Consider the following 68,480-nt stretch of genomic DNA (forward strand, 5'->3'; position numbering starts at 1 on the left):
TCCAGTTTTTACAAAAATATTATTTTAGAAAATATTTTTCAGCTTTTTTTAATGCATTTTTTTTGTAAAAACTGAAAAAAAAAATATTTTTTCGTTTTTTTCAGTTTTTAGTAAAAAAAATTCCGTTTTTTCCAGTTTTTACAAAAAAAATTACTTTAGAAAATTAATTTTCTGCTTCTTTTTTCTCAGTTTTTACAAAAATATTATTTTATAAAATATTTTTCAGTGTTTTTATAAAAACTGGAAAAAAAATATTTTTGTTTTTTTTCAGTTTTTAGTAAAAATAATTTTAGTTTTTACAAATAAAAATAATTAATTTTTGGGTATGGGTAATGTGTCTTTTTAATTAATTAGGAGATATTTAGAATTGACTAACAGGACGATGACACGTGCCTCCGTTTAAATGAAGGATATATTTGAACCCAAAGTATGACTAAAGGGGTATAAATAACCCAATAGTATAACGAGGGGTATTGTTAGACCATTTTCGGAAGTAGAGGAATATATTTGGTCCTTGCGGAAGAATGATAGTCTTGAAATTGCTAGTAACACACCACAAAAAGAAAAATCACAACACAAGAATAAGATTGGAAAAACTGGAGAAAGGAAAAAAGAAGAATACTCCATACGACAAGAATCAAATAAATAAAATAATTTTGTAAACATGGGGGAAAAGGGACAAAAAGAGATTCAGAATATGGGGAAAAAAAGGAAAAACTAGAATATTTGTGTCAAAAAATTAAAATGCTGATCTGTCTCGGAGTAGAAATATAATACAGCCTCGCACAAAGGTGACGCTTCGTTTGATTTCCAAGAAACAGAGGGGACCCAATCCCCATCTCCCACAATCTGTCAGTCTTCTCCAGTAGTGGTAAAGTACCATTTCAAAATCCCCCCATTTGCCCAAATACAACCACAAGACAAAAAGAGAAAGAGAGCTCTTAAAAAAGATTCCTCAATTTTGAGATTTTGAGAGAGAAACAGAGATCCCATATTTCTTTTGCAACTCTACTACTACAACAATCCTAGCCTTAGCCTTATACCAACAACATGCCATCAGGTGCTAAGAAGCGAAAAGCTGCCAAGAAAAAGAAGGAATTGCAAGCTAAAGAGCCCCCTAATCACTCTGTTCTTGCTAATTCTCATGGTACTTCCACACTCTGTAATGAGTACTAGGCTTTCTGCTATGTTTTGGTTTTTCTTGTTTGTTTGATTTTCTAAAAAGAAATAATTTTTATGCTTTGTTAATTTATCTTGGACATACCCATGTGGGTTCCCCCCCCCCCCTATCTTCAACAACTTTACAGCTTGTGATCTGTCTCTCAATTTGGCTTTCTGGTTCTGCTTTATTTTATCCATATCCATATATTTCTTGGTGGAATTCTAGTTGGTTATTGGTGTTTTCTTGTTGTGTGTATATAGATGATGATTGTATATTATGTTTGTTTGCTTCATAAAGTGTATTGGTGGGAGCATTCATGACCCACCAACCCATGTTACTTTCATTATTGCTTACTTTTTAGTTGTTAATTTTGATTTGTGGATTATAAAAGCTGATGGGGGAATTGCTAACTTGTGACATTTTTCTTCATTTGGTATTGAATATCTATGGATGGATCTATGACAGGAGAGGAGGATTTGAAATATGAGGATAAAGAGAGTGATAGTGAGGGTGGTTCCCCTGCTTCACAAGATCACAAGAATCACCAAAACCAGTTCACTGAAATGGAGGTAGAAAATGGGGAGAAGCAATTGGATGTTTCACATGATCGTTCAATTGACGAGAACAAATCCAATGGAGTGAAAGATGAAGGCAAGGAAGTGGAGATAGTTGGAAAAGAGGATGGAGATGTTGTGCAGGTTGAAAGGGAATTGAAGATTGAGGGCGAATCTGACAGCCAGAAGATAAATGTTGAGTATGTTGAACCCATGATTGAGTCCAACAGAGAAGGGTTGCGAAGGAGTTCTAGTAGCAGCAGCAGTAGTAGTAGCAGCTCAGTTGAAAAATATGCTGTTGCTGATAAGAATAACATTGTTGTTGATAATGCTTCAGTTGTTGAATTGGTGAAAGAAAGTGATTCTTTGCATGATACACAAGTTACTGCTAGTATTGAGGGAACGACTTCTGCTTCTAACTTGGATAAGGCTGCAATATCAGAAGACGTAGTTCAAGTGACAACAAGTGCGTCAGATGCTGATAATGTGACCGGATCAACTGTTGAACCGGTGGTGAAGGAAAAAGGGGAAGAGAATCTGTATGTTGTGGATGAGAAAGATACAGCTTTAGATACTGTTATGGAAAATTGGGAAGAAAATTTGGATGTTGTAGTTGACAAAACTATTGTTTCAGAAGTGCTGGTGGAGACGAGTTTAGAGAAAAGAGATGAAGCAGCTAGTGCAGTATCAAATGGTAATGCTGTAGAAAATACAGATACAAAGGCTTCTGCAACCGTAGAAAATGAAGACAAAGTAGAGCCGCCCCATAATGCTCCTAGAATTGATGTTGGTGTTTGTGCAGATAATGTGAAAGAATCTTCAGCTAATGAATCCCATGACCATCAGGTTAGCTATCTTTCTCTTAGTTGTGCGAATCATTTAGTGTAGAGTGCTCTTAACCTTTTTGTATTTCTGTTTACAGTTAAAGGTGGCGCTGCCTTCACGACCAGTGCAAACAACTTGCTGGAAGGGTTGCTGTGGCTTGTTTGAGTTGTTTGCAGGATCAAATAGATAAAGCAATGTGAGATACCAGACTTTGTTTATATTATTTTTTGCAACCAATAATTATTTACCCGTCATACATTTGCATTAAGAACAAAATGTTTTAACTTTTATTAGTTGGGTGTATCTTTTGGTCCTTTTTGGTTTACTTGATGTCCTTTATGCTTGACTTTAATTCTGTTGATACAGTTTTTAAGTGCTTATTGGTCTGAAAATTGGTTCTTTTCTTTGTCGGTTTGATTGACTGCTCTGAGGTTAACTACAAGAAGAAAATATTATTAAAAAGGAAGAGATTGTGCAGATTAGCGACAGCTCCTGAAATGTTAATCCACAGCTGTTATGCAATCACTTTCTCTTAAAAATTAAGTGCAACCCTTTGTACTTCCTAAACTCAATGATTTAACTGTTCTGCAACTGCTCCAAACACATTATGTCAACTTGAATTCCACCTCATTGATGGTGTCCTATTATGCAATCTTGTCTTTTAAGTGATCATCAAATGAAGCTATTTTCTATTAGTATTTGCGTCCAAATTATATCATGCTAAACAGAAAGTCAAGGTTGATCTACTGTGTTTTCATTTTGGATTGTTTTCTTCAAGCTTTGGTGCAGCAGACACATCTCTTTCAGTCTTTCTTCAAAAGTGTTGGTGGTTGTCCTTTCTCCTGTCACCTATACCATCTATAGGACTCAAAGTAAATGTTGAACTCATGGGTTTGATTTGTTTTATCATAGGATATGTATTAGATTGCAAATGGTTTGACTTCTATATTCACACTGAATCTGGTTACTAGTTTAAATAAACTAATAACGTATTTTTTGTCATGTATCCTTTTAAAATGTGTCAGTTTTAGAATAGGCCATGTTGTGGGAGATTGTCATGTTCTCTTCATGGGTTGATCAACCAGACATACACGACTTGCTATAAATTGTAGAGAATAGCTAGTGTTAAAGAACCCAAGTTATTATATATTGGAATGAAATGGTTCGACACGGAGGAAAATGGATAGTGGGAATTCATATAGCTGATTCCAGCTAGTTTGGCATTGAGAAGGTGTTGTCGTTGTGTATCTTAGTAGGGTTTGATTTGTTATGGGCTTCGCTGAATAGGTTAGTAGGTTAAGATACCCTGTCATTCATTAGAACAATTGACTAATGTCTCTCTCAATGAAATCTTAGACGTTCCACATCTTGCTAAGTTCAAATGTTTGAATTTTGGGCACAAATGGGGTGAAATTCATGGTTGACATGAAATGTTGTCAAAGAGATTGCTTGAAGGAGTACTATGGTGAATTATGAAGTCATAAAGTTTGTGAAATGGAATACCTAAGTTGGTTTAGAAAATAGTGATAGTTATAAAGCTCACGAGCAAGGGTAGTCAATGTGGGGAAAAGCTTAATGTAATTAATTAACTTAATGAAATTCAGCACCCAAGGGTGTGGCCTAGTGGTCAATTAAGTAAGAGAAAAATCATGAGGTCCCAAGTTCAAATCTCAGCGAGGCAAAAAACAAAAAAAATACTATGTGATTTCTTCCCATCTACCTAAGCTTTGATGGGCAGTGTAATATGGTTATTTTGCTTGTGGGAAAATAGCAGGTACCCGGTGGAGAGTTGAGATGTGTGCAAGCTTGCATGGACACAACCGTCCTACAAATAACTTAATGTAATTCATTAACAAGCTATTAAGATTATAGACTCAAGTTATTTAAGATATTAGGCAGAATGCATCAAGAACTTCGAACTTTTCACATATCATGCCATTAGCTCTTCAGATTTTGGGCCATTAAATATTCTGGTAATGGTGCAAAAGATCAAGCATGTACTCCTGATGAAATTCAATAGGGATTTAGTAGCTTGTTTGGCCAAGCTGCAAAAATCATCTTATTTTGAGAAGTGTTTTTTCAAAAGTGCTTTTCTCAAAAGTACTTTTGGTGAGAAGCAGTTTGTGTTTGGCTAATTAATTTGAAAAGTACTTAAGAGCAGCAATTAGTGTTTGGCCAAGCTTTTAAAAACTGCTTCTAAGTGTATTTTTCTCAAAAGTGCTTTTGGAGAGAAGCTACTTTTTTCTGATTCTCCAAAACTGCTTTTGCTTCTCCTCAAAAGCACTTTTGTTTTTCTTCCAAAAGCTTGGCCAAACACATCAACTTTGAAAAAAAAAAAAAGCAAACTGGAGAAGCTTGGCCAAAAAGGCTATAGATGTCATGGGGAAGCTAGAGATGTATGAGTGGAAAGAGCAGCATATATTGAGGCCTTTATGCAGCAACCACCTTCTCCATCGCAGAAGGTTATGAACTGCTATTATTAGCTGAGACAAGGAAGTAATGTGAAGTAGTAGGATATCCAGCTTCTCTTTTGCATGGGGAGACAAAAAGCTATTAATCTGCAGAGTTGTATGTAAAATAAATTTGAGGATCATGAGAATTGGACTCAGAAATACACATGTGCTAATGACATCCTTTGTGAAAGTCTTTTTTTGTTTGAGCAAGATGTGATGAATTTGATTTAGATACAAGAAGAGATTTTATCTCCACATGTCTTGTTGAAATAATTTGCGCATGTGTGGCTGTTGTCAATGATTTGGCAGTTAAGTGGAGTACCGGAGTTTGGATTTTCTGGGAAGCTTCCTGGACATTCAAAGTTCTGTAACAAACTAAACTCCTTTCATAAGTTTGATTTTTATTTTATGTTTCTATTTGTGTGCATGTCTTTTTCCACTCATATTATAAGACCTGTTAGATGTACGTATCATTGAGTTTACACCCTTTACTGTATCTGGCAATTGAGATCTAGATCTCTTAGTTTAGCATTGTTATTCGTGATCCTCTTGTTTTGATTAAATGCCTTTTTTTTTTACAATGCAGAAGCATGAAGCTGATTGAATGGAATGGAGTAGCAGCATTTGGAATTCTAGAAGTTAAATGATCTCCTTCATGTTCTTGAACAGTGTTATGCTAGGGTCTTTATAGAAACTTATATGTTCAGTAGTCCTAGTTTAGTTTGAAAGCAGCTTAGAACTCCTCGTCTCTTAGCTACTGTCCTGTTATTTTGCAATGGTAGCTTATTTTCTTGTATGGTCTATTGGTTTGATGTATCTGCTCCTCGGCAGTTGGAAGACCCGTTTTATGTTTTTCTGTTGCATAGGAAACTTGGAATTGTTGTTCATCAAATTTTCACCACCATATACTATAATACCTTGGGGCTTGGACATAGGCTTCGAAATTTGTTATTAGTAGTCGCTCCTTTTACTTTTCTTCACTAAGCTTGACATCAATGATGGTTATTTTTCTGTTTACTAATCTAGTGGTCCTAACCTTACTTTCTCCTTGCTGCCAAAGAATATATTTTAGTCTGGTTCTACGGATTGTGAATATCTATGTTAGTTGTTTGCAGTCCAGAATACTTATGCAGACAGTCCTTACATGCTACACAATCTTTTGATTAGATTTGAGTTATACTATGGAGTTTAGGTGCCACAATAACTATGCTTTGAATGGTATCTGCTAGTTCAGATTTAAGGTTCGGTTTGGACTTCTGTTTTGAAGTTTATAATACCTTCGCGTATGAGCAAGTTCTAGCTGATTTGTTTTCCTTTCTAATGTTACTTTGATAGCAGTAGGTAATCCTTGTCGAGCCTTCACAATTGGGGAGAAATTCAAAAATAGCCAGATTTATAAGTGGTAATTGAAAAATAGCTATAATTTCAAAAGTAATCGAAATTTAGTCACTTTTCATGTAAAGATAAATCTGAACGAAAACACTATTCAAAATCCGGAAAATATTCCAGCATAATATACTGGAGTTCGAATTTCTTACATGTGAACTTCAACTCTAGTATATTATGCTGGAACTCCAGTATATTATGATGGAGTTCCAGTATATGTTCAAGCATAATATGCTGGAAGTTCATACACAGGTGCTCCAATCTCCAGTATATTATGCTAGAATTTTCCGTGTGCTGGAGTTCCAGCATAATATGCTAGAAGTTCATTCACAGTTGCACCAATCTCCAGTATATTATACTGAAACTTTCTGTGTTGCAGCAAAATAGTGGCTATTTTTCAATGATTTTGCAAACGCTGGCTATTTTTCAATTACCAGTCCGAAAACTGATTAGCCCGTGCTATTTTCAGGAGATATGTAAATATATGTTGCTTTTTTTGCTAATGTCAAATTTTGAAAAAACCAACGTAGAGTAGTATTTGTGCATCACTTATTTGCTTCTTACAATTCCAATAAACAGCCATGCTCTGGCCAACTTTGTACACAAGAATAAAATGAAACAAAGAAATTGGCAAATCAAACAAAGAACCCTTACAAAAACAGGAAAAAAAAAAAGAAAAGAAGCAGCAGCAATCTCAATCAACAGTTCAACACATTCCACACGATATGACTCCTTCTCTACAAGTTCATTTATCTACTTGTTGAAGCACCATGAATGACAGTGATGTATACCAATTGAGTAAACGATAGAATTATTAAGAATGCTTCCATTGTTCTCTGCAAATTGATATAAAGAAAACATGAAAGAGGTTAATGACACTATTTTTCTTAGTTTGCAAAGATTAACTTTGTATACAGTTTATAGGTTCTGTTAGGAAATTAATTGAGTTCCTCACCAATTTGGCATTCCTGTCGTTGAGTTGAACTTCTTTCCATGCAAAGCTGCATGGGTGACAGTTTCATTAGTGATACATATTTAGAACAGTAAATACAAAGAACTCAAACATTGAGAAGAAAACTATGCTAGTGAGCAAGAATGTGAAAGACTATACACTTACCCCATGGCAAGGAGTGTAAGACTCCAGGCAATGGCTGCAGCAGAAGTAGCAGCTGGTAAGCTGTCGATGTTCCACTGGCGAATATGGTTGAGCCCAGAGAGAAGAGATGCAACTCCAACCACACCTGCAATCAAAGCAAATACAACAAAGAATCCAGTGGCAGAATTCCCCATTGGGAAGTAAATTGGAGAGAAATGTGCTGGAAGATCAAAATCTGCACCTGTAATAAGTCACACACACCATGATCAGTCTTAATCCAGAGACTTAGTAAAAAGATGATGCACAATCAGTGTGGCCTAACGGTCAATGAAATGAGTGAAACTTATGGAGGCCTAACGGTCATGCCTAACTCCTCCATCAATATGATGGAACGTTATAAATAAATAAAAATGGAGGATCAGGTCAGAATCCCAACATAGACCCAAAAAAAAAAAGAAACACGTTAAATGATTTCTTTTCATCTGTCTATGTCTTGGTGGATAAAGTTACTCGAAATCTATGCTGGTGGGAGGTATGTAATAGGTGTCCTGTGAATAGTCGATGTTCGAGCAAGCTAACCCGAACAACATTATTAAAAAGAAACACAAACCAAGTGAAACTACGAGTATTAACAAGGTTCTTACCAATGATGAAACCATGATCAATGGCAAAGTTCATGGCCCAACCAGCAATCCCTAAAACAACAGCATACATGCAGAAATTAAGGACCAAAAGCAAAGATGCAACAGGTTTCAATTGCCCACCAGCCATTCTTGGTTCTTGAAAATGGTATGATAAAGAGCTGACACCTTTTTTTAATGATATGGGAAATAAAGTCTTGGTAAGATTTTAGGCTAAGAAGATTATTTTGTACAAATGCATGTGATTTCTGTAAGTTCTTGGGGCTCTTATAAATGCTTTAATCTAAGAAGGTTTTGGTTCTTTTCTTGTAAGGCTGTTTGTTCTAAAGGGCTTTGTGGGGTTGTAAAGGCAATGCTTCATAATCAAGGCAAGGAAGCAAAAACCAAGATTCTTTCTTAGCTAAATTTTTTCAAGTATTCCTTTTGAGGTGGTACATTCTTTGATTTCAAAAGGAACATTCTTTGATTTAGGATTTCATATTTGGGTATCTAGTTCTTTCAAAGAGGAAGTTAAAGTCATATTCCTTGCCAATAGAACTTATTTCAGAAGTATAGATTGGATGTACCATTTTAGCATGAGTAGTTCTTGTTTTTGTGTAGACAATTGGTTTATACATTTTCAACAGAAAGAACATAAAAATTTTATATAACTATGTTTGAACCACAAAATGAGCTATGTTAAATTTCTAAAACCTTAATATATTTCTTTAAACAGGGTATGAAATTTGTAATCACAAAATTTTTTTAGAGATGGTTTTTAGCTAGCAAGGAAAAAGTGGAAGTGCGTGTAACATGGCAAACTAGAGGAAAACTACTGATGCCATTGAAATGGACTAGTGGGAAATAATTTGTACCATTTGTTTTGTCAATTTAACTTTAGATGTTCATATTTGGGGAGAAAATGACACAAATAGTCCCTTATATTTGGGAATGAGTCTAAAATAGTCCATTAAATATACTTCTAAACAATTTTGGTCCTTTAAGTTTATCAAAAATTAGCACTTGTTCTGCATCAAATATTTAACAAACTCTTACCGTTAGATTTAAATTTTGAACTCCTTTACTGCTACATCAAAATTTTTCCTTATATTAGAGGATTCAATAATTTATATATAACTAAAATAATTTATTTTTGGGCCAAATACATAGACAACCCATTGAACTTGGCTCCATTTTTAATTTTGGCACTCTATCTCAACCTTGTCCCATTTTGGCCATCCACCTCTATTTCTTATGTTTCATTTTAACACAAAAACTTTTATCCGACATAAAAATGCAGTGTGTATACATACTTGCTTATAATGTGTAACAACCATCCAATTAGATTTGGACACCTGTTTTTTTATCCTTGTCAGTTGGGATTAATCCACCCCTCCCCCCCTAAAAAAAATATTTTTTTAGTTTTTTTTTTTGTTATTTCAAATTTTTGTTTTTTTTTTCATTTTTCTGCACCCTCTCCCCGGGGAAAAAAATATTTTTTTATATATTTTCAGTTTTAGTTTTTTCATTTTCGATTTAGAGGTTCGAAATTTTACAAGTTCCAAAATTATGAGTCCGGAGCTTTATGTGTTTGGAAGTTTACGGGTTTAGAAATTATAAAGTTTACGGGTTCGAAAGTTCGCGGTTTCGAAAGTTTATGAGGTATTTCAGGATATTCATACACACACGTTTCACAAAATATAAAATTTATTTCAAAATATTTTATTTTTTAATTTTTTTTACGAGGTCGTTTTGTTTTGCGCAAAAATGCAGGAAACTCTTTTAGTGTCCCGCAAAATTTATTTTTTAAGAAACCGACTTAAATCGGTCGGTTTTTATATAAATAGTAAATGAGGAAGGAAATAATGAAGATGAAATATGGGGAAGGAAGTTGGGGATTAAAAATGGGGCCAATAATTATTTTATTACTGTTGGAGAAGGAATTTTGCCATAAACAATCTGCCTCACGCGCTTACCATGTGAGCCAATTCACACTATGTGACTAGTAGCTTTCGTGTTAAAATAAAACATAAGAAATAGAGTTGGAGAGCCAAAATGAAACAAGTTTGAGATAGAGTGTAAAAATGAAAAAAATGGAGTGAAGTTATATTTGGCCTTATTTTTTCCATATTTGTACGGTATAATTTTTCGAAGAACAAGATTGAACTGAAACGCCTCATTCTTACCTCCCGTCTCTACTTAAAGATCAAAACTGCTTAATAATTTAGGGGCTATTTTAGTATAGAAGTGTTTAGTGTAATTTAGCCCAAGTTTTTTTCTTATCTTCCCTTAGGCGACCGTTGAAGTCGTTAAAATACCGTTGAATCCCCATGTGGTGAACTTTTCCCGCTGCAGGCTTCTTCTCATGCCTAACCATGTCCTTCTTCATATTGCTATTATCTCAAGCACCCAAATCATACACCATCTCAGTTCCATCAAGATCTCTAATTGGTTTAGCAAGATTCTTCAGAGTAGCTAGCCCCACTTGCTATTCTATTCTATCTGAGCACTTAAAGAGCCGACGAATTGATGAAGCTAAAGAGCTTTTCGAAAGAATCCCATCTCCAAATATCTATTTATGCACCAAAATGATAGCTGGGTATGCCGAGAATCTAAGGTTGAGTGAGGCACTGAAGCTGTTTGATAAAATGCCTGTAAAAGATACGGTTATGTGGAACTTGATGATTAAAGGGTGTGTAGATTGTGGGGATATGGAGATGGGTTTGAAATTTTTTGAGGAAATGACACAAAGAAATGTCATTTCTTACACGACGATGATAAACGGGTTTTTGAAGTTTGGAAAGGTTGAAGAGGCTGAGAGCTTGTTTAGAGAGATGCCAAAAAGGGATATGGCTGCATGGAATGCTATGATTTATGGGTATTTTGAGAATGGAAGAGTGGAGGACGCTGTCAAATTGTTTGAGCTGATGACCTATAAGAATGTGATTTCTTGGACGTCAGTTATTAGTGGGCTCGATCAGCATGGGAGGAGTGATGAGGCTCTATTGATTTTTAAGAAGATGCTAGATTTTGGTGTTGAGCCCACTTCTAGTACCTTTGCTTCTGTTGTCACAGCTTGTGCTAGTGCAAGGGATTTAGGTCTAGGTAGTGAAATTCATGCCTGTGTTGTAAAGGTTGGTTATCTGTATGATACTTATGTCACTGCTTCACTGATAACATTATATGCTAATTGCATGCACGTGGATGATTCTTCTAAGGTATTCAGTGAGAGATTGCACATTAACGTTGTTGTATGGACATCTCTTTTGACAGGGTATGGCTTGAATTGTAAGCACAAAGAAGCATTGAAAGTGTTCGGGGATATGATTAGAATTGGTCTACTTCCCAATCAGTCTTCCTTCACTAGTGCCCTAAATTCCTCCTGTGAAATGGAGTCTATTGATCTTGGCAGAGAGATTCATGGTGTAGCAGTCAAACTCGGATTGAACACTGATGCCTTTGTTGGTAATTCGTTAGTTGTATTGTATTCAAAATGTGGAAATGTAAACGATGGACTCATTGTATTCAAGGAGATTCCTAAAAAGAACATTGTTTCATGGAACTCGATCATTGTTGGATGTGCACAACATGGATGTGGAAATTGGGCACTCACATTGTTTGCCCAGATGATACGTTCAAAGGTTGATATGGATGATATAACATTTACTGGGTTACTTGCTGCTTGTAGCCATTCTGGCATGCTAGAGAAAGGAAGACGCTTATTTCAGTATATCTCCCAAATTTCACCTGTCGAGGTGACACTTGAGCATTATAGTTGTATGGTAGATATCCTTTGCAGAAGTGGGAAGTTAAAAGAGGCAGAGAATTTGGTGAAAAGTATGCCCATGGGACCAAATTTATCAATATGGCTAGCTTTGCTTAGTGGTTGCAAGAAGCATTCAAACTTAGAACTAGCCGAAAGAGCTGCAGATAATATTTTTCACCTTGACCCAAATTGTAGCGCTGCTTATGTTTTATTATCTAACATTTATGCTTTTTCTGGTAGATGGAGTGATGTTGCCAGAATTAGAGGAAACATGAAAAGAGGAGGAAATATAAAACAACCAGGATGCAGTTGGGTTAATCAAAAGGGAATGAGGCATACATTTCTTTCTGGTGATACTTCACATCCTTTAAGTAATAAGATATATGAAAAGCTGGAATGGTTGACGGAAAAGTTGAAAGAATATGGTTATATCCCTGATCAAAGATGTGCACTGCATGACGTAGAGGATGAACAGAAGGAAGTTCTACTCTCGTATCATAGTGAGAGACTTGCTATTTGCTTTGCATTAATTACGACTGTACATGGTAGTACTATAACAGTAATGAAGAACCTGCGTGTCTGTGGGGACTGCCATTCTGCCATCAAGCTCATAGCAAAAATTGTTGAACGTGAAATCATTGTAAGAGATTCTAGCCGCTTTCATCACTTCAGGGACGGTTTCTGTTCTTGTTCAGATTACTGGTAGCATTATCCTTTTGATTATCATTGTGGGAAGGTTAGTGGAGCCTTGTAATCTGTTCACCAGAAGCAGCAATACATTTAGATTTAAGGGAACTGCAAGAGTTTTGATGGCCCTCACCAAAGTAAAGATCAAAATTAGCATGCACGATAGGTAACATTCTTTCGGGTAACGTTACCAATATAGAGATCAGACATTAGCATGCACTGCTTCAAATGTCTAGATGCTGAATTGGGAGCCATGTCTTAAAACTGTCCTATGATTGACCGGTTGTACCTAAAGTCAAGCCAGCTGCTGCACACAATTAAAGCGTGAGGTACCTGGTGCCCTATCATGCCAAGCTTGAGGTACCTGGTGCCCTATTTGCCTAGTAGGATGTCATCGACAAATTTTCCAACAGCGATCAGGTAGAGAGATACATCTTGTCATTGGAGCTTTAGTCATAAAAATCTTGTTTCTTTTTTTGGGAGATAACTCGTTAGTTAAATATAGAACATGCTAATAATGTCCCTGCTTTGCGAACAGGAAATACTTTATGTACGCTCGTGAGAGGTTTAATTTCAAGTTTTGGAGAAGATAGCTGTTCGTTTCCTGCCTCAGCAGGAAACAAGGGCCTTGGAACTGTTATTTGCTTAGGATTGAAACAAGGGCCTTGAGCCATCAGCATTGCATAGCTGATGTTGTCTTCGTGATCTTTCATGTTGCTACTGCTGAAGCTTGAAACGCTCCTGGTTTCCCATCAATCTCAGGTATTTATTTATCCATGAGCGCATTCCATATTGAATGTCCAGTGAACAATGAATCCCTTTCATCCGGCGACCCAAGAAAAGGGCAATAAGAGCCCGAACAACAACACAATAAGGTTATATGTTTGACCAAGTGTAATTGTGTAAATAATTCTTAAAAATATTTCACAATCAGCTTCAAAAGAGGTCGATTTCAGTACCTCTAGAGCATTGGTTAAGTGGTCAAGGTGGAGATGTTGAAATGTCTCAAATTATGATCCTATCCAAATTGATTATAGAGGAAACCAAGAGATGTTGAAATGTCTCAAATTATGATCCTATCCAAATTGATTATAGAGGAAACCAAGAACAATTTTTAGGGGTATCCGAATAATAGCTACAACACGATAAGGTTCTTACTAGTCAAAGCACTTGTTAAACTAGTGTTTTTAGTTAATAGTGTTTAATTACAAAAAGTAAGATAAATCTGTCGGAAATTTGGGGAGCAGCATCTCATTCAAATTCTCTTGAAAAACAAGTGGATAAAGTATAATTCTTTTGCTTGTCTCAATTTGAATAGATTGACTATGCAGAGGTACTTACATTGTTTGTCCAAGTTTCCATGGTCGCAGTTTACATCCTTACAAAACCTTTTCTTAAATATATAGTTTAAATTCTTTCGCAATTCTCAATTTGAATAGATTGACTATGCAGAGGGTTCGTATTGTTTATCCAAATTGCTTGTCTCAATTTGAATAGATTGACTATGCAGAGGTACTTAATATTGTTTATCCAAGTTCCCATGGTCGCAATTTACATCCATACTAAACCTTTTCTTAAATATATAATTTAGTCCATGTACCTTAGTCTAATACATTCATCACCATTTCACAATTCTAAGTATCCAATTTAAACACACACAGCTCAAAATATAAACCCTGATACTTGAAAGCCGAAGATTTGGACCAAAAAGGCATTAGTTTGGAGAGAAAGGTGAAGGAGAATGAATATAACTTTAACTATGAAGCTGAACATGATTCATGCGCTGCAAATGACAGAAACTACTTCAAGTGAACATGAATTCAGCACCAAGTAGGGACATCGAAATTGCTTCTCTGTAAGCTTGTTAGATACTACAGCATCAACATTTCCCCGAGGAGTATGTACGTATCAACAAACCTGCCACTACTCATAACCATCGAGTAACTTTATCATTTTGAAAAAGAATATGGAAACACATAATTCCCTGTATATTATCTCAAGGTATGACAAACGCCAAACAAAATTACATGGTCCATCAAAACTTAGCAACATTTCCAAAATCATCTGATTGCACAACAAACATCTGTTGACAATACTAACTAAAACCAGGAACTCATTCATCTTCCTGACTGCGCAACCTAGCAAGCTTGTTAGTTAATACAACATCTAGTTGGGCTGCTCGCTCGACAATCTCCTTCCTCTTCCTGGTGGATACATTATGTGCAATCTCTGCACAGTAAGTCCTGTGAAGAAAGAGCAATCAGTTGAGATTGAGACCACCATGTAAACTAAGTGCAAGGGAAAAAAATTGCCTACCTATTGTGCATCAACAAAATATCAAGTTCACTTGCATTGTGCACAACAAACTTCTTAAAGCCATTAGGAAGATAATGACGAGTCTTCTTATCTGACCCATAGCCAATGTTGGGCATCAAGACACATCCCTTGAACTTTCTCCTGACTCTGGAGTCAATACCCTTTGGTCTGCGCCAATTTGTCTGTTAAAATTACAATGAAGAATCATTTTCAATTAGTAACCCTTGCACAAGTAACTTGAGCTAAAGCAAGTGAAACAAAGTGCATACTTCAAGTGTCTAACAAAGTGCAAAATTAGTACTAATTTGTTGAGTCAAGCAAAGTGTTGAATACAACTAACTTTGCAGGGTCAACTTTAATTCAAGATGAAAAGGGTTCATAAAATAGAGCACTAAATGAGTACGCATGCCTTTTTAATGAAAGAGATGTAAGCAGGGTTAAAGTAACAGGAAGCTTATTGATAAAGAAGCCAACTGTGTCGCAAGACCTGTTCTATAGTTTAGTTTCTGCCCGTAAAACGAAACATCCATCAACAGAATAAAGTCTGGACATTAGATACCATAGGCAGGAAATTATTTAAAAGAAAACTTGTAAAACGAAACAAAAAAAACTGCAAGAAATTGTTCTAGATGCAATCTCAGCCGAAAGATGGTGATATTTTTATACTAATCACTGTTCAATCAGGAATTTTGGAAATAAATCATCATTGACTGCATCAGCATCTAGGAAACACTTTAAGAACTTAAACCAAACCACAAAACACTATAAAGAGGAAAAAGGAACAACTGCAAACCTTAGAGGAGAGATATGATTATAAGATCAGATGGTAGTGCATGATTTAGAATTCATCATTGAACTCTACAGATAAGGTGGATAAGCATCATCACACCTTAATATGCATATCTTCCACAAACAAGCTTAGAATGAAATAAAAAAAGCTAAAACCAAAAAAATGCAAGACCTTTAACACTATTGTTTAGGAAGAATCAGATATGATGTGTCAATCACCATCTTGCAAATCCAATATTTTGGATGCAAATTAAGACTGGGGCGACAATAACAATCATCATTTTCCCTTTCCAACACAAGGTAAACAAGCTTTATACTAATGTCAACACATAAGAAAATTAGTCTTTTTCACTATTACTGAATAATAAGAGTCGGATCAAGCTAAAACTAAAAAGGTTTGTTCACAATACAGTAAAACAAATAGATTTACAGTAACAAAATAATAAATACAGAGATTTTATTACACCTCAAAATAATACTTATAGAGATGTAAGCAGGCTTAAAGTAACAGAAAGCTTATTGATAAGGAAGCCAACTGTGTCGCAAGACCTGTCCTATTGTTTAGTTTCTGCCCGTAAAACGAAACATCCAGCAACAGAGCAAAGTCTGGACATTAGATACCATAGGCTAGAAATCATTCAAAGGAAAATTGAAGGAAAACTTGAAAAAGGAATGAAAAAATACTGTAAGAATTGTTCTAGATGCAATCTCAGCCGAAAGATGGTGATTCTTTTATACTAATCACTGGTGAATTAGCAATTTTGGAATAATTCATCCTTGACTGCATCAGCATCTAAGGAACACTTTAAGAACTTAAAGCAAACCACAAAACAATACAGAGATGAAAAAGGAAAAACTGCAAACCTTAAAGGAGAAATATGATTATAAGATCAGATGGTAGTGCATGTTTTAGAATTCATCATTGAACTCTACAGATTAGGTGGATAAGCATCATCACACCTTAATATGCATATCTTCTACAAACAAGCTTAGAATCAAATGAAAAAAGCTAAAACCAAACAAATTCATCATTGAACTCTACAGATTAGGTGGATAAGCATCATCACACCTTAATATGCATATCTTCTACAAACAAGCTTAGAATCAAATGAAAAAAGCTAAAACCAAACAAATATAAGATACTAACATTATTGTTTAGGAAGAATCAGATATGATGTGTCAATCACCACCTTGCAAATCCAATATTTTGGATGCAACTTAAGACTGGGGCGACAATAACAATCATCATTTTCCCTTTCCAACACAAAAAAAAAGATACCAACAAAAATAACCCTAACGAACAAGGTCATACTAATGACCACATAAAAGATGAGTTTTTTCATTATTACTGAATAAGAGTCAGATCAAGCTAAAACTAAAAAGAGTTATTTACAATACAGAAAAATAATACATATATGAGATTTTCTTACGCCTCAAAATAATACATATAGAGATGTAAGCAGGGTTAAAGTAACAGGAAGCTTATTGATAAAGAAGCCAACTGTGTCGCAAGACCTGTTCTATAGTTTAGTTTCTGCCCGTAAAACGAAACATCCAGCAACAGAATAAAGTATGGACATTAGATAACATAGGCAATAAAATATTTAAAGTAAAATTGAAGGAAAACGTAGGGAAAACATACTGCAAGAATTGTTCTAGATGCAATCTCAGCCGAAAGATGGTGATATTTTTACATTAATCACTAGTCAATCAGCAATTTTGGAAATAATTCATCATTGATTGCATCAGAATCTAAAATCAAACCACAAAACAATACAAAAATGAAAAAGGAAAAACTGCAAATATTAAAGGAGAGACATGATTATAAGATCAGATGGTAGTGCATGTTTTAGAATTCATCATTGAAATCTACAGATTAGGTGGATAAGCATCATCACACCTTAATATGCATATCTTCCACAAACAAGCTTAGAATCAAATGAAAAAGGCCAAAACAAAACAAATGTAAGACACGAACATTATTGTTTAGGATGAATCAGACAGGATGTGACAATCACCACCTTGCAAATCCAATATTTTGGATGCAACTTCAGACTGGGGCGACAATAACAATCATCATTTTCCCTTTCCGACTCAAAAAAAAAAGATACCAACAAAATAACCATGATAAACAAGGTATCAAGCTTTATCCTAATGTCAACACATACGAAAATGAGTCGTTTTTGCTACTACTGAACAATAAGAGACAGATCAAGCTAAAACTAAAAAAGGGTTGCTTACAATATAGCAAAATAAATAGCTTTACAGTAACAAAATAATACCTACAGAGAGATTTTATTACGCCTCAAAAAACCAATCTTCTATAATTGAGATTTCAAGATTAGTTTAAAATTTTAAATACTTGAACCAAATCATAAAACACCACAGAGAGGAAACAGAAACCCAAAACCTTAAAAGGGGGTTGAGATATGCTATAAGATCAGATGGTAGTGCATGTTTTTGAATTCATCATTGAACTCTACAGTTCGGTGGATAAGCATCATCACACCTTAATACGCATATCTTCCACAAACAAGCTAAGCATCAAACTCAAAAAAAAAGGCTAAAACCAAACAATAGCAAAAATTTAACCTTATTCGTCAGGAAGAATCAGATATAATAAGTCAATCACCACCTTGCAAGTCCAATATTTTGGATGCACCTTAAGACTGGGGCGACAATAAACTATCATCATTTTCTCTTTCCAACACAAATTAACACAGATAAACAAATTTATGATTAACACATAAAAATGAGTCTTTTTCCCTATCACTAAACAATAAGATTCAGATCGAGCTAAAAAGGGATTATTTAATTGTAGAGATTTCATTAAGACTTTAAAATACAATCTTTTGTCATCAGATTTCAGTATTCGTGAACAAATAATACACACATAGAGCTTAATAAAAAAAGGGGGTTATAGAAAATGAAAAAATAATACCTTGACAGTGATTCTCCTATCACTCTGGTGTCTCTTAAATTGCTTCACCCTTTTCTTGATTATCGTCTTATTCAGTAGAGGAACCGCCATTGTTATTCTGCTATATACACAGTTAAAGAACAAGCATTAGATTCAAAAACCACATAAAAAATGCATTGAAATGGACATACTGTGAAAAAGGTAGCTCACTGCGAATTAGGGTTTCTTCAGAACCGCTGGGTATTTTGGATGAGAGGAGTATGTAAGGTTTATATAGGAAGCAGTCGGGCATTAGCTAGGGTTTACAGGAGTGAAGTTCAAAAAATCAATCTACGGTTCTAAAGTTCATTTATGAAATTTACGGACCTGATTGATCAAGGATAATATGGTCTTTCTATCTTAAGAAATCAAGGATTTCATGGTCTAGTGTCTGATTATAAAACTACACTTAAGTCCAATGATTATTTAATCTTCAGAAATCAAGGATTATATAATTTATAGAGTAAAAAATTAGTTGCATCGAATGTTTATACGAAACCATACTAATTTACTATTGTTAGGTAATAAATTAAGGTAAAAGGATGTATTAAGTAACTATTGTTTAGTGATAATTATATTTGTGAAAACATGTCTTGAATTAGTATGGTTTGGTGTAAACACCATGTGTGGTCTAACAACTACAATAAACTCCATTATTCAATTCTTTGTCAATTAATATTTAAGTTGCACGTAACTTTAATACTTTTGCTTATCCTAAAAAATGGATAACAATTATATTTGTAAGTGGTTTTTTTAAGGATACGTGAATTTATTCAATACAAATGGTAAAGATTGCTAGAATAAACACATAAGAAATGTTATAGATTATCAAACCGCTTGAAAATAAGGGGGGTGATTCTGAACTCGAGGGCAGCCTCAATGAGGTATCCGTCTTCGATCCTGGGCTTATAATAACGAAACATTGATCAACAAACGTAAGAGCTTTGAATAACAGAAAAAATAAGAGTATATTGTCTTGGTATGCGTGTTACAATGTTCTCAATGAATAATCAGACTTCCCTTTATATAGTAGGGGAGTCCTACTCTAGGTACAATTCCATAAAAGGTAAAGAATCTTCTGTTTTAACTAATTACCGGATTTCTGTCGGTACGTGCCGAGATCCACGCCACAATACCTAACTGGTCACGGATATCACGGCCTCCTGTTAATCATGTTCGGTTGCTCGATAATGTTCCCTGAAGTCTTTTAAGATTTGGACTGATACCGGGGTCACGGCCCCGATATTCTCGAGGGAGGGCATCGTGCCCCGGAACCTGTCTCGATGAGTCCCTTACCTCGATTCTGGCTCATTGCCATCACGTCCTTCACTCGATTTATTTTATCGGAAATCGGGTCGTCTCATGGGTCCGGTTTTACCCGTATACAGATAGTCCCCTCGTTTCTCGAAGAGAGTTTTACGGAAATGACGAGGAACGACATGAGTTCTTCGATCTCTTCTCCAACACGTTGTGACACAAAACACCAAAGAAACTGAAACATCCCGTCAGTCACGTCATAATGACCCCCAACGTGTGTCAGTCGTCGGCAGCCCGCTCCTAGATGCGAAACTACGCGAAGCCCCTATAAATACCCCTTCTTTCGTCCATTTTTTACTTTTGACCAAGCTTCTACCTTCTATCTTTCAAGATATCACTGCCTTCCTTCATTCTTCAATATTCTTACTTTCGTTGTTCAAATTGCAACCTTTCTTTTACCCCTCACTTAAGCCTTTGTACTTGATTTTCTTAGCAAGTTCTCACCCTCCATCTCCTCATTCTCCTTTATACCTCCAAACCTTTTTATCCAAATAAAAATGGCAAACACTTCCATGACCGTTCCCCAGAAAGATGCTCATTCTTCTACGCAGCCGACCACTGAGGTCGAGGAGACCGCCCCTGATGTGGTCGTCCTCGAGAGGTCTGCTCCGGGCGCTACCACTGAGGAATCGGCAGCCGAGCCCTCTTTGAAAATGTTCGTCCCTAGGGGGTGTTTGGTTAATGATGACTTCAAGGTCTAAAAGCCCTCTTCGGTTCAAGGCCTATGTGAGGCGGTGTCACGGTACATCTGCTCCATTACTGAGGACATTCTTCCCGCAGTTCAAAAGGACTGCGGCTGGGCGGATAAGGATGTAGTGATTCACGGGCCCGATGACGACATCACTACCCATGTTGAGGGATATCCTAGTGTTTACACTTATCCCTTCACATTAGGCCCGGTAGATCCGGTCATCTTGGACTTTTGCATGAGGTACGACGTATGCCTCGGCCAAATCCACCCATCGTTGTGGAGGATCGTGATCCTCCTCCGATTATTTGTGAACAAAATCGACTCATATACGTTTACCATCGATCATCTACTCCGCTTGTACAGCCCCCGAATCTTCCAGAGGGACTGATAAAGCTTGTACGTCGGGCCAGCAAAGCCCTATTTTCAAGTATCGACGAGGACCGGGATCGGGGTTGGCAAGGACACTTTGTCCGGGTGAGCACCGCCGACCTCATTCCTGACGAGTGGAGGCCGTTCCCCGAGAAGTGAAATTTATCATGTAAGTATAACTCCTTTAAAACGTTGATTTTATGGTTTATCTTCCCTTTTCTCATTGGTGTTTGCTGTGGTGCAGCCCTCGCTCGAGTCCCAAACGCCATCCCTCGGCTCACGGAGTGGATTAGAGGCATTTGTTCGCAGATGCCTTATGTCAAACGCTCGTGGCGCGAGCTATCGAAAGGCCGCTGGGAGGCCCGTTCTCACGGTAAGATTCCTCTCTCCGAGTAAGTAACACTAGATTTTCTTTTTCAACATTATGCCCTATTTGCTTCTCTTCTTTTTTGTAGGCTTGCCTAAGACTATTGAGCTTAGGCCCTTGGCAGGGGGCGAGGACCTGCCCGTTGATCCTTTTGCTTCGGGGCAACCCGGAACCACAACAGGAGAGAAGAAAATGAGGAGGGCCCCGAGTTCCCCAAGCTCGAAGAAGAAGAAACCAAGGAGAATGTTGGCTCGTAAGCCAATGGAAAGCTCCATATCCCGAGTGCCTGACTCGGATTCACTCTTTCGGATCAAGGACGAGCCCGAGGAGGACGATCTTTTTGTGGCATGCGAGCCGTCTATTCTTAAGGAACAGGTGGTAGCCGAGGGGGAAACGACGCGGGCTAATCCCCCTCAAATTCACGAGGCTGGTACAGAGGTGAGAGTCGAAACCTCTCGAGCCGCTGGCTCCGCCTCGCCCAGTGTTATAGAAATTTCGGGATCGCACTCGTTTACCGAGCACATGTTCTATGAAGCCCGAGCGACGAAGGAGCAATCCAATGAAGGGGCTCATGGAGCGGACGATCCCCTCTGATGCTTCTTTGATGATGTAGACTTAACCGTCCTGGAATACTTCTTCGAGTTGGGTGACTTAGAGGTGCCGAGGAAAATTCCATCCTCAGAGGTTGGTGGGCTGAACTCGAGCCCAAGGTTGATCAACCGGTTCCCCGTTCCGAGCACGGATCCTGGCCAGAAGCGATCAGTTGTTATCACCGCCCTGGAGGATACTTGGGTTCTTTCTGCCCCTTTCGGGGGTAGCTACTACCTCCGGTGCCTGATAACCGAAGAAGATCAGGCAAAAATGAACGAGTTGGATGCGCCATGCTTGTTCAATGAAGCACAACATGCGTTGAACCGGGTAAGGTGTTATCACACTCTTTTATCTTCGAATTTAATTTTTGATGACTCTAATGCCTTTTTTCACATTTTGCAGGCCTCGGTGCTCCACCATGAAACCTTTCTCCAGTACCGGGATGAGCTTAGCCAGCTCGAGGCCGAGGTCAAAGAGATTGATGAGAAGAGGGACATGTATAAGCTTCTCAGCGAGCAACGTGAAGGAGAAATCAGGAATCTCCGAGCTGAGCTGGACGCGGCTCAGAAAGAACATGTCGCCGTGGTGGAACAGGTAAAGATCTTTGAAGTTAGTGACGACGAGTTATGCATTGCGACTAACGGTCAAACCCCCCAGGTCCAGCAGAAGCTTGATCGGATCGACCAGCTTCGAGCCAAGATGGACGAGGTTAAGGTCATGGCCGAAGAGTGGAAGGGCAAAATGGACCTATTGGCTTCAAAAAAGGAGACTGCCCGGGAGCAGCTGACCTCGGCTGAGGTCCAACTTCGAGCATCGAGGGAGAAAGCTGACGCCCGGTCCCAAAAAATCAAAGACCTCCAGTCTTAACTGGGCTCGACCGTGGTTGAACGGGATACCCTTCGCAAGGAGCTTAAAATGGCCAAGTCACCGGAGGAAATAACCAGGGTTGATGTTGAAGAGACGGTGGCCCAGTGCAGAGTTGACGTTGAGGCAGCCCAGGACCGCCTGAAAGTCACTGTAGAATACTTGAAGTGGCAGTCCCGAAGAGAGGCTCTCGAGGAAGTTCATGCATGGGGTTTCGACCTTTCGATCGAGATCGAAAATGCTAAGAGGCTCGAGGCCGAGGCCAAGAAGTTGGCAGATCCCGAGGACGAGGAAGGCTCCGAGGGTTCCGGCGAATCCGAGGGTGGAGAAGACTCCGATGGTCCCGGTGACGAGGCGGGCTCCGGTGAAGATCAGGCTTAAGTGCCTTGTAGATTTTCTTTGTTTTTGTATTTTTGTATATTTTTTTGAGGCCGTTTGGCCTTTGTAAATATCTCTCTCTCTCTCTCTCTCTCTCTCTCTATATATATATATATATATATATATATATATATATATATATATATATATATATATATATATATATATATTTTTTCCCTTTAGCAATTTTCGAGTTTGTTTCTTTTGGCTTTTTCTTTATGATTGCAAAGATTTCAAATGCCTTAGCACGGAGTAATAAGGTCTTATTCGGAGTATCGAATAAGGCTTGTTCTCGATGTAATTTTGCTTAAAACTCGCGGGGGCTTGGTATGACCGGAAGTTTTCCCCAAAGTGCTTACTTAGAAGTTCTTATATTATAATTTTGCCGAGGGTAGCCTTTAAACTGGTTTGGAATTTTTGAAGGCCTTATATTTTGGTTACGGGTTTCGGACGTCTCCGAGCCGTTTCTAGGATGTCCGTAGCCTTTTAAGTTTGGGTATTGCCCAATAGGCTTATTACCCCAGGCTTCGATACCCGAACCATCCGAGTTTGCCCAGGACGACAGTCCCAGAGTGGGGGTGGTCGTAGCCTTTAAAGTTCTGGCACTGCCTAATAGGTTTTTGTGCCCCCGGACTTCGACAGCCCGAGCCATCTGAGTTTGCCTTGGACGACAGTCCTCGAGTGGGGGTAATCTCTTAGATCCGAATAGAGGTGGCCCTTGGGCTCGATGTCCTTAAGGAACAAAATGTAGTAGTTTTAGGAGACAAAATATGTATCTGCAAGATAGAAACTTTCTTTCATTTCTGTGCGTAACATACAAGATTGCAAATGTGTACAAACTTCGTTTTATGGCTTAAGTGGTCTATGTGGACACGGTTCATTTGACTGTTTGGCCATTGCAATAAATTCTATCCACCAAGCCCAGACTGTTTGAGCACAAAGTTTCCTTCCTTGCTAAAATCACTAACCGATAGTGATTACCCCCAGTATTCGAGGCCGATCGTAAAGAGGGCTCAGATACTGTTGATGTGACCCTCAATTCCGGTTCATATCCAGTCTTCAATTCTAAGTTAGCACGGTCTATTGTTGCCTTATTAAAAACCTTGCCGGAAAATTCATTTGGGACAAAACCGGTTCAAGGGGAAAAGAGTGCAACGCGTGCTTTCAGGCCTAATAACCGCATCATTCTTTGGCTGTTGCCTGCAAGTGTTAGTTCAATTCGTAATATATGTAAAGAAAATAATGAATGTGGTCGTACCTTAGCAGTAGTACCGTTTTAAATGGGTCATGTTCCAGTTGTTCGGTAGTCGCTCACCGTTTCTTGATTTGAGCTTGTATGATTCTTTATCGTTGATACCGATAATTCGATACGGACCTTCCCAATTCGGTCCCATCTTACCTTCGTTTGGGTTCCAGATGTTTAGCGTCACTTTTCTTAACACTAAGTCCTCGATATTGAAGTGTCGGAGGTTGGCTCTCCGGTTGTAATACCTTTCGATCTGTTGTTTATGGGCAGCCAACTGGACGAGGGCGACCTCGCGCCTCTCGTCCAACAGTTCCAGGATCGGTTTTTCTCCTTCGACCGGTATTATCGCTTCGGCACCATAGACCAACTAGAACGAGGTGGCCCCGATACTAGATTTTGAGGTCGTATGATACGCCCACAGGACTTCAGGCAAAAATTCTTTCCATTTTCTTTTGGCGTCGGTCAACCTCTTCTTAAGATTTTGGAGTATGGTTTTGTTCGTAGATTCCGCCTGCCCGTTCGCACTAGGGTGATAGGGTGTCGATAAGATCCTTTTGATCTTATGGTCCTCGAAAAATTTACTCACTTTACTGCCGATGAACTACTTCCCATTGTCGCACATGATCTCGGCAGGCATTCCGAACCGGCATATTATCTGGTCCCAAATGAAGTCAATAACTTCTTTCTCCCTGACTTTCTCAAATGCTTGGGTTTCTACCCATTTTAAAAAATAGTCAGTCATAAAGAATATAAATTGAACCTTACCGGGTGCCCATGGCAGGGGACCAATGATGTCCATTCCCCGTTTCATGAATGGCCAGGGTGACAGGACCGAATGTAATACCTCTCAGGCTAATGAATCATCGATGCATGCCTCTGACATGTGTCGCATTTTCGCATGAACTCCTTTGCGCCTTTTTCCATGTCGATCTAGTAGTAGTCGGCTCTGATTATCTCACGAACCAACGATTCGGCACCCGAATGGTTCCCGCAGGTGCCTTCGTGAACTTCCCTCAAAACATATTCGGTATCTCCCGGTCCCAAATATATGGCGAGCGGGCCATCGAACGTTCTCCTGAATAAGGTATTCTCTTTAGACAAGATGAACCTAGCCGCCTTTGTGCGCAAAGCGGATCCGAGGATAGTTTTCCGGTCTTCAAGTAATTTATATACTTGTTTCTCTAGTCCTAGGTTAAGCTTGTCGAGTTTATCTCGGCGTTGCCTTCTTCCACTATTGATTTCATGAGATGTACGCCCGTTCTCAAGTTTAATTCGTCGTCATCAACCGACGATCCTAAGTTAGCAAGAGCCCCGACTTCGTTGTTTTGATCCCGAGGTACATGTTGCAAAGTCCATTCGTTGAACCGATGTAACATCACCTGTAGTTTCGTCCAGGTACCTTCGCATTCGTTCTTCTTTGACTTCGAACGTTCCATTGACTTGGTTCACCACAAGGAGGGAATCACACTTAGCTTCAATCACCTCGGCCCCCAGGCTTTTAGCCAGTTCGAGACCTGCAATCATGGGCTCATACTCGGCCTCGTTGTTAGTCAATTTTACAGTTCTAATAGATTACCTAACTACATTACCAGTTGGTGGCTTCAACACGATGCAAAGTTCGGAACCTTCCGCGTTCGAGGCACTATCTGTAAAGAGAGTCCAGATTTCGGAGGAGGTCCACGAGTTCAACAACAATTCCTTCTCGACCTCGGGTATTAGGGCCGGCGTGAAGTCGGCCACTAAGTCTGCCAATATTTGAGATTTGATGGCGGTTCGGGGCTGATATTCGATATTATACCCACTTATTTCCACGGCCCATTTGGCCAATCGTCCCCAGAGCTTGGGTTTATGCATTATGTTGCTCAACGGGTAAGTAGTCGTGACACATATGGGATGACATTGAAAATACGTTTTTAACTTCCTAGAGGCGTTTAGTTAAGCGATCGCCAATTTTTCCAGGTAAAGATACCTAGTCTGGGCCTCGCCTAAAGTCCTGCTAACATAGTAGATAGGAAATTGCGTACCTTCCTCTTCCCGGACTAGGACTCCACTTACCGCTATCTCGGATACCGTTAAGTACATGTACAACCGTTCATCTGCATTTGGAGTATGAAGTAAAAGCGGGCTCGAAAGTTACCGCTTGAGTTATTCCAAGGTTTGTTGACACTCCGGGTTCCATGAGAAATTCTTCTTCTTCTTCAATAACGAGAAGAACAGATGGCTCTTGTCGGAGGACCTTGAAATGAATCGGCCCAAAGCGGCTATGCGCCCGGTTAACCTTTGAACGACCTTGACATTGTCCACCACGGTAATGCCCTCTATGGACTTGATTTTATCGGAATTGATCTCGATTCCCCAATTAGAGACCATAAATTCGAGAAATTTCCCGGACCCGACTCCGAATGCGCATTTCTCCGGATTCAGCTTCATATTGTATTTCTTTAATATGTTGAAGGTTTCTTGCAAATGTTTCAAATAGTCCTCTGCTCGTAGGGACTTAACTAATATATCATCAATGTAAACCTCCATTGATTTTCCTATTTGCTCTTCGAACATCCGATTTACTATGCGTTGGTAAGTGGCACCGGCGTTTTTTTAGTCCGAATGGCATTACGTTATAACAGCAGGTGTCGTACTTAGTAATGAAGGACGTTTTTTCATGGTCGCTCGGGTCCATCCGAATTTGGTTGTACCCAAAATAGGCATCGAGAAAATTGAGGAACTCGTGGTCGGTCGTGGCATCGATCATGCGATCGATGTTGGGCAAAGATAAAGAGTCATTGGGGCATGCCTTATTCAAGTCTTTGTAGTCTACACACATTCTTCATTTATTCCCCATTTTAGGGACTACCACTACACTTTCTAACCAATCCGGGTACTTAACCTCCCGAATAGATCTTATTTTAAGGAGTTTCGATACCCCGTCTTTGATGAATGCATGCTTGACTTGGTGTTCGAAATGAGGCCTCCTTTTCTGTTTGACCGGGTGGAACTTCGGATCCAAGCTCAGCTTGTGAGTAGTTATTTTCGGCGGGATCCCTGTCATGTCAAGGTGGGGCCAAGCGAAACAATCTATGTTAGCTATAAGAAACTTAATGAGTTTTTTCCTAAGCTCGGGACTTAACCCTGTGCCTTGCGATCGAGGAGGTGCTTGATCAGTCTGACTTGATCCAATTCCTCGACCGTTGATTTGGTGGCGTCGAAATCGTCGGGGGCTATGAAAAACCTGGGAACTCCGCAGGCGTCATCCTCACCCTTCCCCTGTCTTTCTGGTTCTGTCGAGGCAGGCATCAGTGATTGCTTTTTGTCCTCTTCTTTGGTGACCGATATCGGACCCTTTGGTGTCAAAAGTGCGGATATCGAGACCACCTCGTCAACCGTAAACATCTCATTTGCGACCGGTTTGTTCTCCGTAAATTGTTTTAATCCCTCTTGGCATTGGGAATTTCAACACCTGGTGCAGTGTCGAGGGCACTGCCCTCATGTTGTGAATCCACGACCTCCCGAACAGAGCATTATATCTCATATCTCCTTCGATCACGTAGAACTTTGCTTCCTGGATGGTTACGGCGGTGTTCACTGGTAATGTTATCTCTCATTTGGTGGTCTCACATGCCATGTTGAATCCGTTTAGAACTCGGACTGGAGGCACAATTTGGTCTTGTAGACCCATCTGCTCTACGACTCTCGATCTGATGATATTGGCCGAGCTACCTGGATCAATTAACACACGCTTAACTCAAGATTTATTTATGAGTACAAATACTACCAGTGCATCGTTGTGTGACTGCACGATGCCTTCAGCGTCCTCGTCGTTGAAAGATAAGGTTCCTTCTGGCACGTAAGCTCGAGTCCGTTTTTCCCTTGTGATAGATACTTTGGTGCGCTTTAACATTGGCCCCTGGGGATGTCGACCCCACCGATGATCATGTTAATGACGTACTAAGGTTTCTCCTGCTCTATCTGCTTATTAGAGTCCCTATTCCTGAAATGGTTTTTGGCTCGATCGCTCAGGAACTCTCGGAGATGTCTGTTGTTGAATAATCGGGCTACTTCCTCTCTCAATTGTCGGCAATCTTCAGTTCTGTGATTGTGAGTGCCATGGTATTTACACATTAGGTTGGGGTCCATTTGGGTTGGATTAGATTGTAAAGGTCGAGGCCACTTGGTGTCATTGATGCGTCCGATGACAGATACGATGGCAGCAACATCGCCGTTGAAGTTGTACTCTGATAACTTCGACGCTTCCTTAGGCCCGATGGGCTTGTCGAAACCGCCTCTGCTCATGAATCCCCAGTTATTTTGACCTTGATTGCTTCTCTTTTCACTTCTCATAGGGTTTTGCCTACACCTATTACCTATTCGGTCTCCATTGTATGGTTGATACCGGTCCCTATTTGATCGTGGTTCACGATCAATGTCTCTTTTGGATCTGTCAATAGCTTTGACGGGATAAACGGATCTGGAAGGGGCCCCAAGCTGATCATCTTCGACCCTAAGTTTTGATTGATACCGGCTATGTACGTCGGCCCAAGTTATAGCCGGATATTCTATTAGATTTTGCTTCAACTGCTGTGAAGCCAATGCGCTTTGAGTATTGAGTCCCTGGGTGAAGGCCTGAACGGCCCAATCGTCTGCGACCGGAGGCAGGTCCATTCATTCCATTTGAAACCGGGACACGAATTCCCTAAGCATCTCATTATCTCTCTGTTTCGCTTTGAAAAGGTCTGACTTCCTGGTCTCGACCTTGATGCCCCCGGCGTGTGCTTTCACGAAGAAGTCTGCAAGCATAGCAAACGAGTCAATAGAATTAGGGGGTAAGTTGTGATACCATATCATAACTCCCTTTGACAAAGTTTCCCCGAACTTTTTTTGCAGGACAAACTCGATCTCATCATCCTCCAAGTTGTTCCCTTTGATGGCGCACGTGTAGGAGGTCACATGCTCATTTGGGTTAGTTGTTCTGATGTACTTAGGAATATCAGGCATGCAGAACTTCTCGGAGGAAAAGGTTTTTGAACAAACTTCTTGGAATCCAGGCCCTTCAATATCGGTGGTGCTCTTGGGATTTGGTCGACTCTGGAATTGTGGGTTTCCACCTTTTTGTCATTGGCTTCAATTTTCTTTTCTCCCGATTCTACCCATTTTTTCAGTTCCTCGAGCATTTTTATGATCTCGGGGTTAGTCCCGGGTTCAGCTTCACTCGGCCTCTCCGTGACTGGTTCGTTTCTGCGAGTGATTTCCCGGGACGACTCGGGCTTAACTCTACAGGGGGTGCGGCTTTGGTTCTGCAGCTAGGCTATCGCTACTTGTTGAGCCTGTAACATTTCGAAGATCACTTACAAATTGATCCCATCTCCTTCACCGTTGTGTGTATTTTGGGCTACCAATCGGAATCCCCTGCAGACGTTGTTCTCAGGATCGGTAGGCAAATTCGCATTGATGGCCACATGTGAGTTGGCATTGATTGGGTCCGCGGCCGAAACTCCATTGGGATCAACATGGGGCACCTCGTTACTGGGTACCATATTGTTGTTCTCGCCATGGTGAACGGACTCAGGATCCACGTTTAGAGGGGCAGATTGGGAGTTCGACATTTTAAACTTTGACCTGAAATTAAAGACACTTCAAAGAACAATTATAAAATAGGGTGTGTTATGGAAATTTGTATCAAATTACCATTATTATCCTTAGCCCCACTGTGGGTGCCATATTGTTTACCCTAAAAAATGGATACAATTAAATTTGTAAGTAGTTTTAAGGATACGTGGATTTATTCAATACAAACGGTAAAGATTGCTAGAATAAACAGATAAGAGATATTATAGATTATCAAACCGCTTGAAAATAAGGGGGAGGGGTGATTCTGGACTCGAGACAGCCTCAATGAGGTATCCGTCTTCAATCCCGGGCTTATAATAATGAAACACTGGTCAGCAAGAAAAAATAATAGTATATTGACTTGGTATGCGTGTTACAATGTACTCAATGAATAATGAAACCCTATTTATATAGTAGGGGAGTCCTACTCTAGGTTAAATTCTATAAAAGGTAAAAAATCTTTCGTTTAACTAATCACCGGATTTTCGCCGGTACGTGCCGAGATCCACACCGCGATACCCGGCTGGTCACGGATATCACGACCTCATGTTAATCATGTTCGAGTGCTCGATAATGTTCCCTGAAGTCTTTTAAGATTTGGACCGATACCGGGGTCACGACCCCGATAGTCTCGAAGGCGGGCATCGTGCCCCAAGAACTTGTCTCGATGAGTCCCTTACCTTGATTCCGACTCCTTGCCATCACGTCCCTCACTCGATTTATTTTATCAGAAACCGGACCGTCTCATGGGTCCGGTTTCACTCGTATACAACTTTAATAAGGTATAAACCTTCAAATGATTAGTGATTAATGATCTTAAAGTTCAACGAAATTTAACGCATGTAAGAGTAAGTTTTTGCTAGATGCACTTTTTATTTTCTTTCTGTATTATTTTTTTTTCTTTGAGATTATTTTGGTCTTAAAAGGCAGATGTGTCAATCACCCGGTTATTTGCACTACCAATTCGACAAGTTAATAATACCTCACGCTCAATGTTATTTAATATTATATTGTATTTTTAGTCCACTTTACAAGGGTTCAAACTTCAAACGATGAAATTTTCCATTATGTTTTTTTTGGGGGTAAATGAAGGATTTTATTAACCAACTGAAAGAATTACATCAGAAAAGAATTTCCATTTTGTTAAATGAAGCTCAAGTACAATATTCAAGGAAATTAGTAATTTAAAACTTTATTATTGGACTTCTAAATGATTGATGCTGCAAGTGTTCCCTCTCATCGTAGCAGACTTATTAGTTCTGATAACAGTCTTCCATCAAAACGTTCACTAGTTTGATTTCACCAATTTGAAGTACTAGTATGATATAATAGTAATGTTAAAATTAGTAATGCTTGGATTAATTATGTTAAGATTATTAGTGTATAAAAATAACATGCATAGCATAATTTTTTTTAAAAAATATTTATTTACAAAAATACCCTCCAAAAAATATTGGAAAAGGTATTGAAAGGATAGTTCAGTCTTTATACATGCTTATCCATGTATTAATAACCATGGTATTGCTAATGTCATGGTTTGCTATGTATAAGAATAATATTGAAAATGGTATATATTAGTTATACATAGGTTTGAAAAACACTTCCAAACAAGGGATTAATAATATCAAAGCTAATATATCCTAACAAACGACCCCTTACTATAATCTTGCTTTTTCTTCTGCTAACATTTGTAAAACCAGTTCTTCCCCACTCCCAAAAGTGCTTTAACTCCAACCAGCAAAATTAATGCCGTCACAAAGAATCGATGAACAGCAAATGAGAAATATTAGCCATCATCACCATTGATGATAGCCCACTGAATGTTTGTTGATAGGAAATCGGGTCAAATTTGATGCTCAATACCAACTGATTGATGGGTGCGAAGATACTCGTCTCGTGCTACTAAAAGATTTTCTATGCTTTTGCAGGTAAGTTGGGAGTCATATACATGTATACAAATATCGATATCATGCAGTAATGTCTATAAAACAAATTTTACTAGGAGGACAAGCGTTCAAGCAGCTATAAATTGAAGAATGAAACTCATATGAGTTGGGTGAGGAGGGGATAACATCAACCCAGTCTTTATCTACCATCTCCACATACTGATTTGGCTTTAAAATGGCTTCAAATTGAAGTTTGTCGATCTTCTTAGTCAACTTCTTTGCAAAATCAATGGAAAATACCATGTTGAAGCGTTCTTCCGAGTAGCCAGCATCCCTGAAGACTTGGATCCCCGCATTGGCTTCACGAGACTTAGTAAAACCAAGTAGCATCTCGCCATTTATGCAATCTTGATTGCCAGAACAGACCTGTATTGAGCACCAATTAGTTACACAGATTCACAGCCCATACGATTCCTCTGATAATACCAATTAAAACAAGGGGACAAGAAAGAGTTGACATACTATTTAAGACAGATCTAGAAGTACAAGAAAGAGGCGCTAATACATGATATTTAAGACGCCAATTGCACTTAGCCAGAAGTAAAATGCACAAGTCTACAACTAGCCAATATCTGAACTCTGACCTGAATATACTCCACGCCCATCACATGTAAATGCTCTAGTAGGTTATGTGCTGAGAGCAAAGTAACAATTCCTCCTGATCCAGCTGGTTGTTGGAGTATCTCCCAAGGTGATTTCATCAAAATTTTATGTTTGCTTTCTTCTTCCTGTGACGCAGTGACGACGGGGAGTTTCTCTTCTTCCAAGAACCAAACCTGTGAATGACACAACAGGAGTAGAAACTAAGAAATTGCATGCTGGTAGACCTGTTATCAGGTCAATAATGATGATAAAATTTTCTTCCCGCAAAAGAGAAAATGAATGTAGTTTACATCAAACAATTCAAAAATAAAGCGAAGAAAACTGTAGCTACACAGCTGTTAAATACTCTTATCTCAGAAATTGTTCCGACCTACCAAAATTAACCATTTCCAGAATTAGCTCCAATACCCAATAAAATGGAGAAACTCGTCCACTTTTTCATAGAGATAATAGTTTAAAGTCTAAAACACTGGCTATAATCATGCCGTAGAACTTCCCTCGGAAGTAAATGAGAATGATTTGGTCTTTGCTTTATTTGGCCCAGTGTACGGGATTATCTAGAATCAGGAGATGCAACATGATTAGGCCATAACATGACACTCTTTTCACAACTGCAGGTCATACATACGACTTAGAAGAAGTATAGCTGCACCGATATTGTTTAGAGTTGCTATACCTGTTTTGAAGCATGACTGAATGAGTGAAACTTTCACAAAAAAGATATGATGGATGTATGTGATTTAAGCTCCTTATAAGATAATTCTGTACAAGCTTTCTATCTGGCATGTAACTAATTACGTAGCAAAGATATGCATCTACCTTCTCGGAGTTGAAAGAGAAGTAGTCATGATCCATGAACAATTGTTTGAGATATTCAATAGATTCAGCGGGACACACCAATATAAGAGGTACAGACAGCAGGTCCTCCGTCTGCAATTGACAAAGAAATCAATCAAATCATGTGTTCAAAATAACTATCTCCAACAAGACAAGTAATCTCCCTGCATCATGAGAATATCCAAAACTAAACAAAAGGGACATGCAACTAACGTGTGAATTACACCTGCATGTATACAAAGTAAACATAGCAGAAAAGGCATAATATTACTTGCCCCAAATGGGCTGCAGGGAATGAAGTGAGTCACTGGCAACTACTTCAATCCTGAATGGCCATATGGGAGAGAGCATTCTGGTGAATTAAATTTACAAAACAATATGCCGACTCTAGTCTACTACTGAAGGAAGGACCACCTTGAGCAGTCTGAGGCTGTCATCTACCAATGCCTGACCACCTTTAGCAGTCTGAGGCTGTCATCTACCAATGCCTTGATATGCAGATAGGCAATGTCATTATTATGAGAGCCAACAGGCTCAGGAATAGAAGACCTTCCAAGCATTTCTCCCAAAGCTAAAACAATGGCAACCTTGCCGCAAGATATGAGGCCGCGACCCTGCTCTTGCACTTTAGAACCAATGTTGGAATGTTCCACATTTTCTTTAGAAAGGAATTCTTTTGATATTTTAAATGTATTTGAAACTTCTAAAGCATTAACAAAGTCTGGAAAGCTCCATCTGCAGCAAGAACAAAATTGTCGAATTTGTCAAGGCAAATTATAGTAACCCCCCCCCCCCAAAAAAAAAAAAAAAAAGAAAAGGAATAAGAATGAGTATGATCATGAGATGAGACCATGCATTATGTATGAAAATCAATATCAGGTAAATGAACCTAGCCAACTTTCTTCAATGCATTTGTACTTAACATTTAGGATATGAGATGTCGGGGTAAAAGATCAGTTAGCCTACTTAAAGCTTGCATGACGCACACTTTAGCAGGTCAACAAGTATCTAATTCCAAATTATAGGAAATAAACTAAAAGCTGCACCTCTTATATGGCATCTTAATATTCTGCAACGCATGCTGAAGCAACATTGAATTTACATCAACTATCTGGTCTGCAAGGAAGCTCCTTTGGCTTTTCTCGCCGTATCTAAAACCATGAAAAATATGATCTTGTTCCATTTCATGTAATTTCTTCTTGGCTGCTATAAGGCGTTTCTGAAACTTTTTTCTCTCTTTCCATTCCTGAATAATGCAGAATATGAACAGTGTCAAAAATGCTAGATCAATGCTATAGAAGTACCTGCGACAATCAAAGATGACCACCGAGAGAAAAGCAACTTTAGAGGCACTTTTCAAATGAGCAGCACTAATCTGGAGCAGTTAAGTGTGAACTCTCATCAAGAATTGCCGTGTCATTGAGCTCAGATAACAGATTTAAGAATTTTATTAACGGAAAAGGGTTAAAAATGCTCCTACACTATTGGAAAAGGTTTAAAAATACCCTTCATTCACCTATTGGGCTAAAAATACCCCTCCATCCACCTTTTTGGTTCACTTGTGCCCTTTGACCGTTAGGTCAATGCTGAATTAAAAATAATAATTATTTAAATTCCACGTGGCAACTTCTTATTGGCCAAAATTAAAACATCTAACCCATTAGAAAGACCAACCCATATCTACCAGTTTTTCATACTAACCCGCTTCAAACAATAACCCGACCCGAACAAAAAGTTCAACTAAAAAAAAGAGGCCCCACTTCTATCAAAACTCCATGGAACAAAAGCTCCATGGAAGTTGCAGCGAACACATGTAAATCTATGGGTTAGATGGAAGTGGGGCGTCTTTTTTTTATTTGAACTTTTTATTAGGGTCAGGTTAGTGTTTGGGGTGGGTTAGTCCGAAAAACGGATAGATATGGGTGGGTTTTTTCTAATAGGTTAGATGTTTTAATTTCGACCAATAAGAAGTTGCCACGTGGAATTTAATTAATTATTTTTCAAATTCAGCATTGACCTAATGGTCAAAGGGCATAAGTGAACAAAAAAGGTAGATGGAGGGGTATTTTTAGTCCAATAGGTGGATGTAGTATATGTTTAGACCTTTTTCAATAGTTCAGGGCATTGTTGACCCTTCTCCGTTCTATTCATGATAGTAAATGCACAATCTACGAGAAAAGTGGGTAATCAATTACTTTAGGGATCGTTTGGTACGCGGACTAAATTATCCCGGGATTAGAATCCCGGGACTAATTTATACCACATGAGAGATGGGATAAAATAATCCCACATTTGATAGGATAAGGTGGGATAAGATGGGATACCCTGGATTAAGTCTGGGATTAAATTTATACCTTGTTTGATTGGCGGTATATACCTTCAACCTACATCTTATCCCACCTTATACCTCATACCAAACGACCCTTAGATGTTAGAGAACCTATCATGGTGCATGTTATTTTTTGATAATCAAATTCCTTATTGATTCACACCAATGAGGCATCAAAAACTATTCACGATGTGAATAGATGGTGCAAGTACTATCTTCTAACAAGTGAACCAATCATCTGTACTTCTCTTTGTACAAAAAGTGTTATTTATAGATGTGTTCATATATCAAACTAGCGAATGAGTCAACCGAAAGCCGAAGGTGTGGAGGAGCACTCCATTGAGTAAGGTTTTTAGGATAAGAAGAGATAAAGACCGGAAATATGCACTGCAAGTTTAGCTACATAAGAAGAAAAAAGGTGAAGTGAGATTGGTGCCTAACAAGATGGCCGAAAACGTAATACAGAATTGAAATAGGATGACTGAAATGGATGAGAGATATGGGATGTGTGATTACAAGATAACTAAAATGAAACACAAAGTTCTATATGCTGTTAGGCCAGCAATTGAGTAAATGGTACGCCTCAGATGTCCAATATACTTATAGGAAGAGTGTCATAGAAATGCAGATGCTAAGATGAATCGGCTAAACAGTGCTGGACAAGATTAGATATAATTGCATATGATGCAAGTAAATAGAGAACCCTGTAACAGCATGTGTCGATATAATAAATTCTGGCAAAATAGTGAAAAAGAAGCAACTCACAAGCTGTCGCCTCTCTTTCTTGGACCTCTCATCAGTACGGATATTTAGCTCTAGAAGACCTTTAGGAGGTGTAATCAACATTTCCCTTTTACTCAAATCAACAGTTGGAACAATTGCTTCAACAAAAGGAACCCATACAAGCGGACCAGATGCCCCTCCTTCCAGCCTTGGCTTTCCATTTCGATCTGATAGACTAATATTCGAGTCAAGCTCAACATGTAGGAGATCACTAGCTCCACTGTTGAAAACATTAATAACAGTTCCCACTGGTTCTCTAGTTTCCTGGAGCACATATTAGAAAATTCCTTCTAAGTACGACTCACCTCCAATAGAAATTAAACTAAAGAAACATCTACTTTTGGCGAAACTCAGATTGATGCCTTGGAACACAAACCTTTAGAAAAACTCTCATCCCAACAAGGTCACGGGTGTAATATTCACCTTCTTCCAAGACTGGTCTATCTTCGTCCTTCACTAGTACAGTCGACCCAACAAGTTTTTGAGCCTGAGGAAAATTGGAAAAACAAGATATATCAAACTTTTATGCCCAAGGGTTAAAAGTAAGTCCATTTCCAAAATATGCCTCAGAAAATACACAAGACTGGCATGAGATTGTAGTAAGCTGCCATTTACTAGGCTAGCAACAATTGTCATTGGTTGACAAAAGATGAGCCAAACATCGTCCATTTTATAATAGTGCCATATAAAGTTCTTCACCTTTAGTATACATGACATTGCCACTTGTTTTAAATGACATAGTGTGATTTGAACATGCATGATTCAGAATTGGTTCATCATAAACGAAAAGATAAGGCACATGGTGCATGAGGTAAAACAAAATAGTGGGGGTCATGAAAACGCAATGTTATTACATCGTTACACTGACATCACCTGCTCTACTGTGTTGATTTCATGGAATCTAAGTATCCAACTCTTCTGTCCTGGATGACCTCTTCCCTCCACTAGTTCGATTTCTTGAACCATCTCTCTCCCTGAAACTTGCTGCCTCAACCATCGCCTTCCTGGCTGAATTAATAGTGATTTCATACAAAGGATATAACATGGCAAGCCAAAACAAGAATTCAGCCCCACTATTAAGTTTCTGATAGTTCTACCTTGGAAAATCGCAATTCAGGAAAATCAGTCTCGGCCTTTACCCGAACCTCTCCTTGAAGCCCATGAACACTATATATGTACCCAGTTTCAACAAAGACTCCCTCTGTTTCACTAGTCTCCAAGATCTCCTCGGTAGCTGAAATGCGACAGACATAAAAAGGTGTTTACTTGAGAGCTGTGTGATTTTATAAAAACTGTTCATAATCTTTCTCATGAGTGAGACTACTTTGATACTCTAGCCCAATTTAGATGCTTGACAATCATTGCACCGACTCCACAGACGATAACAAATTCAGATGAATTGGTATTATCATGATGAAAAAGAAAATTTAATTAGACAGCATACACTAACATAAGCTGATATCCTTCCTAGATAACTGAATATCATATGTAAATTTTTTATATTCTGTGTTTGACTTGAAGCAAGAAACTTGTAATTGGATTAACAAATTTAAATATTGCCTCGCACCTGCATAAGGTTAGGGTAACAACATATCATACTTAAGAATATACAAAATATACTTACAGACAATACAACTAAAGATTAACCAGTGTCGAGCGAATAGTTCAGACAATACAAAATGACACAAAATTCCAGGTTTTGCTCAGTTCTAGAAAAATAATCCTCGATAGAGTACGATTGTCATAAAGAAACATGTTTCATTACCACAAACTAGAACAGCAGGTTGAATTAAAGAAAAACTCTTCAGAGAAAGCACGCAAATTCAGTGCAGAAACCCAGTTAGGAAAAAGTCAGAAAAAAATATAAGAATTATGAGTTGAAGCTCAATAACCAAAAAAGATTGAAACTTTAATGAGAAGGAGAATTTACCAGTGCAGTGACGCAAAGGGAGGGTGCTTTGGCGAACATGGAAAATCTTGAAGCTTGATTGAGCAGGAAAAGAAGATGGGTTTGTCAAATGCCCAATGCTTTGATTTCGAAAGGGAAGTGTTAGTGTTTGAGTAAAGAAGAGACCAACTGGAGCAGAAGAGATGGCGTTTGAAGAACAGGAAAGAGCTGCGCACCCCTGCATATTTTCTTGCCTCCACTGATAACACTGAACAAAGAAGAGTGTATTTTGAAAAGAAGAAAGGAAAGAAAAATCTGCAAGATAGAATCTTAGTACAACACTTTCTGCAGATAGTACAAATATTCATGGTTCACCATGAAGTTATCAAATGGACATCCCAGGTGGTTTTATTAGATGTTAATTGAACAAATGCAAATGTTTCAAGCATACTAACGCCTCATTTATTTTTATCAAGATTAATGCGTCTAAATCTAACTATACAAATGAATATTAATATATGTATTAAAATTAAAATATCTAAATTTAAATAAATATCTGAATATTAAGATATTATATTAGAGATCTGAATATTAAATAATTAATACTCTTTGTTTTCTCTACGCTCGAATGTGTAAATATTGTCTTTATTAAACAGTAATAAATATAAATTCAAATTAAATAGTACTAATTAATCTAACACTGTAGAAATAAATTATTTTTAAAAAAATATATGGTGGTTGGTGGTGATGATTGGGAACATTGGTGGTTGTGGGTGTCAACTGGGTAGCAGTTGGTGGTGGTGGTGGTTCATAGTGGTGATTATGAGTGATATATGGTGGATGACAGTAGTAATTAACAGTGGTATTTGATGGTGGCGGTGGCGGCTGATAACAGTGACTTGACGAATGACATATATGGGTTGATAGCGGTGATTGGTAATTATTGTGGTAATGGTGGTTGGCAGTGATGGTTGTAAATGATAGCTAATGGTAGTGAAAACTGACATTCATGCTTGGTACCAGTGGTATTTTTGGCCGAGGATGGTGGTAATGGGTGGTGGGCTAATGAGTGGTGGTAATCTAGACAACGGTAGCAGCTGTGATGGTGATTAGTGGTAAAAGTGTAGGAGTAATAGTGAAATATTATTTTTATAAAAATTCTTGAATGTATAACATCTTCATGATATTAAGACCCTATCCAGTCCCATTAAATGGTTGTAAAAATTTTATTTTAAAAAAAACCTAAATGGTTAAGATCTGAATGATTAAATTGCATATCTAATAAACAAATGCACCTAATGACTGAGGTCTGAATGATTAAGATTTAGACATTCATGTAATTAAGTGCAAACAAGCGAGACCTAAGTTTATTTAAAAAACATAACTTTAGAATAATAATTGAGACATTTCATACGATCCATATGCGAACTCGTAATTTTAGCTCATGCTCTAACCTCACACGTGTTTAGCCCGTTTATCCTATAATACTATAAGTAATCTTTCTTGATATGTAATACTCTTTAATGGACAAGTGAGGCTTGCTCAGTTGGTAAAGCACCTCCACTCACGGCCGTTAGGTCCTGAGTTTGAGTCACGCTAGAGAGGATCTATAAAAAATACCTTTTGTCCTAAAGTATTGTCTCTTTAATTATAGTGGGTACTTTATGTCTAATTGTGCATTTTATAAATTAAAAAAAGTGTTATTTTTTTATGTAGAAATTGTTTCTCAACAAATGCTAGAAAAGAAAAAGTATTGCACTATTTTTGCAAAAAAAAATTGAAAAAGTTTTGTAGACATCGAAATTTTAACGGAGCAAGCTCATACGAAATTTTGGCTAAAACCTAAATTCAAGACATTACAAGACTACTAATGAAATTATAGTAGTGTATTAGGGTTGCTTGGAGGCTACTCTACCAAAACCCTAACTTGGAGGATATTCTACCCTAACACTAGGCCACTCCTATAAAAAGAGTTACATACTCCCTTAAAAAAAACATCTTGAAAAAATGGAGTTCATATCGAAAATCCCATAAACTCACGTATACTCACAAAGAGATCAAGATGTGGTCGAATAATTCTTGATAATCAAATACTTCAAGAAGATCCACAACATACTTTCATGGATATCAAATAAATCCAAGGAAGTCTACATCATCATACGTTCGAGAAACACGCTACTCCAGCCCTCGAATCATTAAAAATATTTCGGAGGAATAATCAACGGAATAAATAGAATTGTACCCGCAAAGATTCATCAATAAAATTATTCTTCTTGCACTTTATTTTTCATATTGTGAAATGCAAATAAATTAGCACGCCTAGTGGGACCTGTTCTGTCCTTGATCTCTTCCTCCTATAAATCGAAAACTATATGTTTCAAAATCATCTATTGTGATTGTCGAGTACTTTGATAATATGCCAAATTTACATGTAACCTGATATATTTTACCCATACTTTGATGTATTTTTAAGTGTTTTGAAGGTTAAAATATGACCAATTGAGCTTAATATTTGAAATTTGTTATGTAGGAAGTCAAGTGTGAAAAATAGAGGTGATTTGAGCAATAATGCAGCTAAAAGGCAATTACTGAAGAAATAAAAGAAAAATCGTAACCGAGACAATGAAGTAACTACCTATAGCACAGGAAAATTACGGGAAAATTGTGACCCAGACAGTGAAGTAACTTCTCATAGCACAAAAAAAGCTAAGGAAAATCTAGAATTTCAACCAAATCCTATGTGAAGCACAGCTATAGACAATAATAACAATAACAACCTAGTAAAATTCCACTAATGGGGTCTGAGGAGGGTAGTGTGTACGCATACCTTACCCCTACCCCAAAGGAGTAGAGAAATTATATCCGAAAGACCCTCGGCTCAAGAAAATAAAAAGACAAAAGGATAAAAGGAGACAATATTAGTATCACCACAACAATCATATGAAAAATAGGAACATCATGAAATGCAGAAGAAAGATACAAAGCAAAAGCGATAGTTAGTAAATAGGACATGCACTGAAAAGCGAATTAGTAAAATACAATATTGTCACTAGCAATCTTAGACAAAAATCCTACCTGGCTAGTCCCACAATGGTACGAAATAAGTCAAGACTCAACTACATCCTAACCTACAACTCTAATACTCGACCTCCATATCTTCCTATCAAGTGTTATGTCCTCAGAAATCTGGAGCCTCGCCATATCCTGTCTGATCACCTCTCCCCACTACTTCTTAGGCTGTCCTCTACCTCTTCTCGTGCCCTCCACAACCAGCTGCTCACACCTCCGTACCAGAGTATCTGGGCTTCTCCTTTGAACAAGTCTGAACCATCTAAGCCTCGCTTCCCGCATCTTGTCATCAATGGGAGCCACGTGCACCTTCTCCCGAATAACATCATTCCTAATCTTATCTATCCTAGTATGCCCGCACGTCCACCTCAACATCCTCATTTCTGCTACTTTCATCTTCTGGATATGTGAGTTCTTAACGGGCCAACACTCAGCCCCATATAACATGGCCGCTCTAACTACCGCTTTATAGAACTTACCTTTGAGTATTGGTGGCACTCTTTTGACACACAGGACTCCAGATGCTAACCTCCACTTCATCCATCCTACCCCAATATGGTGTGTGACATCCTCGTCGATCTCCCCTCCTCTCTGGATAACCGAACCAAGGTACTTGAAGCTGCCTCTACTCGGGATGACCTGTGATTCAAGCCTCACATTCACGCCCACTTCCCCTGGCTCAGCGCTGAATTTACACTTCAGGTATTCCGTCTTTGTCCTGCTTAGCTTGAAACCCTTAGACTCAAGAGCCTGTCTCCAAAACTCTAGCCTCTCGTTAACACCGGCTCGCGACTCATCAATCAGAACTATGTTATCGGCGAATAGCATGTACCATAGCACCTCCCCTTGAATATGGTGTGTTAACGCGTCGATCACCAGGACGAATAAGAACGGACTGAGCGCAAAACCTTGGTGTAACCCCATTACAACCAAAAAATGCTTAGAGTCGCCTCCTACTGTCCTAACCTGAGTCTTAGCTCCATCATACATGTCCTTAATCGCCATAATGTAGGGAACCGACACACCTTTTGCCTCCAGGCATCTCCAGAGAACTTCTCTAGGAACCTTGTCATACGCTTTCTCTAGGTCAATAAACACCATGTGTAGATCTTTCTTCCTCTCTCTGTACAGTTCCACCAACCTCCTAACAAGGTGTATAGCTTCTGTAGTCGAACGACCTGGCATGAACCCGAACTGGTTGTCGGATACAGACACTGTCATCCTCATCCTCACTTCAACCACCCTCTCCCACACTTTTATGGTATGACTCAATAATTTGATACCCCTATAATTGTTACAACTCTGGATATCACCTTTGTTCTTATACAATGGGACTACCGTACTCCACTTTTACTCATCCGGCATCCTCTTCGCCTTAAAAATAACATTAAACAACCTAGTCAACCACTCCAAACCTGCTCTCCCCACACACTTCCAAAATTCCACTGGAATCTCGTTTGGCCCGGTCGCTCTGCCCCTACTCATCTTACGCATAGTTTTCATGACCTCATCAACCTCGATATACCTGCAGTACCCAAAGTCACGGTGACTCTCGGAATGCTCCAATTCGCCTAGCACAATATCCTGATCCCCTTCTTCATTCAGAAGTTTATGAAAGTAAGTCTGCCATCTCCTCTTAATCTGGGCATCTTCCATTAATACTCTACCATCTTCGTCCTTGATGCATCTCACTCGGTCCAAATCCCGAGCCTTCCTCTCTCTCAACTTGGCCAGCCGGAATAACTTCTTCTCCCCGCCTTTTTCCCCAGTTCCTCATACATACGACCATAAGCCGCAGTCTTAGCCTCTGTGACCGCCAGCTTAGCCTCCTTCCTAGTTGTCTTATACCTCTCCATCCATGCTCGCCTCTCCTTCTCATCTATGCTCTCCACTAACTTTAGGTACGCCGCCTTCTTAGCTTCCATTTTACCTTGAACCACTTCATTCCACCACCAGTCTCCTTTATGCCCACCAGAGACGCCCGTCGAGACTCCTAACACCTCTCTCGCAGCCTCCCTAATACAGTCTGTTGTCGCTGACCACATTGTGCTCGTGTCACCACTGCTCATCCAAGCTCCCATAGCCGATAACCGCCCCTCCAACTCTTGGGCTTTATCCTTAGTTAAGGCTCCCCACCTGATTTTCGGACTTCCTCGAGTAGACATTTTCCTCATATTTAACATAATACCAACGTCCATCACCAAGAGACTATGTTGCATCGCGAGTATCTCACCCGGAATCACCTTGCAATCCTTGCACAGTCCTCTGTTACCTCTCCTGAGGAGGAGATAGTCAATCTGAGTCTTCGCCACCGCATTTTGAAAAGTAACCAAATGCCTCTCCCTCTTTGGAAAGTTAGAGTTCGCAATCACCAACCCAAAAGCCTTAGCGAAGTCCAACAACGATGTACCTCCTCCGTTCCTCTTCCTAAAACCGAAGCCTCCATGCACCTCGCCATAACCACCTGCAGTCGACCCAATATGCCCATGGAAATTCCCTCATATGAATAGTTTCTCAATAGGCGGAACCCGACGCACAATCTCATCTAACCCCTCCCAGAAGTGTCGTTTAACCTCCTCATTTAGGCCCACATGCGGCGCATAGGTGCTAATGACGTTTAGGGTGCACTCTCCAACCACCAACTTAATAATCATCAATCTATCATTCACTCGTCTAACCTCGACAACAGACTCTCTGAGTTCCCTATCCACAATTCTTACCTTTCTGGACTCCTGAGTACCAAAGTTTATACCCGTCGGCGTCTTTCGCCCTCGACCCTACCCACCTAGTCTCCTGGACACACGCTATATTGACCCTCATCTTCTAGAGGATCTTTGCCAACTCTATAGACTTACCCGTCAATGTACCTATGTTCTATGACCCAATTCTCAACCTACAGACACCCTTGTTCCCTTTACCTCCCTTGCCTCCCCGCCCCACCCCCTAACCCCTGCCTTACCTCCTGCCCCACCCCCTGTTCCCCCGAAGCACATCTATAGAACAAGTACAAATTCGCTTGCATTTTATTTTGAGGGGCAACTTAGTTATTTGGCTTAGGGACGTGATATAAAAGCTTCTAACCCTTATTTCAGTCGCATTCTTGCCATGAGAAGGCAAGGAACATCATTGTTGAAGTAAAATTGAGCCCGGAAGATCCTCAAGTCCATTCCACAAGACGAATCGAAGATTTTTTCTTTACTTTTCTATCTTTATTTCTATGGATTTTGGTCTGACAATGGTTTGTGTGTTTTTGAGTAATAGTATGAGTAGCTATAGCTTTTTTCTAGGGTTTTGATTACGGTTGTTCAAAATCGAACCGTAACCACTAACCGAATCGAAAAATGGCTTATTGGCTTATTGGTACCGGGTTATGAGGATAATAGTTGGTGAACTGATTGATAATTAACGGTTTAATGGTTTGGGGGCGTATTAATCAATTTTCTTATTGGATAAACCGTTAACCCGTTAAAAGTTTTTATATTTACCACTATGTATATAAAGTAATTTTTGAAACCAAGCCTAAAATCTAAATCCCTGATTTATCAAATCTCAATAGCAATTGTGCTTTATTTTTTGCCTAGAAGATTGGGTGGATTCTGAATTACTTCAAATTCAACTGAGTCCCTTTTGAAATTGTGCATTAGGCGAAATCATTCAGGAGGCTAAACTTATTAATCAAGTAGACGGGAAGATAATTCCAAACGAGGGCCATGAGCTTCCCAAATCAATCAAGTATAATCATGTTAACAAGTAGATTATATGAGTTTGGATTTGCAAGTTAAATCTGATATTCCCTCAGAGTTGGTTTAAGTGGAAAGAGAGACAATAGAAACATATCAAGGACTTCCTCGTCTATTTGTTTTTTTATAGCTGAACTTACTAGCTAAAAGGGAGAAAACACAATAATGATAGATGATATATGTAGACAACTTGCGTTCAAATGTTGGTACTGATTCAAACTAGCTTTCTGACAAATTAGACTTCAGTTACCAACACTTACCAGATTAGTTGAAATAATGCTTAATTTCTTATGGTTCAGCTAGTTGTAATTGTCAAAAAAAGAATCAAAGGGTAGGGTAAAAAGAAGCTATCACTTGTCTTTGCAATATAGCACGCGATTTCTGTGGGAAAATGACAATTTTCTAGTTCTCTACTTCTCTTTTATTGTCAATTTAGTTTAGCCGATAAATTGCCCGATAACCACCCGCTAATCGTTAGTCCGACACCAATCCGCCCGATGTCTTATTGGATGGCTAGCAGATTACTATATTTATAAATCGATAACCGATAACCGATAAGGCGAACCGTTAAGTATAAATAACCGTCCGATATGCCCGATAAGTACCCCTCGTTTTGATGGAATTAATTATTGTGTGAATTATTGACCATTATAATTGAGCCGTTTTTATAATCTATTTGTTCAACTACGTTTTGCTTATTATATTGAATGTCAATCGATTAACTATGTCTATTTATTATGTGTTGTTTGAAAAAGAATACTTGATTGGGTTGTTGTTGAACAACGCCATTTCTAAGTAAGTTAAGAGATAAATTACTTAGATTTAAAAGTGGGATTAGAGATAACGAAACTTTGACACGGTCTTTCTGAGTCGCTTGAATTGCTAACTAGGGTTAGTTCGAGAGAATAATTATAGAAAATTACTGTTTTTGATCGAGAGATAATTGTGGTAACATGAGAACTCACGACTAGTAGAGAATAACTCGGGTTGATTATAGTGACTACGTTAAGTATTTATCCTGATAATTGAGGAAATCATAATCCTTGGCTTTTTTTCTCTTCAATTCACATATTTTTGTGGCCGGATAATTCTTCAAGCCAAGATGTGGCCGGATAATTCTTGATAATCAAATACTTTAAGAAGATCCACAACATACTTTCATGGATATCAAATAAATCCAAGAAAATTTACATCATCCTACGTTCGAGAAACACGCTGCTCCAACCCTCGAATCATATAAAACAATTCGAAAGAAAAATCAAGGAAATAAACAAAATTGTACCCGCAAAGATTCATCAATAAAATTATTCTTTCTTGCAATTTATATTGTTGCAAACAACTTTTTTTGTGAAAACTACAGTACAATTTTTCTCTGATATTGGCTTTCGTTGAAAAGCAGTTTTGCAACAAAAAAAAAAATTGATTTCGATTTTTTTTCTTTTGCAAAAATTCTTTTTCAATTTTTTGAACAAAAGTATTATGGAAGTGATATCTGAATAATGGATCAAGTTGGTTAGTAAAACAGTGGAAGTTTCATAATTAAAATATTTAAGTGTAACATGCCAAAAATGGGAGCTTCATTTTCTTTCGGTGTCAAATTATTTCTCTTCAATCTGCAATCTCAAGGTCCTTTTCTAGAAAGAGATTGTAGTGTGTCTAAGTATAATCCATGATGCTACAACAGATTAATACATAATATTGGAGAGATAAAGAAAAGGTTGAGTTGCGATTGAGTTATACTTTGTGTTCAATCTCATAGTAGCAGACTAGCAGTAGATGCTCAAGTCTGATCTAAGATATAAATTGAGTAGACGAAAAATATAAATAACAATGTGTGTTCAATATTATGTCTACAGTCTATAAATTCTGATAAAGGCAAAGGGTGGTTGACAGGGTGGAGTCACCATGGTAATTACGAATTCGGTAGAACCCAATAACTTCGGTTCAAATTTTGTATTTGCATTATTTTTTTATTTAATATGTACAAATAATCATCAAGAACCCAATAAACAAAAAGAATTTTTGGTGTAGAATCCACAGACAAAAAATACTGGCTCCTCCTCTGATAGTTGACCTTGCTCTTAATTTATTTTATGAATGGACTGAACTTTAAATTCAAACAGCATAAGGGAAATTATTATTTTTAAAAAAATCTAAGGTAGGAAGAAAATCAAATCTTTGTTCATAATTTGGTCAAGATCACTAGGTATTAATTCCCAATTGAACGGTCCTCAATACTATGTACTTGGCCTATTCTTGACTTAGAGATGCTCTTAACTTTTTCCAACAATTCAAGATAAGTATTTTCTTTTCTCTCACACTATTTTCATGCAGACAGTAGTGCCCAGGACTCGCACTGGCCCTCTGTTTGTCTTAATCTAATCCTCGTTATATCTGAATTGTTTAATAGGGTGTGTTTGGTATAACAGAAAATATTTTTTGTGGAAAATATTTTTTTGAAAAACAAGTAGTAATCTTATTTATTTTTCGGTATTTGATACGCAAATTAAGAAAAATAACTTCTCAAGAGTATTCATAAATAATTTAGATATAATAAACATGAAGTCATAAACTTTCGAACCAACAACCTTTCGAACTCACAAATTTCATAAACTTCCGAACCGCTAAACTTTCGAAACCGCGAAATTTCGAACCCGTAAACTTTATAATTTCTAAACCCGTAAACTTCCAAACACATAAACCTTCGAACTCATAACTTTGGAACTTGTAAAATTTCGAACCCGTAAACCGAAAGATGAAAAAATTAAAACTAAATATATATAAATTCCAGGTGGGGGTGGGTGGTGGGTGGTGAGTAGTGGGTAGGTGGATGGGGTGGGGAGGGGTGAGTGGTGCAGGAAAAAAAAAAAGAAATTTGAAAATTACAAAAAAAAAAGTTTAAAAAAAAAACTTTTTTTTGTTCGGGGCGAGGGCAGTGGGGTGGGGTGGGAGGGTGGGTGGTGCAGAAAAATGAAAAAACAGAAATTTAAAATTACAAAAAAAAAAGTAAATTTCTTTTTTGTATATGGTGGGTGGTGACGGAAAAAAAAAAACTGAAATTTTTTAAAAAAACCTTTTTGGAAAGAAGGGGTGGGGTTAGTTGGGTGGGTGTGAGGGTGTGGGATGGGTGGGTGAGAGTGTGAAAGGTTAAGAAGGAGTTTTGAAAAATATTTTCGTTTCTCTTGATAAGAAAAATATTTTCCTCCAGTTGAAAAAAAATAAGTTCATAAGAAAAATATTTTCCAAAATATTTAAGTCAACCAAACATGAAAAAATTAGATTAATACCAAACACACCCATAGTCATGTCCAGTTTTCACTTTCCGAAAGGCAAATAAAAATTAAGTATTCTTGACAAAATTTATTTGAGTTACTTATTGATTTTTGAGGCAAAAAGCTCCGGATGTATGGATTTTTTTTCCAGAGAAAATAATTTTTAAACTTTTGATAGGAAAATTTAAATTATCTACAACACACATAATTTTCTAACGACAAACTTCCATTGTAAAAGATTATATCATCATCGTTTGATGGAATGTAGTAATGCCATTCAAAGATTCCAGTTAGGTTAAAAGCATATTCCTCTATGCTTAGCACCCTAAACTATTCCTATTTATTTAAATATCCTAAGAATGCTCCACTTATTATTTTATACAGCTATTTAGAAACTTATTTTTGTCTGAATAATAGATATTTCATCTGCTCTGAGTATTTGTCACTTCTTGGTGGTTTTTGATCGTTATGAATATATATATAAAAAATTTTTTAACCATTTTGATGTGAGAAGGATTATTAGATTTAAAATTTTTACTGAAGAAAATAAATCCAATCTTTCAACTTATAAGTTGGTTGACTCTGAAAAGTGAAAAAATTAAACAAGTTATGACAGACAGAATAATTAAATATATATTTTAAAAAAGGCAATCTTAGTATAACAAGGGGAGTACTTTGCATTACCTATGTTCTTTGATCCAATTATGAACAAATTATTTAGTATTACTTGTAATCATTTGCTTAGTGCAACTTGCAACTTGAGAGGACAATTGGATTTCCTACTTGTTCATTTTTATATTACAGAATATCAAATTTGATAACTTACGTCTAACCTAAAAGATTGGTGTGTGTTGCAGTGGCGAGGCCACGTGGTCACATTGACTGACCACCCTTCGTTAAAAAATTATACTGTATATATACGTAAAATATTATATTTTAAATATATGTAACATATATTGAACATCTTTTGTCGAAAATTTTTTTCCCCACTTATTTCAAATTTGAATATCTTTGGGAAAATTCTTAGTTTCGCCACTAATGTGTTGTGTGTCGTGTGTGTGTCTAGGTGAGAGGGTGGGCATTGGGTTGAGGGAGCGATAGAAATTTAATGATGCACCCCAATTGGCCGTCATCTTATCCCGTTAATTGAGAACATAGACTAAAAATTCGCTATATAAAGTATTTCGCGTTCACTTAAGATGTGAGAACGAACATCACCTTCAGGGGTATAATTTAGACATCTTATTCTATTATAAATATTAGTAACTAATTTCACGATTCAAACCTACAACCTATATAGGTCATACGAAAATCACTTCTCATTGCTCCAAGATTCCCTTTTTACGGAGAACATAGACTATTGAAATTAAATACACGATTTAGCAATTATCCAAATAATTAATGTATACAGTCGAAATAGATTTCGGCATTCGTATGAATGATCGAGGTCGAAACATAATGGATCGAAGAAAGATTTCGAGATGGGTTACGAAAATGGTACAAACAAGCTTCAGATTCCAGGTATAGGTCAAAACATCGAGTTCGAAATCATCATCGAGCTCGGGTCCGAATTGAACTGTGATGAGATGATTTCGAGCTTAAGGGGCAGAGGCCAACCGGGACCGAGTCCGAATCATCACCTGATCCCGAGTCCATATCGAGCTCTAGAAGCACTACCGACCAGCACCGAGGCCGATCGAGCTCGAGCTCACAGACAAGAGGCGTTGCAAACACACTAAGGGAGAGAATCTCGGCGGAAATTAGGAAAAAGCTGATTTATCATGGATTCTCCACTATGTATTTTTAATTATATCTAAAGTAGGATTCTCTACTATAAAGATGTTGGCTATATTTCTGTAGAAGGCAGCTTTTTGCTTACATTATAATTCAAGCACCATATTCTCCTATACTCGAGAGTTATTCTTTAAAACTTTATTAATTGATTCATCTTGCTTATTTTTAGAAATCATCTTCTCTCCAACCTTGTTTATTTTGCATTCTTTGCAATCCATATTTGATATTTCTGTTTATCCTTACGATTTGTATTAAGTTATACCACATATCCTTATAACTACGTACAAATTCAACTCTATCCGTTTTTCGGGTAAACAATTACATGTAATAATATAAATATTACATAAAAATTACCCAGACCCCTCAATTCACCAAACAATGTTAACAATTAGCTAAGATTGTTTCCTAAGTTTTATATGAATGGCACACGTGTGAATTGATTTGGTAACTGAATCGGACCAGAGTAAGTATTTTTATTAATTATATTACTCAGACCATGTTTTATTTATCTATTAAAATATCTAATTTCTTACATTAGTCGATGCATTGGGGTACCTATTAAACAAAGAAGGTCTAAACTAAGAGCAATGGCGTGTGAGAGTGAAAGCTCCCACGATTATTAACTTTAAATCTATGAGTGTGTATATAAAAAGGTAAAAACGGTAGATAGCCTTGTCCATTGGTCACCGAAGACTTATAATCCGACTGGTAAATTGAAAATAAATGTTGCTATTCCCTTTTTAATTTTCGAGTGAGATTTCTTGAGATAAATTATTTTCACTTTTTGAAAAGCAAAGCATGTAATTTTATTTTTTTTTTTGGGGGGGGGGGGGGGAAGAGGAAGAAAGCTTCGTATAAAAGTCATAAGAGCATTTGCATAGAATTTTTAAATTTATCAAATTGACTTTTATGTATTGATATGGTTGTGTGCTTGTGCCGCATTATATATGGTATATCCAAACTATATATATTCACACTACATACAAATCATTTAACAGTACATAGGACAATTTGTTTTCTACTTGTATTACATAAGGTCAAATTTGATAATTTATGTTTAACCTAAAAAATTGGTGTATGTCGTGTGTGGTTGGGGGTTTTGGGGGAGGGGGAAGGAGGGAGGGAGGGCGTGTCAACTTTAATGATGCACGTCAATTCGCCGTCGCTTTATCATGTTGATTGAGAGCATAAACTATTGAAATTAAATACACAAAGTTACAGCCTATTTGGTTAAACTTCTAAAATCAGCTTATTTTAATAAATATTTTTCTCAAAAGTTCTTTCGAAGAGAAACTACTTTTTTTCTGCTTATCAAAAACTGTTATGCTTCTCCTCAAAAATACATTTTTTTTCTTCCAAAAACTTGGCCAAACACTTCAATTTTTGGCCAAAAGTACTTTTAAAAAAAATTACTTTTGACCCAAAAATAAGCTTGGTCAAACAGGCTATTAGCCATTATCCAAATAGTTACATGTCAGAAAAAATAGGTACATCGCGAAAAAATTATTAGAACTCGATCAATGCACCAAAGATTTTAATTTACACTTGTCAAAAATAATAAATTAGGTAGAAATATGTAACAATTAACTATGCCTTTTTACACATATCGTGCACATATTGACTTGGTATCTAGATTAAGTAAGTGTTTTCTCGAATTATATTACTCAAAATGATACCTTTTATTAATCTATACATTTTATTTTTCTAGAGTCAAATATTAACATTTTTATTAATTATTCTCATAAATATTTATACTTCAGGGACTATTTTAGTTCTAAATAATACAACACATATTGAAATATTTTATTACTTAGTTGAGTATGTGGAGTCAAAAAGGGTGCCTAAAGACATTTAAAAAGCAAAAAAATATTTAATATGTATAAACTAAGGAGTTTTATATTAGTAAGTAAAAGTTATGTTTAATTTTTATTTTATTTTATCAGTGTACATTTAAAGATGAAGTGCATCAAGGACGAAGAAGGTAGAGTTTTGTTAGATGATGGGCTTATCCGTCGGAGATGGCATACCTACTTCCATAGTCTCTTGAATGAGGAGGGGGACATGAGCATTGTACTGGGTGATTGGAACTCTCCGGGAGTCGTTGTGACTTTGGATATTGTAGGCAGATTAGAGTTGATGAAGTTGAGGGGGCTATGCGTAAGATAAGCAGGGGCAAAGCGATCGGGCCAGATGAAATTCCGGTGGAGTTTTGGAAGAGTGCGGGCAAGGCAGGCTTGGAGTGGCTCACTGAGTTATTTAATGTCATTTTTAGAACGAAGAGGATGCCCGAAAAGTGGAGGTGGAACACGATGGTTCCTGTATACAAGAACAAATGTAATATCCAAAATTACAATAATTACCAGGGTATCAAGCTGCTTAGCCATACTATGAAAGTTCGGGAGAGAGTGGTAGAGCTAAGGGTGAAGAGGAAGGTGTCTATTTTCGAGAACCAGTTTAGGTTTATGTCGGAGTGTTCGACTACAGAAGACATCCACCTTGTTAGGAGATTGATGGAACAGTATAGAGAGAGAAAGAAGGACTTGCATATGGTGTTCATCGACTTAGAAAAGGCGTACGATAAAGTTCCGAGGGAGGTTTTGTGGAGATGTTTGGAAGCTAGAGGTGTACCTATTTCCTACGTTAGGTTGATTAAGGACATGTATGATGGAGTAAAGACCCGAGTGAGGACGGTGGATGGGGACTCAAACCATTTTTCGATTATGATGGGGTTGCATCAAGGGTCGGTACTTATCCCTTTTTTGTTTGCTCTGGTGATGGATGTACTGACATGCCACATTCGAGGGGTGGTGTCGTGGTGCATGCTATTTGCAGATGATAGTGTATTGATTGAAGAGACGCGAGATGGTGTGAACGCGCAATTAGAGGTATGGAGGCAGACCCTGGAATCTAAAGGTTTTAAGTTGAGCAGAACCAAGACAGAATACTTTAAGTGTAAGTTCAGTGGCGAAACTCGGGAAGGGGGGGGGTGAGGTTGGACTCGCAGGTCATCCATAGGAAAGGGAGTTTTAAGTACCTTGGGTCTATTATTCAGGGATATGGGGAGATTGATGAAAATATCACACATCGTATTGGGGCGGGATGAATGAAATGGAGGCTCTCTTCCGGTGTTTTGTGTGGCAGGAAGGTGCCACCAAAACTTAAGGGTAAGTTCTACAGAGTGGTGGTCAGACCAACGATGTTGTATGGGACTGAGTGTTGGTCAGTCAAGATCACTCATGTCCATAAGATGAAGGTAGCAGAGATGAGGATGTTGAGATGGATGTGTGGGCACACCTAGTTAAATTGGATCAGAAATGAGATTATTCGCGACAAGGTTGGTATGGCCCCTATTGAGGACAAGATGCGAGAAGCGCGGCTTAGGTGGTTTGGTCATGTGAGGAGGACGAGCACAGACGCCCCAATGAGAAGGTGTGAGAGGTTGACACTGGAGGGCCTACAAAGAGGTAGATGTAGGCCAAAGAAGAGGTGGAGAGAGGTGATTAGGCAAGACACGGCGCAACTTCAGCTGACCGAGGACATGGTCCTCGATAGGAAGGTATGAAGGTCGAGGTTTAGGGTAGCAGAGTAGGTAGTCTAGAGTGTTCATAACAGTAGTATTGACACACAATCTCGCTTTCTGTGGGTAGTAGGTTTTTATGACAAACCGTTATTTTTTTCCATTGTTGATTGCCTTACTATCTTGTTGTTTTTATTCTGCTTTTATATGGATTTTTGGTACCGTCCCTTCTTGTCCATATTTTTATTAATGTGGCCCTTATACTTTCGTGAGTCGAGGGTCTATTGGAAACAAGCTCTCTATCCTCACAAGATAGGGGTAAGGTCTGCGTACACACTATCCTCCCCAAACCCCACGGCGTGGGATAATACTGGGTATGCTGTTATTATTGTAGTGTACATTTAAAGGTGGAATAAAATAATCAAAGCTTAATTTTTTCAAAGAGAATTGATTAATTAAGCTTAATAAACCAGGAATATAACAGTACCTTTTTTTTGGGTCTATCCTATATTTAAACCTTATCCTAATGATATCCAAGTTGTAAATCTAATCAAAACCCATGTCAGAAAAAAATGTAATTTCCCATTATTTTCTTTTTATATTTAGTCCTTATACCCTAGAGATATCCAAGTTGTAAATCTAATGAAAACCTAAGGTCAAGAATATAATAATTCCCCATTGTTATAAGAAAAATCAAATTATGGTGGATGTCTACTCTTCCTCCATGATCATCTCAAATGCTTAATGACATATTCAATGACATATTTCTATGCTTAATGACATATTCAATGACATATTCAATGACATATTTTTCTTCACTTTTCATGCCTATATAAAGGCCTTGTAATAGATAGGAAAATACACACAATTGAAGAAGAAAATCTCTTCCTTCTCTCTATCTCCATTTCTTGTTCATGTTTTACTAAATTGCTTTTATTTCATAACAACATGTCTTGTTCATGTTTTACTAAGTTGTTTTTATTTTATAACACGTTATCAGCACGAATTGCTCATTTCATAATCTTCTATGTCAAGACTATGTAAGTTATAAGCAGGCAATGAGATCAAGTACAATGAAAAATATCTTGGATGATAATACAAAGATAAGTTTTACATCCATCTAAACCCATTCATATTTTCATATCTTTGCATTAACTTTATGTGCAGTGTTTAGTAAAAATATTTTTTTCAATTGTATCCAGTGAAATAAAGAACTGGAAAGGTATGTCTTTATTTGCTACATCTCTTATAGGACAAAGATAATATTCTAACGTATATATATGTTCTGACCTTTTACATACTATGATAGATAATTATTAAGGTAATTTAGTAATAATATTTTTACCATCACATGATGTATTTTATTGAAAGCAAAATTATCAAATATGTAGGCGATTTTACAGTACCTTGCAAATTTGGCATTCGAATATACAATCAATATAAACTCAATATAGTTATAATTTATAATAGTCACAGTTATGCATTAAGCCTTAAATATTTTTGCTGGAAACATAAGGCTCATTCCTCCGTATTGGATTTTTTTGGTGAAGTTCTTATAGTCTTTGAAATATAAGTGGTTATAGGTTATCTGCGCCTTTCCCCTAATTAATTTATTAAAATATAAAAGTGATTGTATCATTTGAAAAAAAAAAATGGCATATATCCTAACTAGCATTTTTGTTGTAGAGGAATTGTTTCAAGATTGAAATAGTTATATATGTCTTCTTGAAAGTTAATTTACTTATGCCTATAATTATGAAGTAATAATATTTAAAAGGCTCGAGTGCGAGTCCTAGTGAATTTTGGCCCATTATGCCAAAGTTTGAGGGTAAGACAATGGGTTCATGTCCCAACGCACTATGTTGATGAAAAGATGTTGGATTCAAGTTCCAACGCATTATGGCCTAGCATGCCTTTATATGGGTAAGGCATTGGGTTTGAATCCTAATGCACCATATTGATAATAATAATAATAATAATAATAATTAAAGAAAAAATAATGCAATTTTCATGAAAAAGCATGAAGCTTGTCCCACTTGATTTGCTCCATTCTTGAAGTGAATGTGATAGCAGTGCATGATAAGTCTAAATAAAGACAAGTGGTTGACCAATGAATGTGGGCGTGCGAAAGGCCAAAATAATAATAGTTATTACTATGGTAATTATAAAAAGGGAGAAATTCTTTGAAGAGAATGTGACTTGTGATAAATATTGAGATTGCATACTCATTCCTGAAAGTGAATGTGAAAATATATATATGATAAAGATTATGCATAATAATGTACTTGTGCATAGTTGGATAAATACTACAACTCACCTCTAAGGGAGGTTTGAGACAAAGAAAGATAATGAATATTATTGTGTAGTTACATAAATATATCATTGGTCGCATGCATATGATACGCTAAAATATATTTTGTCATGCCTTATGAAAGTTATTAAAAGCAAAATTAAAGCAAAAAAAAAAAATTATTTTGCTTGTGATGATTTTGAACATTACAATTATTATGATATGATTCTCTTTGTGAAGGAGACATTCATTATATGGATGGTGTGACAAAAGATCTTGTAGTACAAAAACAGTTAAGAGTTCTGAAAGAACTAATTTGTTACTACCCGGATGAATGAAATTGTTCATAACATTAATATTGTAGTAAGTCTCAAAAGAAATATTTTGATTTACAAATATATTAGCCAAAGTGGTTGGCATATTGAGACTATAAATGAAAAGAAGATTGAATATCTTTATATTACTATAATCATACCGGGTAAATATGAAAGGTTACCTGACTTTTCTTTTATTTGTACTACACAAGTATAAGCATGATGATGCAATCACAAGCCACAAGTAAACTAGAGGTTTACTGAAATAAATATTAGTTGGCATGACCGGTTGACCATCTCGGTTCAATTATGATGCGAAAAAATTAATTGAGAATTACATTGGCATATATTGAAGAAATATAAGATTCTTCAAGAATTCTCTTGTGCTGCTTATTCTCATGATATACCAGTTAAGGTTAGGGATTGAATCCCTTGATTTCTGGAACGAATAAAAGGTGATAAATATATGGGCTCAGTCACCTTCCATGTGGACCGTTTACTATTATATGATTTTCATAGATGCATCTATTTTATGGTCACATGTGCATTTGTTATCAACTTGTAGTTTGGCTTTTGCAAGATTGATTGCTCAAATTATTAGAGCACAGTTCCAGAATATAAATTATGATGATTTATCTTGATAATACTGGTTTAAATCCAAGTTGATTTAGTAGAAATTATATGCCTCCAATTATATCTAAACCATTGGTTATGAGAACAAAATTGCCAAAATAAAATTTGGTATTTGATGTATTATTTAATATACAACAGCACTTGTAAGCATCTAGCCAAGTTATGATAAGTTCTCCCTATCACAATCGGTTCAGGGTCAGGAACCAAATAATTTTCATCTAGAAATATGAATGTGCTATATGATTTAATTGTTCCACCACAGTGCACAAAGATGGATTCCCAAATAAGGCTAGGGATATGTGTTGGTGATCCCAACAATAGGGGGAGAAAATGGGCAGCTGAAAAAGTAATGCATGTAATGAATTATTATGAGTACATCGAGATCCTCGTACGAGAAAATGTAAACTTGAAGTTCAAGTGATAATTCATTTGCAAAATATTGCCGGGCGTATTTACTGACCCAAAGCTAAATGTCATATTCAGCTGCTAATGCTTCAAATAAAATAAAGTCCATAATGAATAGAGTCCATGGCATGCATAAAGCATAATAGACTAATCGGTTCCAAAGATAAAACTCCTTGAAGAAGGAGAGGAGCAAATGTTCAAGATGGTCATAATAAGGAGGCAAGTGCTCTAGAAGAGCACCACGACATAACACTTCATAAGACCTCATGGGAGAGGCTCAGGTACCTGAAAATAATAAGATAAAGAGATCTCAATAAGTTATGTCTTTATTGAATAATAGTAGAACCGATATAAAATGATCGTCGACGATATTGTTAATATAATGTAGCGCTCAATATTATTAATATTGACGAGGATCTTGAGCTCAAATCTGTCATGAAATTTGGACAGATAAATAATTGGCCAAATGAAAAATACGCAATGAAAATTGATTTCATATGAAAAATATGAAGTTGGACGGATAGTCCCAACACCTGAAAGTATAAAGCCAGTTGAGGTATAAATGTGTTCTTGTGCGGAAAAAAAAAAGAAGGTCAAGTCGATAGACATAAAGACGACTTGTGTCACAAGAAGATTTGCAAATATCCTGGCATTGATTATATAGAGACATGTTCTCCTGTGGTGGATGTCGCCATTTCAGGTTTTAATCTGGTAATACAAGAAAAACGTGATATGCGTATAATGAAAATCATTGAAGGATTTAAATTGTTCTGAAACATATTAAGGTTTCCAAGTAATTTATTAAATAAAGCTTCAAAAATGCTTATACGGATTGAAACAATTAGGGCACATGTGGTATAATCGCCTGAGTGAGTACCTGTTGAAAGAAGGGTACAAGAATGATTCAATTTGTCCTTGCGTCTTTATAAAAAGATCTGGATCTAAATTTGTTATAATCACCGTATATGTTGATGATTTAAATATCATTGGAACTCCTAGGGAGCTTCCTAAAGCAGTAGAACTTCCTAAAGTAGTAGACTATCTAAAGAAAGAATTTGTAATGAAATCTTGGAAAGACAAAATTTTGTCTTGGTCTACAAATTGAGTATATGAAAGATGGAATTTTTGTCCATCAATCAACATACACTAAAATGATTTTAAAGCAATTTTATATGGATAAAGCACATCCATTCCGACCTCATGAAAATAATGAAGAGCTTCTTGGTCCCGACGTACCATATCTTAGTGCGATTGGTGCACTAATGTATCTTTCTAACATTACAAGGTCTGACATAACTTTTCCAGTTAATGTCTTAACAAGATATAGGTCTGCTCCTACAAGGAGACATTGGAATGGAATCAAACATATATTGCGGTATCTAAAAAGGACTATCAGTATGGGATTATTTTATGGAAATGATTGCAGTCCCGATCTTGTTGGTTATGCCGATGCTGGGTATTTATATGACCCACAAAAGGTTCGATCTCAAACATGCTATGTGTTTACATATGGAAGCACTGCCATATCTTGGAGATCGACTAAGCAACCAATCATGATTACTTCATCTAATCATGATGAGATAATTGCTTTTCATGAAGCAAGTCGAGAATGTGTATGGTTGGGGTCTATAATACACCTTATTCGAAACAAATATGGTTTGAAGTGTGACAAACCACCCACAATTTTGTATGAAGACAATGCAGCATGCATATCCCAGTTGAAGGGAGGATTCATAAAATGGGATAGGACAAAACATATTTTACCAAAGTTATTTTTTACACATGATCTTCAAAAGAATGGTAATATCAATGTGCAACAGATCCGTTCAGGTGATAATATGGCTGATTTGTTCACCAAATCTCTACCGACGTCAACCTTCAAGAAACTAGTGTACAAGATTGGGATGCGAAGGCTCAAGGATGTGAATTGATGCTCTCATCAGGGGGAGTTAATACGCGTTGTACTCTTTTTTCCTTACAAGGTTTTGTCCCACTGGGTTTTCCTTGCAAGGTTTTTAACGAGGCAACCAAAAGGCGTATTTCTAAATATGTGTACTCTTTTTCCCTCACTAGGATTTTTTTTCCCATAGATTTTTTTTTTCTAATAAGGTTTTAACGAGGTACATTATCTATGGACATCCAAGGGGAAGTGTTATAAGAAAAATCAAATTATGGTGGATGTCTACTCTTCCTCCATGATTATCTCAAATGCTTAATGACATATTCAATGACATATTTCTATACTTAATGACATATTCAATGACATATTTTTCTTCACTTTTCATGCCTATATAAAGGCCTTGTAATAGATAGGAAAATACACACAATTGAAGAAGAAAATCTCTTCCTTCTCTCTATCTCCATTTCTTGTTCATGTTTTACTAAATTGCTTTTATTTCATAACAACATGTCTTGTTCATGTTTTACTAAGTTGCTTTTATTTTATAACACCCATAAATTTTTTAAACGAAACATTTTTTTTTCCCCACTCTGTGGACACCAGATCACATTTAAATACAATATACTAATTAAATAGAATTAAATACTCCCCAACCCCAACTCTTTTTTCTAATATTTTATACATGCAATAACTCTTTTAGCACCCCACCCCCCACTCTGCCCACCCCACCACCACGATTGTCCTCAATCATTCTTCTCTCTCTTCTTCACTTTGTCTTTCTCCAATCATCTCTTTCAAATTCTTTATTTATTTTATATATATATCCGTAAATAATCTCTTGCACTTTGAAGTGTGAAAATAGAAAAAGAAAAAAAGAAAGACATTTCTCTTTCTGCACGTCTGTGTGTGTGTTCATCTGTCCTTTCTTTTCTTTCTCTAGTTGGTATTCTACTCGATCGTGGTCCACTTTTTGTGGGTATTTTGTTTTTATAATTTTTTAGCCAAAATTTTATCTTTTTCTTTTCTTTGGAGTCTTTGCTTTGGTACCTTTCTGCTACTGTCCTCTGGCTTTGAACAATTGAACTGTTGTTGAGGTACTTTCTTTATTTTCCTTTTCTTTTTGCTGGTTTTGACACATATTCTGCTTCTCTTTTTACGAGTTGGTCTTGAAATTGAAGCTTGTGAACTGTTTTCGCGAGGCTGTTAATTGGTTATTTTTGCTTAGTCTAGTTTTCTAGGTTTTAACGTATGTGAGTTTGCATGAGGGGTTTCGGGTGAGCACTTTTCCATTTTTTGTTTGAACTTTTTTTAATTTTTTTAATTTTTTGGGTTTTGGGTAACTAATAGCCTGCAATTCTCCGGACAATTCTCCCTTTTCCGTGGTTGATGTTAATTTTGTATGTGGTTATATTGAGTTTAGAAACCCAACTTTGACTTTATTTAGGTGGTTTTGTAATGGAGTAAAGAAACAATCTTTAGGTGGTTTTGGAAGTAGTTCTTCTCTGTATATTAGGTGGTTTTGTAATGAAGTAAAGCAACAATCTTTGAAGAAACAATCCCTTGTTCTGTTTTGAGATGAATGAAGTTGACAATAAACCAATGCTGGTGTTTTTGCAGTTGTTTATCTATTTTCTTCTGTCTGATTGTTTATTTGTTAACTTTTATTGCTCAAACATCTTTGAAAGATATTTAGTACGGATTGGAGAGAGTAGATTTTTGCTAAGCAACCTATTCAGTATATCTTGGTCTCATTTAATTTTGTCATTACTAAAGTGGAAACAAGGAGTTGCAGAGGTTTTAAAAAAAGATTAGATCTTTAATTAGAGTTGGCATTTTTGGAGGATCCTGTGGGTTTAGGATTTTGAGGAGAGGACGAGAGGTATCTTGGACCAAGCGAAAGTTATTGCCTAATTGATGTAGTTGTGGACCAAAAAGGATGACTATCTTCTATGGCAAGAGTAAAGCTTTATCCATAAGTTTAAGAAGTAGAAAGCTGCAACAGTGGCAAGAGTTTAAATTGTGCAATTATCTTATTCTGTCTATAAGAGCTGCTAAAGAGCACTCACTGCCTTATCGACCAGTATTCTCATCCTGTATTTCATGCCTATTATGTTAATTTTTTTTGGTTAAGATCCTGTCTGGTTTCTTTAGCAAATCTATATGAATGTAGACTATGAAAACCTCCCATTCTTCAGAAAGAAAATGAATAATGCAGAATAAACTCACATAGAAAATGTGAAGGTGATAGCATAGGCTCAACCTCAAAGTGTTCCTTCCAGTTATGTAATGTTGAGAATATCAATTTACTATGTAGTATCGTACTATTTTATTTTAGGTAGTTTGCGTGCTTTTGATCTTAGCTGGATTGCTTACCAATGTTTTAATTTGGCCCTTTCTAGTTTCCTTGTGTTTGAAAAGTGTGGGACAGCATCGTGTGACCAATTTTTCAATGTGGGCGATTGTCCACTGAGATTCTCCATGAATGATACTGGATTTATTAATCGGCCCGACTTATGCTGCATTACAGATCCTTTAAAGATGCCAATGCTAAATGTATCGAAAGAAAAGGGAAGAACACCGTGGGAGGTTTTTCCAGGAGTTGATTCCATCCATGGCTCAAATGATGCTTCACTTTTTTCGAGCTCAGTGCCTGTTCTTCTACATGAGAAGCGTAGGAATACATTATGAGTCTTCTACTCATACTTCATTTGCCTATTTTCTTTGAGAAAATCTCACATCCTTTTAATTTCCTTGAAATTCTTGGTAAATAGTGAAATTGAGTGAGGTGGACGATGGTCATCAGTCCGTTGATGACGCATCAGCCAGCTTGAAGGAAATTCACCCCGATGTAGATGTTGAGGAGCTGCTGGATGATGCTGAAAATCGTGCAATTGGAAGCTTGCTTCCTGATGACGAGGATGAACTTTTAGCTGGCATAATAGATGGGTTTGGCCCTAGCCAATTTCCCAATCACGTAGATGACTTGGAAGAATATGATCTTTTTGGAAGTGGAGGAGGCTTAGAATTGGAATCTGATGCTTATGAAAACTTAAACTTCGGTATATCGAGAGTGAGTCTGGCTGATCCTGTTGTTAGCAATGGAGCTGCTCATGTTGGATTTTCAAATGGTGGGGCAACTGTTACTGGAGAACATCCACTTGGAGAGCACCCTTCGAGAACATTATTTGTTCGCAACATAAATAGCAATGTCGAGGATTCAGAGCTAAGAAGTCTCTTTGAGGTTAGTTACTCACGGCGTACACTGTGTAGCTATTATTATTATTATTTTTAATTTTCACGCGAACTACTCTTCCAGTTTGTCAGTGCTCTATCCTAATGGGAGTTCCCTGCATTTGTAATACTGCTTTCTCTAGTTAGGGATTGATTTTGTTAGTCGGTTTTGCAATTGATCTAAACATATATTGCTCTTCCGTCATCTTTTCTGAATTGCTGGACGAGTATTTCTGTACAACAAATTTTCTTTTCTGCAAGTAATACTTCAGGATGTCTTTTGCTTTTTCTGGAGGCAATACTGATTCTGATTTATTTTTTCTTTCTCTAGACTTGATCAGTTGAACTGCCTTAAGGTTTTGCTTTTTCTTGTTGATACAATATAGTGATATTCTGCTTATTCTGAGTTTCTCTTATAGTGATAGCATACCTATCTCTGTTAATGAGATGTATCGAGTTGTTGGGGAAACCTGCTATCTTATTACTCTATGAGCTGCAAATTAAACTTAACAAGGAAAATGTCAAAGCCCTGGCCTAATGTGTTTGCAGTATCACATCTGAGTTTACTGGTTGTTTGACAGACAAGAAATGTCTTGGAAAGTTGCTGATTTATTAGGTGTTTTTTCCTTCTTATAATCCGTTTCCACTTTTGACATACTTTTTGTTTTTGGTAATTAGCAATATGGTGATATCCGGACTCTCTACACTGCGTGTAAGCATAGGGGCTTTGTCATGATATCCTACTTCGATATTCGTGCTGCTCGAACTGCACTGCGAGCATTGCAAAATAAGCCACTGCGGAGGAGAAAACTAGACATACATTTCTCCATCCCAAAGGTGGTGATTTGCCGGCTGCTTTTAGTGGTTTACACAATTAGATTGTATGTTACATACCTTTTGCTGACTAACCTCCTCCCTTCTCCTATTACTCTTCTTCTCTCCACCTCTCAATGTACATATATCAGGATAACCCCTCAGACAAAGATATGAACCAAGGAACTCTTGTGGTATTTAATCTGGATCCATCAGTATCAAACGATGACCTCCGCCAAATATTTGGGGCTTATGGTGAGATCAAAGAGGTCAGAGACTCAAATAGTCGAATCATTTATTTCTCATTTTACTCCATCTATTCATTTCCCCTCATGTGCTACCTCAAAGGGCTAGTTGAATTGTAGTATATGTGATATCCCAGTTTCTCTCATTGCAGATAAGGGAAACACCACACAAGAGGCACCATAAGTTTATTGAATATTATGATGTTAGAGCTGCAGAAGCTGCCCTTAGGTCCTTAAATAGGAGTGACATAGCTGGCAAGCGCATAAAACTTGAACCAAGTCGCCCTGGAGGAGCTCGTCGAAAGTGAGTAATCCACTATGATTTGTTTTCTTGATCAAAAGAAAACTAGAATTTGTTTTCTAACAATTTGGAAGCTTAAAGTAGTCTTTTCTGGTTCATGAGCTTCACTAACCTTTTGCTGTTACTAGCATCCAGAACAACCTAGTTACTTTTCATTTACACCTATTCTTCTGCTCTGTTGTCACAAGTGTCTGGCTATGTTCTCCTATTTTTGATAACCGAGAAATCCCCGAGGTCCAATGGCACACGGTTCGAAACTCGGTGTTTCTGTTTTCCCTTTTCTTTTTGCTTTGTTCCATTTCGCTAAATTACTGAATTAGATTACAGGATGATGATCAGACCAGCAAGCTCCCCCAATCTCCCCCACCCCCACCAAAGCAAAGGTAAAAAGGAAATAACTGAAGTAGTCAACTGAAATGAGGAAAGTAATAGTAGCATAGACATCTACAAGTAAGTGTAATTACACCAACTTACAATGGCGTGATGGCGTCCCTTTGCATACTCTCTTCTCTCCTTGGTTTAAACCATGTTTATTTTAAATACTGAGATTCTTGTGCATCTTTAAGTGGGCTACTCACCAGCTGCTGCTTCTCCTTCCTTCTGGATGCTTTTTTCCTCTCAGCCTTTTTATACCCTCGAACTTGAGCTCTTGTTATAATATTATCAGTTTGATATCATCTAAATTCTAGAGCTTCTTGATGTTTATGACGAGTCTTTTGGTTGGGTGTTCCTTCAACAAATTTGAGGTTGCACTACTTTGAGCTTGTTGATGTTTATGATGCTTCTGTTTTTGGGCTGTTACATATCTGGGTTCAGTTTATTGAATCTTGAGTCTGATCTAGGCACACTTTTCTTCTTTATGCTGCACTTGTAGTTCTACGTTGCAATCAAATCAAGAACCTGAACAAGATGACTCTTGGACTTTTCGGCACCCATTGGGTTCCTCAATTGGTAATTCCTCGCCGGGTAAGTTTACTGAGTGTTTCCACTTCTGTGTAATGCTGAAACCATTTAAGGTTCTTCTTTCCCTTCTTTTTGTGCCTGTTGTTCTTTATTTTTTATTTTTTAAATTTGGGTTGGCTGAAAAGGGGGCAGGGGATGGACTTAATTAATTAACTTCTTTGATTGCAGTTATACTATCTGATAGTATGGGCATTCTTATATTTCTGGCAGGTAATTGGCCACAGTTTGGCAGCCCTATAGAGCATAGCTCCATGCGAAGTCCTGGCACTTCACCGGGCTTTAGATCCCTGAGTCCCACAATGGGCAATAATTTACTTGGTTTAGCTTCAATTTTGCATCCTCATGCATCAAATTCCTTGAGGGTAGCACCTATCAGTGAGGATCACAGAATGGGCGGTCATGCAGATCTCCCTAATGGTTCAAACCATGGTGTTCCCTTCCATCAGTCTCATTCTTTCCCTGAACCTAAGATAAGCCAGTTCAGTGGAACAGTGTCATCTTTGGGTACCTCAAATTCAAACAGTTCTGCTGTTGAAACACTATCAGGACCACAGTTTCTTTGGGGCAGTCCAAAGTTGCAACCTCAACAGAGTAATTCTTCATCCTGGAAAGCCCAGGCTTTGGCGAATGTTTTTACATCTGGTGGTCAGGGTGACATGTTTTCCTTGTCAAATCATCAGAAGTCTTTCCTCAATTCATCTCAGCACCATCATCATCACCTTCACCATGTTGGATCTGCTCCATCTGCTCTTCCCTTTGATAAGCACTTTGGTTTTTACCCAGACTCTCCAGTCTTAAGTCCAGGTTTTAGAGGTATTGGTATAGGTCCTCGTGACGGAAGTTTGATGGTTAACTATGGTGCTCGTACCACTTTGAATTCTGGTGTTGCTCTTCCAGGGAATATGTCAAACAATGGTTCTCCTGGGTTTGGCATGATGTCTTCCCAAAGACTTAGTCCTTTATTCCTAGGTAGTGGTCATTTCCCAGGACATGCAGCTTCTAGCTTTGAGGGGCTGACTGAACGCAGCCGCACTCGACGTGTTGACAATAATGCGAACCAGATGGACAACAAGAAACAGTTTCAACTTGACTTGGATAAGATTAGATCTGGCGAAGATACTCGGACAACTTTGATGATTAAAAATATTCCTAATAAGTAATAGCAACTTTTTAATGCTTGTACCTTGTTAAGTATAGCTTATTTTTGTCTTGGTGACTTGACATTGTCTTCATCCAGGTACACCTCCAAGATGCTTTTAGCTGCTATTGACGAACAACATAAAGGCACTTATGATTTTCTGTATCTGCCAATTGACTTCAAGGTAATTCTACTAAAGTAGTTAGGATTATGTGGTTTATTCTTTTTTCCCAAAGTCTGATGAAAATTCTTGTTTGCGGCAGAATAAATGCAATGTGGGATATGCATTTATCAACATGGTGTCTCCATCACTCATTATCCCATTTTACGAGGTTTGTTTTTGTCCATTCTTTTAAACGTAGTGTATAACTTTTTTTTTCTTAAAGTAATTGAGCTATGAGCATTGAAGCTAGTGTCTCCTTGTTTTATAGTTCCCACCTTCCCACTTAAATATAAAGATCGCTATGCCTTCTTGATTGCCTTTCCTTCTATTGTATTTGTGCTGATGTTTTGAAGGAAGAGTGTGTGCTGAGTATTCAATTTCTGCAGGCACTTAATGGAAAGAAGTGGGAGAAATTCAATAGTGAGAAAGTGGCTGCTTTGGCTTATGCTCGGATTCAGGGAAAGACGGCCCTTGTAGCCCACTTCCAGAATTCAAGTTTGATGAATGAAGATAAGAGGTGTAGGCCAATCCTTTTCCACTCAGAGAGCTCGGAATTAGGGGATCAGGTAATATAACCGTCTCATTAAGAATTAAAGCATGCAAAATATAACTACAGTTGTTGTGCATTATGATTCCGCTTGCTTCCCAGATATGTTCTGTTTGGTTTCCTGGTTTTAGCTTGTTTCGTGTTCGTCATGTCAGCTGGCTTTGATTTTTTTCCTCCTAGTTTTCAGGCTATGTGATTGGATTTTCTTATCGAGATGATAACATTGAAACTGCAACTTTTGCATCAAAACACAATTATAGCAATGATGAAAACTTTCATGCAGATTGTTCAAGAGCATCTTTCATCTGGATGCTTACATATTCATCAAGTCTGTCGGTCAAACGAGTCAGACTTCCTGGAGTCACAAGGTAGCCCTCCTGAGGAGGATCCAGTTGACGAACTAGAGAATAGCTAGCATTGGCGTTTCACAGTTTTTTCTTGCGGCTTGAAAAGTTTGCAGCTGTTAGTAAGTGTCGATAGACATATGTAGAGTAGCTTGATTCGAGGCACAAAATAGAAGTATGACGTTTTGTATTATAGTGAGTAGGTGTTTTCGGTTAGAAATCTCTTAAGAGGAAGAGGGTTCTGAATTATGTGGAATCAAAGCATCTGCAGTTCTTGATGTTGTAATCTTTTTTGCAAATTGAGATAGCAAATTCTATCTCAATATAGATTGCAATGTTGTAGTTTTGTAACATTTTTTGGTGGTTGGCCGTTGGAGTAAAGAGCGGATGCTTGATTTGTACAGTGGGAGGAAAGCTGACTGTTATTTTGTGTCAAGTATTTTGGTATTTATGGAAAACCTGCACTCCTTTTTCTAGGGAGAATTACATATCTTACGAGATTTCTGTAACACGTTTTTAAATATTAAATAAACTTCTCTTGAGACCATTTTGTACATTTTTTTTGAGAAGGTGACAGATTTCATTATACGGTTAAATTGCTCCTCATTTGTTCGATATTTTTTGGTTGTTATAGTGAAATATTGTTATAGATGACATATATTATAACATAACATAAAAATTGATTTCGAAAAAAATTTGACTTTTATAGTTAATAAGTATTATATAAAGATGTCTGATTGTATTAAAAGATATCTTTAACACAAAGATTGTGCTACGGAGTTAAAAAGGTGTTACAAGACCCAAAAAGTTGCAAAAACAATCTTGTAGCAGCTACAAGGAATCAATGAGACTATTTTGTACCTCTGCAATAACAATTTGTATTTATGAGGTTTGTTTATAGTTTTTACACAAGAAGCAAGCATTTAATATAGCGTGTACAATATTAAAAACACGCGTTTGATATTGAATGGGAAAAAGATTTGCTTTCAGTAATATCATAGATATTAATTATAACTTGATGGATCCATTTTCCATTTCCAGCTCTGGACAAGTTATTCCAAAAAAAGAAAAAGCCAAAGATTATTGGCGCCACTTATAAAAACATATTTCAAGCAAAAGGTATAAAGAACTCATTTTGATATATTTATTCAATTCTTTGAAATGAAGAAGCTTTTCTATTCAGGAAAACAGCATTTTGGAGCGTTTTATTGAGAAGATAATTTTAGAGCATCCTGATACAAATAATATACAGCATCCATTTACATAAATGACCACATGAAAAGATAATATCCTATGCTGCTGATAATAACATGTACAAGGCAGGAGAATCAGAATCAACTCCACGGCTCTGTGGGCTCTAGCATTTATACTTATTGCC

General features: G+C 37.5%; 8 protein-coding genes and 11 non-coding genes across 25 annotated transcripts in view; 3 read left to right on the plus strand and 16 right to left on the minus strand.

The window, feature by feature from the left end:
- The first annotated feature begins 754 nt into the window (after positions 1-754).
- Positions 755-5,974, plus strand: LOC107825593 (uncharacterized). Its single transcript, XM_016652467.2, has 4 exons — positions 755-1,147; positions 1,628-2,562; positions 2,639-2,737; positions 5,581-5,974. Exons 1-3 carry the CDS (start codon positions 1,051-1,053, stop codon positions 2,729-2,731), a joined length of 1,125 nt encoding a protein of 374 aa, XP_016507953.1. The 5' UTR covers positions 755-1,050; the 3' UTR covers positions 2,732-2,737; positions 5,581-5,974.
- A 916-nt stretch (positions 5,975-6,890) lies between these two features.
- On the minus strand, positions 6,891-8,371 carry LOC107825594 (membrane protein PM19L). Its single transcript, XM_016652468.2, has 4 exons — positions 8,121-8,371; positions 7,498-7,717; positions 7,336-7,381; positions 6,891-7,216 (listed from the first exon to the last, which is right to left on the minus strand). The coding sequence occupies exons 1-4, from the start codon at positions 8,245-8,247 to the stop codon at positions 7,130-7,132; spliced, it is 480 nt and encodes a 159-aa protein (XP_016507954.2). The 5' UTR covers positions 8,248-8,371; the 3' UTR covers positions 6,891-7,129.
- Positions 8,372-10,231: 1,860 nt separating this feature from the next.
- Positions 10,232-13,559, plus strand: LOC107825592 (pentatricopeptide repeat-containing protein At5g46460, mitochondrial-like). The gene is made up of 2 exons (XM_016652466.2): positions 10,232-12,969; positions 13,088-13,559. The coding sequence occupies exon 1, from the start codon at positions 10,472-10,474 to the stop codon at positions 12,566-12,568; it is 2,097 nt and encodes a 698-aa protein (XP_016507952.1). The 5' UTR covers positions 10,232-10,471; the 3' UTR covers positions 12,569-12,969; positions 13,088-13,559.
- Positions 13,560-14,516: 957 nt separating this feature from the next.
- On the minus strand, positions 14,517-18,923 carry LOC107825589 (large ribosomal subunit protein eL32z). 4 transcript variants are annotated; one of them, XM_016652464.2, is made up of 4 exons: positions 18,785-18,923; positions 18,596-18,692; positions 14,866-15,047; positions 14,517-14,792 (listed from the first exon to the last, which is right to left on the minus strand). In XM_016652464.2, the coding sequence occupies exons 2-4, from the start codon at positions 18,683-18,685 to the stop codon at positions 14,663-14,665; spliced, it is 402 nt and encodes a 133-aa protein (XP_016507950.1). In that variant the 5' UTR covers positions 18,686-18,692; positions 18,785-18,923; the 3' UTR covers positions 14,517-14,662. The 4 variants fall into 4 exon arrangements, with proteins under 4 accessions (XP_016507950.1, XP_016507949.1, XP_016507951.1 ...); XM_016652463.2 differs by having other exon boundaries at positions 18,766-18,895; XM_016652465.2 differs by having other exon boundaries at positions 18,596-18,695; positions 18,785-18,892.
- On the minus strand, positions 15,496-15,580 carry LOC142172281 (small nucleolar RNA Z196/R39/R59 family). Its single transcript, XR_012701653.1, has one exon. It is a non-coding gene; the product is annotated as a small nucleolar RNA Z196/R39/R59 family (small nucleolar RNA).
- On the minus strand, positions 15,679-15,759 carry LOC142172279 (small nucleolar RNA Z195/SNORD33/SNORD32 family). The gene has a single exon (XR_012701651.1). It is a non-coding gene; the product is annotated as a small nucleolar RNA Z195/SNORD33/SNORD32 family (small nucleolar RNA).
- Positions 15,849-15,939, minus strand: LOC142172300 (small nucleolar RNA U31b). The gene has a single exon (XR_012701668.1). It is a non-coding gene; the product is annotated as a small nucleolar RNA U31b (small nucleolar RNA).
- On the minus strand, positions 16,357-16,440 carry LOC142172282 (small nucleolar RNA Z196/R39/R59 family). The gene has a single exon (XR_012701654.1). It is a non-coding gene; the product is annotated as a small nucleolar RNA Z196/R39/R59 family (small nucleolar RNA).
- On the minus strand, positions 16,539-16,619 carry LOC142172278 (small nucleolar RNA Z195/SNORD33/SNORD32 family). The gene has a single exon (XR_012701650.1). It is a non-coding gene; the product is annotated as a small nucleolar RNA Z195/SNORD33/SNORD32 family (small nucleolar RNA).
- LOC142172301 (small nucleolar RNA U31b) lies at positions 16,817-16,907 on the minus strand. The gene has a single exon (XR_012701669.1). It is a non-coding gene; the product is annotated as a small nucleolar RNA U31b (small nucleolar RNA).
- Positions 17,315-17,399, minus strand: LOC142172280 (small nucleolar RNA Z196/R39/R59 family). Its single transcript, XR_012701652.1, has one exon. It is a non-coding gene; the product is annotated as a small nucleolar RNA Z196/R39/R59 family (small nucleolar RNA).
- On the minus strand, positions 17,479-17,559 carry LOC142172277 (small nucleolar RNA Z195/SNORD33/SNORD32 family). The gene has a single exon (XR_012701649.1). It is a non-coding gene; the product is annotated as a small nucleolar RNA Z195/SNORD33/SNORD32 family (small nucleolar RNA).
- On the minus strand, positions 17,648-17,738 carry LOC142172302 (small nucleolar RNA U31b). Its single transcript, XR_012701670.1, has one exon. It is a non-coding gene; the product is annotated as a small nucleolar RNA U31b (small nucleolar RNA).
- LOC142172276 (small nucleolar RNA Z195/SNORD33/SNORD32 family) lies at positions 18,089-18,168 on the minus strand. The gene has a single exon (XR_012701648.1). It is a non-coding gene; the product is annotated as a small nucleolar RNA Z195/SNORD33/SNORD32 family (small nucleolar RNA).
- LOC142172299 (small nucleolar RNA U31b) lies at positions 18,262-18,353 on the minus strand. The gene has a single exon (XR_012701667.1). It is a non-coding gene; the product is annotated as a small nucleolar RNA U31b (small nucleolar RNA).
- A 13,014-nt stretch (positions 18,924-31,937) lies between the features above and the next one.
- Positions 31,938-38,801, minus strand: LOC107825588 (uncharacterized). 2 transcript variants are annotated; one of them, XM_075235039.1, is made up of 10 exons: positions 38,466-38,801; positions 37,633-37,769; positions 37,409-37,539; positions 36,912-37,022; positions 36,518-36,799; positions 34,470-34,669; positions 33,879-34,158; positions 33,406-33,516; positions 32,568-32,759; positions 31,938-32,349 (listed from the first exon to the last, which is right to left on the minus strand). In XM_075235039.1, exons 3-10 carry the CDS (start codon positions 37,499-37,501, stop codon positions 32,005-32,007), a joined length of 1,614 nt encoding a protein of 537 aa, XP_075091140.1. In that variant the 5' UTR covers positions 37,502-37,539; positions 37,633-37,769; positions 38,466-38,801; the 3' UTR covers positions 31,938-32,004. The 2 variants fall into 2 exon arrangements, with proteins under 2 accessions (XP_075091140.1, XP_016507946.2); XM_016652460.2 differs by having other exon boundaries at positions 37,409-37,543; positions 38,466-38,796.
- A 4,045-nt stretch (positions 38,802-42,846) lies between these two features.
- LOC142172097 (uncharacterized) lies at positions 42,847-43,573 on the minus strand. The gene is made up of 2 exons (XM_075235870.1): positions 43,237-43,573; positions 42,847-42,866 (listed from the first exon to the last, which is right to left on the minus strand). The coding sequence occupies exons 1-2, from the start codon at positions 43,571-43,573 to the stop codon at positions 42,847-42,849; spliced, it is 357 nt and encodes a 118-aa protein (XP_075091971.1).
- Positions 43,574-60,177: 16,604 nt separating this feature from the next.
- Positions 60,178-67,649, plus strand: LOC107825587 (protein MEI2-like 5). Of its 3 annotated transcripts, none has more exons than XM_016652458.2 (12): positions 60,178-60,451; positions 61,885-62,028; positions 62,129-62,598; positions 63,267-63,425; positions 63,554-63,670; positions 63,799-63,950; positions 64,822-64,913; positions 65,121-66,066; positions 66,148-66,232; positions 66,312-66,380; positions 66,598-66,777; positions 67,042-67,649. In XM_016652458.2, the coding sequence occupies exons 2-12, from the start codon at positions 61,896-61,898 to the stop codon at positions 67,171-67,173; spliced, it is 2,535 nt and encodes an 844-aa protein (XP_016507944.1). In that variant the 5' UTR covers positions 60,178-60,451; positions 61,885-61,895; the 3' UTR covers positions 67,174-67,649. The 3 variants fall into 3 exon arrangements, with proteins under 3 accessions (XP_016507944.1, XP_075091143.1, XP_075091142.1); XM_075235041.1 differs by lacking the exon at positions 60,178-60,451 and adding an exon at positions 60,493-60,631; XM_075235042.1 differs by lacking the exon at positions 63,267-63,425 and having other exon boundaries at positions 60,202-60,451.
- Positions 67,650-68,273: 624 nt separating this feature from the next.
- LOC107825586 (phytochrome E-like) overlaps positions 68,274-68,480 on the minus strand; it is a 5,562-nt gene continuing 5,355 nt past the window's right edge. Inside the window, 1 exon segment of the mRNA XM_016652457.2 lies at positions 68,274-68,480. This exon segment is cut by the window's right edge and continues 351 nt beyond it. The gene's annotated coding sequence lies outside the window, so the exon portion shown is untranslated.

This window comes from Nicotiana tabacum, chromosome 17, assembly GCF_000715075.1.
Source record: "Nicotiana tabacum cultivar K326 chromosome 17, ASM71507v2, whole genome shotgun sequence".
Classification (NCBI taxonomy): domain Eukaryota; kingdom Viridiplantae; phylum Streptophyta; class Magnoliopsida; order Solanales; family Solanaceae; genus Nicotiana; species Nicotiana tabacum.

Bases quoted from the DNA above. Each gene is read 5' to 3' on its own strand.
- LOC107825592 (XM_016652466.2), top strand. From the start codon at position 10,472: ATGTCCTTCTTCATATTGCTATTATCTCAAGCACCCAAATCATACACC.
- LOC107825588 (XM_016652460.2), bottom strand. From the start codon at position 38,667: ATGCAGGGGTGCGCAGCTCTTTCCTGTTCTTCAAACGCCATCTCTTCT. The intron at 36,800-36,911 runs GTTTGTGTTCCA...TATGTGCTCCAG, and splicing joins GGATGAGAGTTTTTCTAAAG to GAAACTAGAGAACCAGTGGG. The intron at 32,760-33,405 runs GTAGATGCATAT...TGTCATTCACAG, and splicing joins TCTCTTTCAACTCCGAGAAG to GTTTGGTTCTTGGAAGAAGA.
- LOC107825594 (XM_016652468.2), bottom strand. From the start codon at position 8,247: ATGGCTGGTGGGCAATTGAAACCTGTTGCATCTTTGCTTTTGGTCCTT. The intron at 7,382-7,497 runs GTAAGTGTATAG...TCACCCATGCAG, and splicing joins CTTACACTCCTTGCCATGGG to CTTTGCATGGAAAGAAGTTC. The intron at 7,217-7,335 runs GTGAGGAACTCA...ATCAATTTGCAG, and splicing joins ACGACAGGAATGCCAAATTG to AGAACAATGGAAGCATTCTT.
- LOC107825589 (XM_016652462.2), bottom strand. From the start codon at position 18,866: ATGCCCGACTGCTTCCTATATAAACCTTACATACTCCTCTCATCCAAA. The intron at 18,696-18,765 runs GTATGTCCATTT...CTGTGTATATAG, and splicing joins AGTGAGCTACCTTTTTCACA to CAGAATAACAATGGCGGTTC. The intron at 14,793-14,865 runs GTAGGCAATTTT...CTTTCTTCACAG, and splicing joins ATTTTGTTGATGCACAATAG to GACTTACTGTGCAGAGATTG.
- LOC107825593 (XM_016652467.2), top strand. From the start codon at position 1,051: ATGCCATCAGGTGCTAAGAAGCGAAAAGCTGCCAAGAAAAAGAAGGAA. The intron at 1,148-1,627 runs GTACTTCCACAC...GATCTATGACAG, and splicing joins TGTTCTTGCTAATTCTCATG to GAGAGGAGGATTTGAAATAT. The intron at 2,563-2,638 runs GTTAGCTATCTT...TTCTGTTTACAG, and splicing joins ATGAATCCCATGACCATCAG to TTAAAGGTGGCGCTGCCTTC.
- LOC107825587 (XM_016652458.2), top strand. From the start codon at position 61,896: ATGCCAATGCTAAATGTATCGAAAGAAAAGGGAAGAACACCGTGGGAG. The intron at 63,426-63,553 runs GTGGTGATTTGC...TACATATATCAG, and splicing joins TACATTTCTCCATCCCAAAG to GATAACCCCTCAGACAAAGA. The intron at 63,951-64,821 runs GTGAGTAATCCA...CTGCACTTGTAG, and splicing joins CCTGGAGGAGCTCGTCGAAA to TTCTACGTTGCAATCAAATC.
- LOC142172097 (XM_075235870.1), bottom strand. From the start codon at position 43,573: ATGGGAGCTTGGATGAGCAGTGGTGACACGAGCACAATGTGGTCAGCG. The intron at 42,867-43,236 runs GTTATTCCGGCT...GTTATTTTTAAG, and splicing joins GAAAAAGGCGGGGAGAAGAA to GCGAAGAGGATGCCGGATGA.